We start from the raw sequence: 72,089 nt of genomic DNA, 5'->3' as shown, positions 1-72,089 counted from the left end.
GTAAGCGAGCAGCATTGTTCTCTCCCTGACCCCTTCCCCACAGACAGTGCCACAACACAGCAAAGAGGGTTTCCCTGCCCTGGTGAATACCTAAGGCCCCACCCCCTTACAATATAAATTGTAAGGAATGAAAAATATGGCCCAAATGAAAGAACAGATCGAAGCTCTGGAAAAAGAACTGAGGGACAAGGATATAGGCAACCTCTCAGATGCAGAGTTAAAAGACTGGTAATCAGGATGTCAACAGAACTGATTGAGCTTGGTTGCAAAATGAAGGAACAAATGAAGGCTACCCAAAGTGAAATAAAGCAAAATATTTAGGGAACCAATAGTAACGGGAAGGCAACAGGGACTCAAATCAATGGTTTGAAACAAAAGTAAGAAATACACATCCAACTGAAACAGAATGAAGAAACAAGAATTTAAAAAATGAGGAACCTCTGGGACAATTTTAAACATTCCAGTATCCAAATCATAGGGGTACCAGAAGAAGAACAAGAGCAAGAAGTTGAAAACTTACGTGATTGGGAAGAAAAGTTTCCCCAATCTGATGAAGGAAATAGACTTCCAGGATGTCCAGGAAGCCCAGAGAGTCACAAAGAAATTGGACCCAAAGAGGAACATGCCAAGACATATCATCATTAAGTTACCCAAGATTAAAGATAAAGAGATCGAGGGCCCATAATCTATTAGAGTTATTAGTCCTGGTGGGGTGTTCTGTATTAGAAGTGAGAAGCAGCCAAAGGGAAGAACTGCAGAAGTGCAGATCAAAAGGAAAAGGTGCTGCAACTGTGGAGATCCATACCATCATGCCAAGGAATGCAAGCTGCCACCCCAGCCCAAGAAGTGCCAATTCTGCCAGAACATCAGCCATATGGTGGCCTCGTGTCCACTGAAGGCCCAGCAGTCCCCTAGCTCACAGGGAAAGCCAGCCTACTTTCTGGATGAAGAAGAGATCCATGGCACTGACCTGCACCCTGATGCCCAGAATTGAGCTACCGTGGGTCAGAGGCTATCTTTTTGTGATACTGAAGTTTCAAGGAGCAGGCATCAATCTGCAGAATAGAAAAAGTGGGGACAGGTAGGGTAAGAGGCAGCTGGCACTGCCATGTATCTCAGGCTGAGTTCCATAGGTTCACCCCCTCTTCTTTCTTGGTTGGGGGAGGCAAAGGAACTCCAACCACACTCTATCCAAATGCATGTGAGGGCTTTGGGGGAAATCCCTCTGTGTGTGCTTTATTTGAGTCTCCAGCTTCTGAAAGTGACCTAGATAGGGAAGTTGTTTTCATTTTAAAGAAGGATATGTAATGATAATATTTCCCCTGCTGGAGTGAAAAGATTAGCATGAGACCAAATTGATGAACCGAGCCCACAAACGACTACATTCTGTGAGAGGGAATCTCTCAAGGGCACAGCAGTGTTTTTCCTCACCCCCCACTCTTGGGATAGGGTGCCGAGAATTGCCCCAGGGAATGGGCTGTGACTATAGGCAAAAATGATGGTTGGGGAACAGCTGCAGACCTGCTGCTCCTAAGCTCCTTCCCACTCCATTTCTGGGCCAATGCAATTTTATTTGGTTCCTTGGAAAACTGCACTTTGGGTCCCACTTTCTTCAGGATGACAACTGCATTAGCTGTGTGCAAATGATGTATCTTGTGCATTTTAACTTTTTTTCATAATATAAATATGCTGGTTTTGTATTTTTGTGTATTTTAATCTAAGGCCCTCATTCCTACACTCTGTTCTCAGATACATGAGCAGTCTCAGGAATAAGTGGGCAACAGCTCTGGGTCTGCACAGCAGGAATGCTTTTTGTTTTTATCATCAGGGAGAACAACTATTTGGAGTGTATAGCCTATTGAACTACCTCATTTTTGCCAGTTAAAGCTGGGCTTTCTGCCATAGTGTCCTCTTGAAACCCCTCCATTTTCAATGTTTTGTGGAAGACTAGATTTTAACTGGGTGGCCCCATTAGTTGATCTCCTTCTACTGGAAGATTGCAAAGTGGTCTGAACAGGAATAAGTGGTTGATGCAGAGGTTAGGAGCACTGGGGCTAGGTGAAAGGCACAGAAGGGAAGCCAAGATTAAGTGACGGCTGTCTATATATATGTGACCAAGGATTCCTGTTCCAAACCTCTAACTCCCAGGTTCTGGACTCTCATTAGACACCAGACCCATCCCTCACTAGATTGGGCTAGGCATACCATGCACAGCAAGGGGTGTGTGTGTGTGTGTGTGTGTGTGTGTGTTAAAAACAAAAAACAAGTTAATAAAGATAGGTTTTAAAAACAGTACCTCTCTACCCATTTTGAGCTGTCCTAGGATGAATAAATGAAGCAATGTCTAAGTTCCGCAACCTTTAAAAATTCTTTGCTTTGCCATTTGGTCTCTAGAGAGACCATAAGTGATGACTTCTTTGTGGCACCTAGAGCCAGTGTCCTACCCTGCTGCAGCAGTGACTAGTGCCATAGTAGCTAAAAGAGAAAAGCAGGTTTCATTTACATACTATGAGATCACCGAAAACCTACCTCACTGTGTTGAAACGGGGCAAATGCAGTAGGATGCATTGGGTTATGTGTGTCTGATCCTGGGTTCTTGTCTCCCCCAGTTGCTGCCTCCTCTAGTTATTGTATTTGTCTGGGCTTTGTAAGACTTCACAATAGCTGATTTGGTGATTGCTAGGTGGCCTAGTTTGTGTAAACATGTTGGTCTTTCTCCATGTTTGGAGGGGGGTGGTTATTGTTTACAAACTTTTTTTTTGTATTGAGAAAAATAGCTAAAGTGTCTTTGACAAAAGGTTCTGCACCAGGCAACAAGGATCTGAAACATAAGCTTGGGGACCCTCTTAAAGTGGAGGTCTTGAAACATCCTTTCTTTTGTTTCCTCTTCCCCTCTTTTCTAATTTGGGCCAAATCTTCTGTCCTAAAAAGGACTCCTACCCTGTCTTCTTTTTTATCTGCACCCCACCACAAATGCCCACATACCCACACATACACATTCAATGTGTAGTGTGTCATCCCATCTCTTATATAATTTCTGAAAAAATTCTGAAGAAGCTAAAAATATTCCATCCGTTTTTCCCAATGCCCTGAGTCCAGACCATTCTTTGATATGTGATTCATGCCAAACCCTTAGGTTCCTGTACTTTAATCTCTAATCATAGGGTAGAGAAGCAATGAGGGGGGCTTTCATTTTGAATGTGGTGTTGGGAGACAAAAAAAGGGAGACCAAGAAAGGAAGATGAATTTATATCCAAGTCACTCAGGAACTTATATGCTGGTGCAAAAAACTTATGTCAAAGTAGCCACAAGATTGTTTAATAGGAGATAGACAAGTGTAACTCATGTTTACTGCTAGAAACCAAAGCTTTTTTATGAAATTTTTAATTGATGGGGACAGAGGGAGAGAGGGTAGGAAAGTATGTGCCCGTCTGTACTTTCCTCGACTCCTTCTTATTTCTGAACTACAGGAGACTGAGGTCCCTTCAGCTTTGGTGACCTCCATTACTGGGGACTGTTTATTTGATGATTGGTTTTGCTGTGCTGGGTACTTCCACTTGCTATCTATCATTTTGTAAAACATATGCTGACTTTTTCCTTCTCCTCATTTCCCTTGAAAAATAAAATAAAAGAATAAAGGCTTATTCATACAAAAAATATGAACAGTAAAATGACAACAAACTCATAACTATCAACAACTGAATCTTTAAAAAAAGAAAAACAATGAAAACAAGAACTAAGCAAACAACTAGAACAGGAACAGAATCAGAGAAATGAATATCACATGGAGGGTTTTCAGTGGGGAAGGGGAGGGGAAGAATAGGGGGAAAAGGTACAGAGAATAAGAAGCATAATTGATAGACATAAAATAGACAGGGAGAGGTTAAGAATGGTATCAGAAACAGAATTCAAAGAACTTATATGTACAACCCATGGACATGAACTAAGGCAGGGGGAATGCTGGAAGGTGGAAGGGGGATAAAGAGAGAAAATTGGGAAAACTGTAATAGCATAACCAATAAAATATCCTTTTAAAAAGATTATCTCCTTATCTTTAATGTTGGGTAACTTAATTATGATGTGCCTTGGTGTTCTTCTTGGATCCAGTTTCTTTGGGACTCTCTGGGCTTCCTGGACTTCCTGGAATTCTATTTCCTTTGCCAGACCAGGAAAGTTTTCCTTCATTATTTTTTCAAATAAGTTTTCAATTCCTTGATCTTCCTCTTCTCCTTCTGGCACCCCTATGATTCAGATGTTGAAACATTTAAAGTTGTCACAGAGGTTCCTAAGCCTTCCTCATTTTTTTGAATACTTATTTCTTCATTCTGTTCCCATTGAACATTTGTTTCTTACTTTTGTTCCAAATTGTTGATTTGAGTCTTAGTTTCCTTCCCTTCACTGTTGGATCCTTGTATATTTTCCTTTATTTCACTTTGTATAGCCCTCATTTGTTCCTTCATTTTGTGACCAAACTCAATAATTCTGTGAGCATCCTGATTACCAGTGTTTTGAACTTTGCATCTGATATGTTGCCTGTCTCCTTACCTCTCAGTTCTTTTTCTGGAGTTTTGATCTCTTCTTTCATTTGGGCCATATTTCTTTGTCTCAGTGCACCTGTTAAATTGTGAGGGATGGAGCCTTAGGCATTTTCCAGGGTGGGGCTGCATTGTGGCACTGTCTGTGGGGGAGGGGTCAGAGAGGGAACAATGATGCTTGATTGGCTCTTGCCCTTCTTGCTCTACTTTCTGTCACTTCCCTCGATTCCCACAAGCAGATTGTGACCTTTCAGGTGCTGTTTCTCAGGTGAGTGGGCTTGTGTATATTCAAGGATTTCATGGGTTTCTCCAATGAACTCTCCTGTGAAGGTGGGAGTTTCTCCCACCATCACCACCCTCATAGATTTTTACAGCCAGAGGTTTTGAGGCTTTATTTCCCCTCACTAAAACTCTGGATTGCATGGTTTGTCTCACTCCCCAGTTGTTCCTCCAAGCTTATCTGCATGTGAATGTGGGGAATCTCTTCTGCCAGGCACCACCTTGACCACCCCAGTCCCCCATCCTCTGCCTTGCCACTGGTCCTCTCTACTCTGGCTTCCCATCTCTGCCCCTGCTACCATTCTGGATGAATCTTTCTCCTTTAACTCCCTGGTTGTCAGACTTCCATGCAGTTTGATTTTCTTGCAGTTGTCATTGCTTTTTGTTTTTAAATTAGTTGTTATCCTTTTGGTTCTGTGAGGAGGTGAAGTGTTAACACCTACACCTCCACCTTGGCTGGAAGTCCCCCAATAAAATATATTTTTAAAAAATTAAAAACTTTTGCTCTGCAAAAGACACTGTGAAACAAGTTAGAAGATAAGCCACAGACTGGAACAAAATATATGCCAAATACACGTCTGCTAAAGGACTGTAATTCAAAATATACAGATAACTCTTATAATTCAATAATAAGAAAACAAATAATCCCCCAAAATGGACTGAAGACCTTAACACAAATCTTGCCAAGTAAGATATATGGATGGCAAAGAAGCAGGTTAAAAGATGTTCTACATTATATATTTGTATCATCAAGGAAATACAAAATTAAATAAAAACGAGATACTATCACACACCTATAGAATGGCTAAAGCCCAGAACACTGACAATACCAAATGCTATCAAGAATGGGAAGTAACAGGAACTCTCATTCATTACTGGTGGGAATGCAAAATGGTACAGCTAGATGGTTTCTTACAAAACTAAATATACTCTTACCATTCAATCTAGTAATCATGTTCCTTGCTATTTACCCAAAGTTACTGAAAATCTATGTCCACACAAAATCTGCACAGAAATGTTTATAGCAGCTTTACTTATAACTGCCAAAACTTGGAAGCAACCAGAATGCCTTCAGTAGGTAAATGGATAAATAAACCGTGGTACGTCCAGATAATAGAATATTATTCAGAATGAAAAAAAATAAGCTCTCGAGTCTTGAAAATACAGGAATGAAGCTTAACTGCATACAGGGTGAGGCAAAAGTAGGTTTACACTTGTGAATACACGAAACACAGAGCTAATAAAGCTATTGTATTATAATAATTGTACACTGCATGTCATTGTCCATAACTCATGAAGAATTTAAATACCTATGATGAAGAAATTCCATCAACTATAAGAAAACTGAAAAAAACAATTCCATGAACTCAGAAATAAATTCAAGGAACAGAAAAAGTTATTTATCTAAGAAACTGAAATTATAAAAAAGAATAAAACAAATTCTAGAGTTGAGAAATTCACAGATGAGATATAGGATACAATAGAGTCATATATAATGGGGCAGACCAGATGGAAGAAAGAATAAATTACTTGGATGACAGGAATATAGAAATAATTCAGTTAAAAAGGATAGGAAGCTTAGATTCTTTTTAAGTGAAGAAATTCCACCAAAGCTATCAGATTCAATCAGAAGGGCAAATATAAGAATAATTGGTGTACCAGAAATAGAAGATAGGGAGAAGGGGCAGAAAGGTTAAAGAAATAATAGCTGAGAACTTCCCAAACAATGGGAAGGAAATAGACATATGAGTCCATGAAGCTAGTAGAACACCCTATAGTCTCAACGCAAAAACATGTTTCCAAGACACGTTATAACTAAACTGTTAAAAAATCAGTAATAAAGGAATAATCTCAAAGACAGCAAGGGGAAAAAAGGAAGTAACTTACAAAGTAACCACCATTAAACTATCAGCAGATTTCTCAGCAGAAACTCTATAAACCAGAGAATAGTATACTAAATGAAATAAGCCAGTCACTGATAGACAAATACCATATGATTTCATTTTTATGTGGAATCTAATGAACAAAATAGAAAAAGGTGTGGACACATGAAACAGACTGACAGCTGTCAGGGGTGGGGATAGGAGTGGGGGGCCTGGATGAAAGAAGACGAAGAGTTCAGCCAAAGAACATATAAGCATAACCAGACACAGACGATGGTATTGAAATTGCCTGAGGGTGGGGCTAGGCAAAGCGAGCAAAAGTGGGAACAACTATAATAGCATAAACAATAAAATAAAATAAAAACAGAAACTCTATAAACCAGGAGAAATGATATACTCAAAGGGTTGAAAGATAAAAGTTGCCAGCCAAGAATACCTTCCAGCAGTTATCCTTCAAATATGAATGAAAAACAAAAGCTTTCCCAGAAAAGCAAAAGCTGAGGGAGTTCACCATCACTAAACCTGCCTTACAAGAAGTGCTGAGAGGAGCTGTTCAAGCTGAAATGAAAATACACTAATCAACAACATAAAAACATTTGAAAATACACAACGCTTTGATAAAAATGAAAAACAGTCAGAATTAGAAAACAGTAACTCTATATTAGAATGGTGGGTTAACCATTTAACTATAGTGTAAAAGCTAAAGAAAATAACATTAAAAATAACTATAAATTGTGAACGAATTTGCCACATAAAAAGAAATAAACTATAACATCAACAATATAAGAGAAGTAATAAGTGTAGTTTTTATAAGTGAATGAAAATAAGTTGCTATCAGCATAAAATGAACTGCTTTGTGTATGATATATGTTTTACGTAAGCCTCATGGTAACCACAAGACAAACATCTAGAGTAGATGATAGAAACAACAAGAGAAAAGCTGAAAAGTCTACAAATACATGGACCCTAAACAATACACTGCTGAACAACCAATAAGTCAAACAATAAATCCATAGAAAACAGAAAAAAAGAGGACACTGACACTTTCAGCATGGTAAACCACCGGCTAACAAAGATAGGCAAGCAGGAAGAGATAGAAAGAGAAATAGTGATATGAAAAAATCTGAAGGCAAACAAAAAGATGGCAGTAATAGGTCCTTACATATCAATAATCACTGTACATGTAAATGGATTTTAAAAAGCAATACTCAACTATATGCTGCCCACAGGAGCCTCTCTCAGCTTTCTAAACACACTAGTGGCTCAAAGTGAAGGGTTGAAAGAAGATATCCAACTCAAGTGGAAACCAAAAGAAAGTGGAGATAACCATACTAATGTCACATAAAATAGACTTTAAGCCTAAAACAATAACAAGAGACAAAGAAGGTCATTATCTTGATAAGAGGGTCAATACACCAAGAAAATATAACACTCATAAAATGTGTGCACCCACTAACAGATCTGGAAGAAGAAATAGACAGAACAATAATACTGGGGGCCTTCAATACTACACTGTCAGCAATGCATAGAATATCTAGACACAAATCAACAATGAAAAGTGGAAATTGAATTAAATGGACTTAACAGACATTTTATTTTTCTAAATTTATTTAATTATTGTTCAAGTACAGTTTTCTATCTTTTACTCCCATCCCAGCCCACCCCCTTCCCCAGTGCTCCCCACCTCCCTCCCATTTCCCCCTCCCCCCACCTTAGTTTTTGTCCATGTGTCCTTTATACTAGTTCCTGTGAATCCTTCCCCTTTTCCCTTGAAATTCTCTCCCCTCTGGTCCCTATCAGCCAGTTCTGTATTTCAGTGTCTTTGGTCATATTTTTCTTGCTTGTTTGTTTTGTTGTTTAGCTTCCTCTTAAATGTGAGATCATATGGTACTTGTCTTTCACTGCCTGGCTTATTTCACTCAGCATAATGCTTTCCAATTCCATCCTTGCTGTTGCAAAGGGTAGTAGCTCCTTCTTTCTTTCTGCTGCATAGAATTCCATTGTGTAAATATACCATAGTTTTTGGATCCATTCATTTACTGACAGGCACCTAGGTTGCTTCCAACTCTTGGCTATTGTAAATTGTGCTGTTATGAACATTGGGGTGCATAGGTTCTTTTGGATTGGTGTTTCAGGATTCTTAGGATATAATCCTAACAGTAGATTTGCTGGGTCAAAAGGCATATTCATTTTTAGTCTTCTTAGAAAATTCCATACTGTTTTCCATAATGGCTGTACCAGTCTGCAATCCCACCAACAGTGAACTAGGGTCCCCTTTTCCCAACAACCTCTCCAACATTTGTTGTTTGTTGCTTTGTTTATGATGGCCATTCTGACTGGTGTAAAGTAGTATCTCATTGTGGTTTTAATTTGCATCTCTCTGATATCTAGCAATATTGAGTATCTTTTCATGTGTCTCTGGATCCTCTGTATGTCCTCCTTGGAGAAATGTCTGTTCAAGTACTTTTCCCATTTTTTAGTTGGGTTGCTTGTCTTCTTAGAGTGAAGTCGTGTGAGTTCTTTGTATATTTTGGAGATTAAACCTTTGTCTGAGGTATCATTGGCAAATATGTTTTCCCATACAGTTGGTTCTCTTTTTATCTTAATACTGTTTTCTTTAGCCATGCAGAAGCTTTTTATTTTGATGAGATCCCATTTGTTTATTCTTTTATTTATGTCCCTTACTCCAGGGACATATCAATAAAAATGTTGCTGTGTGAATTATCTGAGATTTCCCTGCCAATGTTCTCCTGTAGGATTTTAATGGTGTCATGGCTTATATTTAAGTCTTTTATCCACCTTGAATTTATTTTGGTGTATGGTGTAAGTTGGTGCTCAAGTTTCATTTTTTTGCACATAGCTGTCCAGTTAGTTCTCCCAACACCATTTGTTGGAGAGGTTATTTTGACTCCATTTTATGTTACTGCCTCCTTTGTCGAATATTAGTTGCCCGTGGAGACTTGGGTTTATTTATGGGCTCTCTGATTAACAGACATTTTAAAACATTCTTTCAAACAGTATCAGAATACACATTCTTCTCAAATGTACACAGAAAATTCTCCAAGAAAGATTATATGCTAGGACATAAAAACAAATCTTAGCAAATTTAAGAAATTTTAAAAACACCAAATAACTTTTTTGACATTAATGGTATGAAACTAGATATTAATAAGAGCAAAGCTGAAAAATTACAAATATTTGGACCCTAAACAATATACTGCTGAACCACCAATAAGTCAAACAATAAATCAATAGAAAAATAATTATCTTGAAACAAAGGAAAGTAGAAATACAACATAACAAAACTTGTGGGAGCAGAAGAACACTGGCCAAGATGGAGGCATAGGTAGGTACACTTTGCCTCCTTGCATAACCAAAAGAAGGACAACAACATTTTTTTTAAAAAAAATAACCAGAATTGCCAGAAAATCAAACTGTATGGATGCCCAACAACAAAGGATTTGAAGAAACATTCGCCCAGACCAGTAGAAGACTCATGGCAAGGCAGTGTCTGGTGGATCGGTCGGTCCCACATTTGCATGCAGATAAACCAGGAGGAACAACTGGGGAGCAAGACAGACTGTGCAACCCAGGGTTCCAGTGTGGGGAAATAAACCTCAAAACCTCAGACTGAAAAAACCTGCAGGGGCTAAGGTGTGGCAGGAGAAACTCCCAGCCTTACAGGAGAGTTCACTGGAGAGAACTCTGGTCATGACCTCTAGATGACCAGAGAGAGTCATGACCCTCTAGGACCACAGGGTCCTAGAACGTACACAAACCCACCCACCTGGAAATCAGCACCAGAAGGGCCCAATTTGCTTGTAGGAACTTCCGGCCAAGATGGAGGTGTAGGTGGAAACACTGTGCCTCCTCGCACAACCAAGTTTAGAAACAACAAATTTTTAGTAACAAAAATGCAATCAAACACAGAAAATTGAACTATATGGAAGTCCAACAACAATGAACCGTTCAGCCAGACCAATAAACCAGGTGAAGGAGAGAGCAGTGCGATGGACCATGCAAGCTCTAGCAGCGGGAAGCAGCAGAGAGGACTGCCATTGCCCTTCTTTGACCCCGCCCCCACATACAGCATCACAACCCAGCAAATAAGTTGCCCCGCCCTGGTGAACACCTAGGGCTCTGTCCCTCATACATAACAGGTGCGAACAGACCAAAACATCATAGCTCAAGAAGAACTCAAACCCCTGGGCTGATAACTCTAAGCGACCAAGAAATAGCCAACACATCAGATGCACAGTTCAAAATACTGGTGATCAGAATGCTCACAGGATGCTCAACTCAAATACTGGTGGATTTTAGTCACAAATTAGAGAAACAAATGAAGTCTAAACTAATTGAAATGAAGGGAAATGCACAGGAAACCAATAGTGATGGAAAGGAAACTGGGACTCAAATCAAGCAAGTGGACCAGAAGGAAGAAAAAAATGACCAAACAGAAAAGAATGAAGAAACAAGAACTCAAAAAAAAAAAATGAGGAGAGGCTTAGGAACCTTCAAGACACCTTTAAACATTCCAACATCTGAATTATAGGGGTACCAGAAGGGGAAGAGGAAAAGCAACAAGTGGAAAGCTTATTTGAACAAATAATAAAGAAGAACTTCTCCAATCTGGCAAAGGAAATAGACTTCCAGGAAATCCAGGAAGCTCAGAGAATCCCAAAGCAGTTGGACCCAAGAAGGAACATACCAAGGCACATCATAATTACATTAGCCAAGATGAAAATGAAGGGGAGGATCCTAGAAGCAGCAAGAGATAAGAGGACAGTCACCTACAAAGGAGTTCCCATCAGACTGTCAGCTGATTTCTCAAAAGAGACCTTACAGGCAAGAAGGGGCTGGAAAGAAGTATTCCAAATCATAAAATCCAAAGACCTCCATCCAAGATTGCTCTATCCAGCAAAGCTTTCATTTAGAATGGAAGGGCATATAAAGTGCTTCTCAGATAAGATCAAATTAAAGGAGTTCATCATCACCAAGCCCTTATGCTGTGGGCCCTGGGCTGGGAGGAGGGGCTGTCCCGTCAGTGCAAAACAAGGGAGGCAGGAGCAGAGTCCCCGCTGCAGAGTACTATACTGCTAGGTCAGAGGGTACAGGTGGTGCACACGCATTAGGAAAAGAAAGCCTGCGGGACCCCTGTGTCCCTCCATCATGTGATTGGTGGGTCCCCATTAACATTAACATAGGCAAATTCCACTATAGGGTCACCTATCAATGTGGCCTGCAGCTGTTGTAAAACTACAACTCCCATCATGCTTGGACAGATTGGGATGGTGGGAGCTGTAATTTGGCAACAGCTGCAGAGCCACCCAGGTTGTGCAAAACTGCTGTTCCCACACAAGAGTGTTGCACAACCTGTGGCCTTCCAGCAGCAGATCTCCCTATAACAATGTATCATCCACTGATGTTCTCAGGTACTGTGCCCCCATAACTATGAAGGACACAGTGCTGATAGTTCTGTCATTACTGTATTTGATTGTAGAAAGATACCATAGTGTACCATAGTATCCTGCTGAATCTACCGTAATTGTGGAAAGATGTCAAAGCAGAAAAGGATTTCATATAAAATCCATGATTTTAGACTAATATCCCTGATGAATAAGATGTTAAAACTTTAAATAAAATATTAGCATACTGCATTCAAGAACACATTAAAATAATCACACAACACCACCAAGTAGGATTTATCCCTGGGATACAAGTTTGGTTTGACGTACATAGTTCAGTAAGTGTAACACATCATTTTATAGGATAAAAATCATATGATCATCTCAATACATGCAGAAAAAAGCATTTGACAAAACACAACATCATTTAATGATTTTTTTTAAAAACCTGATCAGTTTGGTTACACAAAAAATATGCCTGAACATAATAAAGGTTATATACGACATACACCACAGCTAAGATTATGTGCAACAGAAAATATTAGAAGCTTTTCCTCTAAGATCAGGAACAAGACAATGTTGCCCACTCTCACCACTCTTATTCAATAGTACTGAAAGTCCTAGCTAGAGCAATTACGCAAGACAAAGAAGTAAAAGTCACCCATATCAGAAAGGAAGAAGTAAAATTTTTGCTATATGCAGATAATATGATTTTGTGTATAGAAATTCCCAAAGATTCAAACAAAAAAATTGGAACTAAGCAATAATTTCAATAAGTTGCAGAATATTAAATCAACATAAGAAAATCATTTGCATTACTATATATTAATAACAAAATATCTGAAAAAGAAATAGAAAAAATTATTTCATTCACAATAGCATCAAAAAACAGTAAAACACCTAGGAATGGATTTAACTAAGTATGTGAAAGATCTATACAATGAAAACTATAAGACTTTGCTAAAAGAAATCAAAGAAGACACAATGAAAAGATATCCCATGTCCATGGATTGGAAGAACTCATATTGTTAAAATGTCCATACTCCCCAAAGCCATCTATGTATTTTACACAATAACATAAAAACACCAGTTAGAATGGCATTTCAAAGAAATAGAAAAAAACATTCCTAAAACTTGTGTGGAATCACCAAAGAACCTGAATAATCAAAGTAATATAGAGGAAGAAGAGCAAAGCCAAAGATATCACACTTCCTGATTTCAAACTATACTACAAGTTATAAGAATCAACATAGTGTAGTATTGTACTGACATAAAATCAGACACAGAGACCAGTGGAAGAGAGTAGAGAGTCCAGAATTAAACCTCCAGATATATGGTCAATCAATATTGGAGAAGGAAGTCAAAAACACCCAATGAGAAAGGGATAGTCTCCTCAACAAAAAGGTGCTGGGAAAACTGGTTAAATACATGCAATTTTCAATACATAAACTTGAAATCTATCTTAAACCACTCACAAAAGTTAACTCAAAATGGATCAAATACCAGATACCAAAAAGCTCCTAGAAGAAAATGTAGGGGAGAAGCTCCTCAACATTGATCTTGGCATTGATTTTCTGGATATGTCAAAAGCAAAAATAAATAAGTGGGACTATGTCAAACTTGAGCTTCTACACAGCAAAAGAAACAATTAAGAAACTGGAAAGGCAACCTTCAGAATGAGAAAACTTTTTTACAAACTAATTTCAGGTAAGGGGTTAATATCCAAAACATAAATAACTCATACAACTCAATAAGAAAAAACCAATTCAATTAAAAAATGGGCAGAGAAACTGAAGAGAAATTTCCCCAAAGACATCTAAGTGGACAACAGGTGCATGAAAAGATGCTCAACATCACTATCTGGACAAGACAAATCAAACCACAATGAGAAATCACATCACAGCAGTTAGAATGGCTATTGTCAAGAGCACAGAGATAGCGTATTGGAGAGGACATGCAGAAATAGGGAACACTTCTACACTTTTGGTTCGGCCACTATGGAAAACAATACTGAGGTTCCTTAAAAATTAAAAATAGAACCACGGGAATCTTTATAACCTGGACCCAGCAAAATGGCTGCCATCAGGAAGGGTGTAAAGAAGAAGGGTCATTCTGCCATCTAGAGGTCATGACCAGAGAATACAACATCAACATTCACAAACACATCCACGGAGTGGGTTTCAAGAAGTGTGACACTTGGGCACTTAAAGAGATCAAGAAATTTCCTATGAAGGATATAGGAACCGCTGATGTGTGGACTGATACCAGGTTCAATAAATAGTCTCCACCAAAGGAATAAGAAATATTCCGTATTTATCTGGGTGCAGTTGTCCAGAAAATGTAATGAGGATGAAGATTCACCAAACAAGCTTTGTACATTGGTTACCTAAGTATGAATCTGCCACCACTTTCAAAAATTTACAAATAGGCAATGTGAATGAGAACTAATAGCTGATTGCCAAATAAACTTATAAAACTGCAAAAAAAATCTACTACAGCAATTTCATTCTGAGTATATACCAAAAGAAATGAAAACAGGATATCAAAGAGATGTGTGCACTCCCTTGCTTATTACAGCATTATTCGCAATAGCCAAAATATGGAAACAAGCTAAATGTCAATATTAGCTGATGAATTGTTCAATCATTGGTGGCATAGATAAACAATGAATATTATTCAGCCATCAGAAAGGAGAACACCTGCAATTTGTGACAACGTAAGTGGACCTTAAGAATATTATGCTAAGTGAACAAGTCAGACAGAGGAAGCCAAGTACTGTATGGTATCAGTTATATGTGGAATCTGAAAAAGTCAAACTTGTAAGAACAGAAAGTAAAATGGCTAGGTCCCAAGGGCTTGCGGGTTATGAGATAGGACAGATGTTGTTCAAGGGTACAAACTTGCAGTGTGTCATAAGTAAGCCCTAGAGGTTTAATTTAGTATAGTAAATGTAGGCAACAATATTGTATTATAATCATCAAACTTTCTAAGGGACTAGAACATATGATTCCAATCACAAAAAGGGATCATTATGTAACATGATAGAGGCGCTGATTATCCCTACAACATGTAAATGTATCAAGTTAACATTTTACACACCTTAAATTTGCAACTATATTTCAATAAAAATTTTAAATAAAGCAGCTCATCACAAATTCTTTTTAAATTACAACAGGCCAAGAGAAGGGGGACGAGAAGTGGAAGTTTCCCACATTTAAGGAATTGAAACTTAGTTGTTCGTGACACAGGAATATTCCACCCAGTGCAGAGGCTCGGGGGTTGGAGAAGAAAGGAAAGCCCAATACCTACTTATATGTATGTCTTTGTCTATTTCAGCTGACACTTCTGGAAAAATTAGTAAGTTGGGATGATTTCCTTACCTTACCTATTTCTGTATCTAGGACCTTTGAGTATTTGTACCCATTTTTTTTTGGATTCCACATTCTTCTAGCTTCTTAGTCAATTATTTCTTAAATGATATCCTCATACTTTGACTCACTCTTACTTACTTTCCTTTTATAACAAAATATAATGGTCTTGTTTTTTATTCTCATTTTTTACTACCAAAGAAGACTGGTAGCGTATATTTTCAGCAAGTCGGCCACAAGACAGCCTGTTTTCCTGGGGCTATATGATCTAGCAATGGATAATTTTTACTAAAAAACAAAGAAAATCTCCTAAAACTGGTATAAAAAATAGGTGTCACACAAGATAATGACGTTGATAACTGACAAAAACTACACATTTTCAAACAGATCTGGAGATGTGGTAAAAAAACTGATTTATGAAAATAGGACATTGCAATAGGAAAGTAGGAAATTGGTAAAACAGATTATTTATTCAAGGATTCAAGCCCACACATTAATTAAATGGCGTCCTAAAGATCAGTTTCTCTGTGGAGCTGGATGTAGAGCTTGAGCCAGACCAGCACTACTGAGGCTGAAATAGAAGATTTTTTATTCCCTGGTGGTCCTGTTTCTGCATTCACCTACAAAGAGTATTGCTGGCTGGGTTCTACTTGAGTTAAAAAACTTCCACTGATCTTTCTTTTGTTTTTTATCTTTAGCATTATCTCCTATGGGTGAGTTTCTTATCTATTCTCAACTGTGATAGTTATTGTTGATAGTTATTTTCTGGCCTGTTTCTACTCTCAAAATAGATACTTGTGCTTCTAAGGTCATATTAAAAGTCCCTATTCTCCAGAATCAAGCAAAGCTTTAAATAACTGTTTTGGGGAAGACCGCTGTAGAGGAGATGGAGTTCGTACAAAAGCATGCCGTAATCTCTGGATTACAGTCTCTTGAAACAGTCTCCTCACTGCAAAATGTAAAAAGAAGTATTGGTTTCCAAATTCCATTAGTTCCTCCTTGGTAATTTAGAACTTTTTTTTGTTATAAATGAAGGCCTACTGTATCATATTAATAGAAAAAAAACTAATTAAGAACAAAATCTTATTTATTCTGTTTTAAATGTCTTTACCTTTGAGGAATAGTAGGTTTTGAACACCTACTATGTACTGTGCATTGTGCTAGGCATTTTCAAAAACAATTATCTCTTGTTCTCACAATAGCCCAGCCTGGTAGCTATTATTATCCTCTACCTCATAGATCACGAAACTGACTCAGACCTTTCACCCCAGGTTAAAGAGCAGGTAAAGAGCAATGTCAGGATGTAAATAAAGGGCTTCCTGTCTCTGGAGTAAACACAACTTCCACCCCATCATATTATAACCGATACTGAACCACAAATGCCTTTTTTGTGATTACTCCTGAAATCTTATCTATAAATCTAATATTTGTGAATATAAATATGCATCTACTAGTGAAACTGTAAATTAAATGTACACAAAAGTTTCAAGATAAAAGATATTACATTTAAATTGATGTTTGGCTTTTAACTGTTTTCAAAATTCAAATTTCTATGAATATTATTTAATGCATGGTACAGCTCTTCAGGATAATAATATGAAAAAATAGAATAGTAGTTTTTAAAACTCTGCATATAATCATAAGAAGGAAAAAGGACTTAAATGTAGTGAGATACACTTCAAGCATCTCAAACATTCTAACCATTGAGAAACACAAAATATGTTCTATATTTGTTTTATAATTGTTGTTCAATTACAGTTGCCCCACATTTTTTCCTGTTGCTCTCCCCTGCCCCACTCATAAAACAAATAAATACCTTATGATCTCACCTATAAGTGAAACCGAGTCAATAAAACAAACAAGCAAGCAAAATAGAACCAGAAACATGGAAATATATTGTACATTTAATCACCTTTAAGCTACACTCTTCTTTCTCAATTTCCACTAGAATGGGGGTGGGTTTGTGATTGAGGAAGAGGAGGTGAAGTTGGAAGAGAATTATTTTCTTTTAGTTTACAGAACAAGAAACAACATACATTCAGAGCAGTTGTGATGTGTCTGCTCCCTCAAAGGCTCCCTACATTTTCCGTAAAGAGAAAGAGCAATGAGAAGGGCTCACAGTTCAAGTCCCTTCCTGGAGGAGATTACTTCTTAATAAATATGGTTTTTTTTAATTACAAAAAATAACAATCCGTTTAACCTTTTAATTTTTAAAAAGATTGTATTTATTTATCTTTAGAGGGGAAGGGAAGGAGAGAATGAGAGGAGTATCAATGTATGGTTGCCTCTCATGAGTCCCCTGCTGGGAACTGGCCTGCAACCCAGGCATGTGCCCTGACTGGGAATCGAATCGCCATCGTGTGGTTTGCAGGCCTGCGCTCAATCCACTGAGCTACACCAGCCAGGGTATATTTTTTTGTTTTGAAAGATATATTTCAATTGACAATATTTCAAACATATTCCTTCCAGTTAATATTTTTAGTAAAAGAAGGTTAAGGTTTAATTCATTGTTCAAAGAAAAATTTAAAAGAAATCAGCCCATCAGTCTTCATCATCTCTAGGTGGAGTCCCTTATTTTCTCACCTCCATATTCAGCTAATAAGTATATGATCTTTTTAAATGTTGATCCATAGCCTGAGAGCTATCATGATTTATCACTCTAGTGCTTAACAGATCTTGTAGAGTGTAGATTTGATTGTATTCTCCTTGACAGTCACTAGATTAAGAATATAATATGATTAGTTTCCTAATAAAGCTCATGGTCTATTTTCTACATTAGTTAAATATCATATAATTAGAATTACTAAATGTGATAGTTTTTTCTTGATATTTTTCAGTTTTAACAAAACTTATCCAATTAAAAAATATCTTTTCAATTTAAACTTTTTAATCAGCCTGAATACGTTACGACAATCACCAGGGTCTTGATTAAACCTTTCAATTTTATTAGAATTTTGTTCTATAAGATACCACCTGCAATAAATGTACACGTAGCCAAAGTTTGCAAATATATATATTAGTGAGTATATGAGGTCCAAGAGAAACACAAGGTTTATACACCATCTAGAAATTTGGAAGAAGGAAAAGAGGAACTTAGGATTTGGAGGAATAATGATTTGTGCCTCACTTCTGTAATGCAAAGTTGAAATAAAAGTGAATCTCACTTTATCAGATAGCTAGATTCATGAAAAATAAATCCCAGAAAATCTAATTTTTGTTGATTAAGTTAAAGATAGAAAATATAGGGCAAAAGTATTCAGACAATTAAGGACATGAGGATACTATTAGAAGTGACTAGATATATATATTTTTTAGTGTGGTGAGGAAAAAATTTATTTTTTTAATTCTATAGAATTAGGAAATGTGTAACTAAAATAAACTGTTTCATCAAATCCTAGAATATTTAATTTTGATTGACAAAATCTATACTATTTCAGAGGTAAAGTTAGGTTAAAATGGATCGTGCAGTAGTATACACAGTAGTAAAGATGAAACAAATTACCTCATGAGATGGCAAAACCAAAAATTATTCATACATTAAGAAAAATCAGCTTGTTTAGAAGTACATTCCATAGAATTCATAAAGTTGGAAGCTTCCGTGGAAAAACATACTCCTCCACTCCACGCCACACCTCGAACAAAATAAGAGTCCACCATTAGTACAGACAGATATCAAGATATCCCAGCTTGTTTTTCTCAATACAGAAGTGGTTGGGATATATTATCACTGATTTTTATTAGAAAAATGGAAATGACTTTGCCTAGAATAAAATGTCAGCACCCTCATCTTACTAGACAAGACTAGTGGGGAAAATACACAAAAAGCTTCAAAAAGCATTAAGGCAGGGTTTCTAATGTACTTTTTGTTTTGGTGTCAAAAGTTTAAAATACCAAAGAGAAAACACTGAACTATGACATCCATTTTGATTTATAGTTACCTTCATATCTATTACAGGTGTGGCCTACTTTTTACAACTGATAAAATGTAGTTGTGTGTATAACAGTTTTTCAAACAACAAACTCTGAATGTACCAAAAAGTTTTTAATATTAAAAAGTCAAATAATTAATTATTATGCAAGAAATCTTTTTGTAATACAAATTAATCATTTCTCTAAATTATTCATTTGAAACAGAATAATTTAGAATTTGTCTTACATTCACAGACGGTCTTTGCACTATCTCATTTGGTTGTAGTAATAGCCAATAATTTATTGACAGCTTACTATGTTCCATGTGCTGTACTGAGTGATTTAATTATATGATATTATTTAACCCTCATAACACTTCTGTGAAGTAGCTACTACTATTGCTCCCATTTTACAGATAAGAAAGTAAAGTTTGCCCAGGGGCATCCAGCTAGTTAGGTGTGGAGCCAAGGTTTGAATCGGTCCGTCTCTAGAGGCCATCCTCATAAAACTATTTGTCCAGAATACATAAATAACTCTAAAAAGTGGGCAGAGCAGACTACATATAAGGAGCATTTGGAGATTAAGTAATTTACCCAAATAAACCCCATTAACAGGAATACTAAACCCAGGCATTTGTAGTCAGCTTTTAAATGTAGGATTCTTTCTATTATATTAATATTAAATGTTAGATTTTTTAAATTTTTAAACTGTTGTTCAGTTACAGTTGTCCCCATTTTTCCACCATTACTCTCTCCTGCCCTAACCACTCTACACTTCCCACATTCAATCCTCCCCCCTCCCCATGCATTGTCTTTGTACAGGTATCCTTTATACACGTTCCTTGATTTGACCCTTCCCCTTCTTTTCCTTGCTATCCCCCTCCCCTCCAGTCACTGTCAGTTTGTTTTTTACTCCATATCTCTGGTTCTATTTCACTTGCTTATTTGTTTTGTTTATTAGGTTCCACTTACATTTTTTTTAAGCAACATATAACTCTGCTCCTTAGTACAAATCCACACGATTCTCCTTGGTAGCACAGATATCTTTTTTTTTTCTTAATTCAGAGAATAAGATCACTAAAAAATAATAATGATAAAATAAAAACTTGAAAATAGCAGAAGCTAACCCTGGATTGTGTGGCTCAGTGGTTTGAGCACTAGCCTGCGAATTAAAGGGTCAGTTCCTGGTCAAGGCAGTTGCCTGGGTTGCAGGCCAGGTCCCCAGTTGGAGGCGTGAAAGAGTCAACCAATCAATGTTTCTCTGCACATAGATGTTTCTCTCCCTTTTTTTCTCCCTCCTTTCCCCTCTCTCTAAAATTATAAATAAAATCTTTTTAAAAATAAAAATAGGAGAAGCTAGCTAACAAATTCAAATTTATTAGGTAACACAGAAATAAGACATAGCAGAGCAAATTTACCTATACATGATAAAAAGGGACCTGAAACTTTTTATCAAGTAAGTTAGCAGATATTGCAAGAAATAGTCTGGTAGTAGTGGTTAAAACTGAACTCTGGAATCTAACTATCAGGTTCAAATCCAAGCTTCACTACCTGCTATTATGACCATATTCACATTTACTTAAACTTTCTATGCCTCAGTTTTTTCATCTATAAAATAGGGGAGGATAATAGTACTTACTCTATATGGTCGTTGTGAGGATTAAACAAGGTAATACACGTAAAGTGCTCAGAATAGCAAGTATCTGATGTGTGGTAAGCACTTAATAAATATCAGGTAGAACTATTACTACTTCTGTATAATGAGATGTGCTTTTATTCAATATGAAAAATATATTTTGAGCTTTCCTTTTCTATTTTTTAAAGATTTTTATTTATTTATCTTTAGAGGGGAAGGGAAGGAAAGAGGGAGAGAAATATCAATGTATGGTTGCCTCTCACGTGTCCCCTGCTGGGAACTGGCCTGCAACCCAGACATGTGCCCTGACTGGGAATCAAACCACAATCCTTTGGTTCGTAGGCCCGCGCTCAATCCACTGAGCTATGCCAGCCAAATCTCTTTTTCTATCTTAAAAAACAATATTTCTTCTTTCCACAATTTTTTCTAAAAATAAGTTTTATTTCTTTTCAGAATACATCCTTCTTTAGCTATTAAGCATTATTCATTAGCTATAACATACTAAATGAATATCAGCTCATTTATACTACATTTTACCTTTTCTTTCATTAATCTTCCAATTTATTGAAAAAATCTAGAATGTTATCAATACTCAATATAAATTTTATGTGCAGTGTTCCACCATTTTATATTTTCAGCAAAAACTAAAGTCTATCAATTTTAAGACAAAAAAAAGAAACCAATATCTGGGGGAAAGTAGAAATAAACAGAAAGTACTTACCTGAATCGTGCACTTTTGTTGTGTGCTCAGTTATATTTCCAGGTTACATGGATGGAGAACTTGCAAAAAAATCAGATCCGAGAGCCCTGATTCTCAAACATGGAGGCACTTCAAAGTCTAAGAGTAGCCAAGAAGAAAACAAGGGAGCACTAAAGAAGGAAATCTTATTCACAAATTCTGATAAGTCCTTGATGTGTGAAGCAAAAGGCATTGAGTTGAAGAAATACAAGATGGGGATGGAGGCCAAGGTACAGGAGAGTGACATGGAAATGCCAAAAAGACAGGAAGCCCAAGTAGAGGAGAGTGAGTCCAAAATACCACAAGGACAAGAACCTCAAGGAAAGGACAGTGAGGCTGGAATACCACAAGGACAAGAATCTCAAGTAGAAGAGAGTGAGTCCAAAATACCACCAGGGCAAGAACCTCAAGGAAAGGACAGTGAGGCTGGAATACCACAAGGACAAGAATCTCAAGTAAAAAACAAGAATTCTGAAGATAAAGGAAACCAGGACGAAGAAAAGGGAGATACAGGAGAGAATGAAGATGTAAAAGAAAAGGAAGCCAAAAAGAAGAAAGGTGGTGGGGAAAAGGTCAAAGCTAAGGGAAAGAAAGAACCACAAGCCAATGGTAAAAGAGCAGAAGCTTTAAAAGAGGGGCCAAGCAGGGAAAAGAAAGAAGTACAACAAAAAGAGAAAGAGTAAAGATAAATAAAAGCCCATAAGACAACTGATTATTATGGTTCCCATCCTCCAGATACAACTAATATGCCAGGCACTGCTTAAATGGATTATAATTATAGAATTCTTTTAATCTATAGCAGAGTTTCTACTTTTTAGAAATTTCACCATTTTTAGATCTCTCGGCCACAAACCTCAATTTCCATCTGTGTTATAAATTGATACTTATATTACTTAGAATGACTGAATACTTTCTGAAGTAAAACATTTTGATTAAATAGAAGTATAATAAATTTTTAACAAACATTATATCTCTGTAATATATAACTTTTCATGGTGGACCTAGTGTTCTAGCAATAAGGAGTATACAGAAAAATTGTAAGTCAGAGTCCCTGGAATCAAATAGTTTGTAACATACAGGGGTCCAGCACAAATAATGTCCTTATTTATTACATAAAAATCTTTTATTACAAAATCATAAGCACGCAATACTGTAACACAACCATATCACACTCAAGCACACCATATGCCATTTTAAGTGAATTGTTCCAATTATGCAAGCCATTGCATGTCCATCTCATGCAAGCCATTTACATACCCTACCAACCACACTCAGTGATGTTACTTCTGCCAGACCCTGCACATAATGACATAATATGACAATTTTTGAAAAACTAAAATTTAAGTGTCAAAATGTAGTTTAGATGGACAGAGTATAATAAAAGTTAGCAGCCTCTTGGAGTAAGAAGGTAAAGGGGTTACCTTCATGGGGAAGGGAATGGTAATATGTGACATGTCTCAAAGATGGATAAGATGTCACTATGCTGATGATGTAGAAAGAGCAGAAGAAAGGCAAAGGGAGCAAGGACTGCTGTGCTGTGCTCTAGGGGAAATGCGCAGCTGAATTGGTGCAGCAGGCTCATGAAAAGTATTCTGGGGTATAATTTTGAAAAAGAGGGTTAGAAGAAGATTCTGAAAGGATTCAAAAAACAAACCTGGAATTTGTACTATATTCATCAGGCAACTGGAAGCTTTCTGGGGTATTTGTGAAGGAGAATCAAGTTAACATGGTTGCATTACTAAAAACATTAATTTTGTGAGTGTGCAAAATAGATTAAAAAGGAGAAACATCATAGGCAGTAAATCTAGTTAGGAGGTGCTTGGAACAGTAAGTAATGGGAAAAAATAAACAGAAGGATTAGATAAATTTTTTCAATGAAGAATCACTACTGCGTAATGATCGACTATATACAATAAGGGAAAGAAAAATTGCTGACTCAACTTTTAAAAATAGGACAGAAAATGAATAACAAACTAGGAGCTAGTTTGTGGGACAGGGAAGGAACAACAAATTGTTGAGCTTGAAGGGACAAATAATAGTACTTATTTGGGAGAGATCTGGAGTCAGTCCAATGGAGGTAACAAATGAAGCTATAAGAGGAAGGAACTCCCCAAAGGAGCAAGTACAGAGCTAGCAGAAGCAAAGACAGTACAGGTGCAAGAACTAAACCTGTGTTATATAACAGGTTGGAAAAAATTACCTAAGATAGGAAGATGCAAGGAAAACCTGAATAGTGAAAACAAATGGTGATTAGACAATAGCCAAGACTTCAAGAAGAATAAGGTCTGAAGGAGACCATTACAGTTGTTATTGGGAGGTAGCTGATTAATTTGTAAAGAGCACTTTTTAAAGATTCTTTTTAGCTAGGACAGGCTCCTAGATAGCTAGAAGAGAAGTTTAAGCAGGCAGAAAATAGAAACACAGGTAAGCAGTTGAAGAATGTGCTTTCCAATAAAATCAATTTTAGTATGCTTTAAAAGCAGGGAATTTTATTTTCATACTACTCACTTAGTGCTGCGTTAGCTCATACTCTGAATATTGTATTCAGCTCTGTCATGGGATATTGATAAATGAGTAGCTTTAGAACAGGCAGATTATGATGGTAAGGGGGCCCAAATCATCCCGAAAGAGTAGGAAGTTCCAATTTCACCTGCAGGAGAAAAACATACAAGGAGACAATAAGAAGTGTTTTCAAATATATGAAGGTTCATCATGGATTACAATACTTGGTGTGGCCACAAGGAAATAACACATATGAATGAAATGTTCAAGGTAACAGCTTTTTGTTTCAACATAAGGGGAAGTGGGATGTCTGGGAGAATTGAAGACTGCATGATCTTTGGCCTAGAATGTTCCAAAGGAGATTTTTAGGAATCAATTGAGTGGTTGGAATAAATTTTTCTTCTTTTTTTATTGTTATTCAATTATAGTTGCCCCTATTTTTCCCCCATTACTCTCCCCTGCCTTGCCTGCCTACCCCCATCTCCCACATTCAATTCTCCCCACTTACTGTTGTCTTTGTCCATGGGTCCTTTATACATTTTCCTGGACTTGACCCTTCCCTTTCTTTCCCCTGTTATCCTCCTCCTCTCTCCCCTCCAGTCACTGTCAGTTTGCTCTTTATTTCCACATCTCTGCTTCTAATTTGTTTGCTTTTTTGTTTTGTTGATTAGGTTCCACTTATAAGTGAGATCATATGGTACTTGTCTTTCACCTCCTGGCTTATTTCACTTAGCATAGTATTCTCCCATTCCATCCATGCTGTCATGAAGGGTATGAATGCAGGTAGTTTTTGTTTTATTTTATTTATTTATTTAATTTTCAAGTACAGTTTTCTGTCTATTACTCCCATCCCATCCCACCCCCCGAGCTTCTCCCCTCCCTCCCATTTCCACCCTTCTCAGTTGTTGTCCATGTATCCTTTACATATGTTCCTCTAAATCCCTCCCCTATTTCCCCTGAAATTCCCTCCCCTCTTCCCTCTCGTCACTGTCAGCCTGTTCTCTATTTCAGTGTCTTTGGTTATATTTTGCTTGCTTGTTTGTTTTGTTGTTTAGCTTCCTGTTAAAGGTGACATCATATGGTATTTGTCCTTCAACACCTGGCTTATTTCACTCAACATAATGCTTTCCAGCTCCATCCATGTTGTTGCAAAAGGTAGGAGCTCCTTCTTTCTGCAGCATAGAATTCCATTGTGTATATGTACCATAGTTTCTTAATCCATTCATTTACTGACGGGCACCTAGGTTGTTTCCAACTTTTGGCTATTGTAAATTGTGCTGCTATGAACATTCAGGTGCATATGTTCTTTGGGATTGGTGTTTTAGGGTTCTTAGGATACAGTCCTAGCAGTGGAATTGCTGGGTCAAAAGGCAGGTCCAATTTTAATTTTCTGAGAAAATTCCATACTGTTTTCCATAATGGTTGTACCAGTCTGCAATCCCACCAACAGTGGACTAGAGTCCCCTTTTCCACACACCCTCTCCAACATTTGTTGTTTATTGCTTTGTTTATGATAGCCATTCTGACTGGTGTAAAGTTGTATCTCATTGTGGTTTTAATTTGCATTTCTCTGATAGCAAGCGATATTGAGCATCTCTTCACGTGTCTCTGGATCCTCTGTATGTCCTCCTTGGAGAAGTGTCTGTTCAAGTACTTTCCCCATTTTTTAATTGGGTTAGTTGTCTTCTTAGAGTGAAGTCATGTTTTTGTTTTGGGACTTTTTATTGATTTTAAGAGAGAGTGAGAGGAAGGGAGAAACAAATTTTTAAACATTGATTTGTTTTACTTATTTATGCATTCATTGGTTGCTTCTTGTTTGTGCCTTGACTGGGGATCAAATCTATAACCTTGGTTTGTAGGGACAATGCTCTCTCTAACCATCTGGGCTACCTGACCACATCCTGGAATAGACTATCTTAATTGTTCCATCCAAATATGAGTCTATAACTCAGAGTATAAAATTCTTTTGGACTACCTAGATGTCTTCCAAGGAACATTTTCAAACTAATCAATTATGCTAGAATTGTTTAGAGAGGTTTGACAGAGAGACAAAGAGAGAGAGCCTATATTCTAGTCCCTGCCCAAAGTGTAAAATCTTTCATAAATGGCTTGTTTTACCTAAACTCAAGCTGAATCGAGCAGCTCCACAGCTTCTGGCACAATCCAAACCACTGTGTGAATTCCTACCATGTGCTCACAATCCCGCCATGAGGGTAGAAGCCTAACTTAATTTTAGAAGTCACAAAGCCCTCAGGCTTTCTTTACTGTTTTGGGGGGAGATAGGCTTTCAATGAACCACATAGATTTAGAAAGGCTAAATTAAAAAAACATGGGGGTGGAGAAAAAATATGGAACATAAAAATTTTTCTCTTGATTTGTAGATATTTTTTGTTGTTATTCAAGTACAGTTCTCTCCATTTTCTGCCACAACTTTACTGCCTCTTTTCCAGTTCTGATGCCTTATATTTCTTTTTCTTGTATGATTGCTGTGGCTAGAACTTCCAACCTACGTAGAATAGTAGTGAAAGTGGGCAACCTTGTCTTGTTCCTGATCTTACTGGGAAAGCTTTTAGTTTTTGCCCATTTAGTATGATATTGGCTGTAAGTTTCTCATATATGGGCTTGATTATGTTCAGGTATGCTCCCTCCAATCCCATGTTTCTGAGTGTTTTTATCATAAGTGAGTGCTGTACTTTATCAAATGTGTTTTCTGCATCTATTGACATGATCATGTGATTTTTGCCTTTTGTATTATTTGTGTGGTGTATTACCTTTATTGATTTATGGATATTATACCATCCTTGCATCCTTAGGGTGAATCCCACTTGATCACAGTGTATGATCTTTTTAATGTATTGCTAGATTCAATTTGCCAATATTTTGTTGAGGATTTTAGCATCTACATTCAACAGCAATATTGGCCTTTAGTTTGTTTGTTTTTTTATCGTGTCCTTATGTGGTTTGGAATTAGGAGAATACTGGCCTCCTACAAAAATTTGACTCCCAAAAAGTTTGGGAGTCTTTCCACTTCTTGGATTTTGGGGGATAGTTTGAGAAGAATCAGGGTTACCTCTTCTCTAAATGTTTAGTATAATTCTTCTATGAATCTGTCCAGTCCAGGGCTTTTGTTTGCCAGGAGTTTTTTTTATTACTGCTTCAGTTTCACTAGCTGATATTGGTATATTCAGGCTTTCTGCTTCTTGATTCAGTGTCAGAAGATTATATGTTGCTAGAAATTTGTCCATATTGCCCTGGTTTTCAAATTTCTTGGCATATGGTTGTTCATAGTAATTTCTTACAATCCTTTGTATTTTTGGTTTCACTTGTAATTTCTCCTCTTTCATTTCTGATTATATTTAATTGGGCCCTCTCCCTTTTTTCTCGATGAGTCTACTTAAAGGCTTGTCAATTTTGCTCACCTTTACAAAGAACAAGCTCCAGGATTTATTGATCCTATAAATTGTTCTTTCAATCTCTATGTCATTTAATTCTGCTCTGATTATGATTATTTCCTTCCTCTCACTTGCTCTGGGCTGTCTTTGTTGTTGTTCCTCCAGTTCTTATAGGATTAGATTGTTTATTTGAAATGTTTCTATATTTTTATGTGGGCCAGTATTACTATGTACTTCCCTCTCAGGACTGTCTTTGCTGTGTCTCATAGGTTTTGGTCTGTTGTGAGTTCATTTTCATTTGTTTCCAGAAACTTTTTTATTTCTTCTTTGATCTCATTATTAACCCATTCATTAATAGCGTGCTATTCAAGCTCCAAGAACTTGAATGTTTTGTAGTTTTTTTTGCTTGAGGTTGGTTTCTAATTTCAGGCCCTTATGGTCCAATAAAATGCTTGATATAATTTCAATGTTGTTGAATTTGTTGAGGCTTGTTTTGTGTCCTATCATGGGGTCTATCATTGAAAATGTTCCATGTGCATTTGAAAAGAAAGTATATAACCAAGATGGAAGAGTAGGTAGACACACCATGACTTCTCCCACAACCGAAATAAGGACAACAATAATTTAGGAACAAAATAATAACCAGAACTGACAGAAAATTGAACTGTATGGAAGTCTGACAACCAAGGAGTTAAAACACACTCATTCATCTAGATCGGTAGGAGGAGCCGAGCCAGGCAGAGAGGGATCAGTGCAAAAAAATGCTGTGACACCAGGTGCTCAAGATGGCAGCTAATGAACCCAGGGTGCAGTGTGACAGCAAGCACACCCAGCGAGGCAGCAGTTGGGAAGCAAGTCACCGAACGCAGGGCCGCTGGCTGACTGGGCAGTACCACATTCACATGCAGATAAACCAGGTGAAGCTGGAGAGCAAGAGAGGCTGCACAACCCAGGGTCCCAGTGCAGGGAAATAAACACCAAATGGAAACACCATTTGGAAACACCTGTTGGGCTGAGGTGCTGGGAGAGACTCCCAGCCTCATGGGAGAGTTCATTGGAGAGACCCACAGAATCCTGGAACATATGCAAGCCCATTCACACGGGAATCTGGTGCCAGAAAGGCCCAGTTTGCTTAGGGGAAGTGGCAAAAAGGACTGAAATTTGACAGCTAGAAGAGCAAGCACCATTGTTAGTTCTCAAATCCTACCCCACAGAACTTCCGCCAAGATGGAGGCATAGGTGGAAACACTGTGGCTTCTCCCGCAACCAAGTTTGAATACAACAAAGATTTGGAGAAACAAAGACATAACCAAAGGACAGAAAATTGAATTATACGGAAGTCCGACTACATCTAACCGTTCAACGGACGGTAAGAGGGGCGGAGCCAGCAGCGAGCAGGGTCGGGCAAGACAGGGTCCCCGACCCAGGCCCACAGGCAGATGGGAACCAGTTGGGGTGCGGGGCAGACCGCGGGTGCATATTCGCACACAGTGAGACAGACCACGCAGGCCCCAGGGGGCGAGGGCTGACGGCGGTGGCACACTCGCGTGCAGTGGGACAAAATGCCTGGGCCCGGTGACGGCAGCAACTGCGGCACCGGTGAGGGCCATGGCGGAAGGCGGTGGACAGGACGCCATAGTCCCTCTTTGACCCCGCCCCCACATACAGCGTCACAACCCAGCGACTTAGTTGCCCTGTTCTAGTGAACACTTAAGGGCTCTGATCCTGCTATGGAACAGGCACGAACAACCCGAAAGATGGCACAAGAAGAACTCAAAGTCCCAGAGCCAATGACTCTAAGCGACCAAGAAATTGCCAGCCTCTCAGAAGCACAATTCAGGACACTATTTATCAGGATGATCACAGAACTGGTAGATTATAGTCACAAATTAGAGGAACAAAGTCACAAATTAGAGGAACATATGAAGGCTAAATTAATTGAAATGAAGGGAGATGCACAGGAAACTAATAGTGATGGAAAGGAAACTGGGACTCAAATCAATGGAATGGACCAGAAGGAAGAGCAAAACATCCCACCAGAAAGGAAGGAAGAAATGAGAATTCAAAAAAATGAGGAGAGGCTTAGGAACCTCCAGGACATCTTTAAACGTTCCAACATCCGAATTATAGGGGTACCAGAAGGGGGAAAGAAACAGCCACGAGTGGAAAACGTATTTGAACAAATAATAAAGGAGAACTTCCCCAGTCTGGCAAAGGAAATAGACTTCCAGGAAATCCAGGAAGCTCAGAGAGTCCCAAAGAAGTTGGACCCAAGAAGGAACACACCAAGGCACATCATAATTACATTAGCCAAGACCAAAATGAAGGAGAGAATCCTAGAAGCAGCAAGGGATAAGGGGACAGTCACCTACAAAGGAGTACCCATCAGACTGTCAGCGGATTTCTCAAAAGAGACCTTACAGGCAAGAAGGGGCTGGAAAGAAGTATTCCAAGTCATGAAATCCAAAGACCTACAGCCAAGATTGCTTTATCCAGCAAAACTTTCATTTAGAATGGAAGGACAGATAAAGTGCTTCTCAGATAAGGTCAAGTTCAAGGAGTTCATCATCACCAAGCCCTTATTATATGAAATGCTAAAGGGACTTATATAAGAAAAAGAAGATGAAAAATATGAACAGTGAAAGGACAGCAAACACACAGTTATTAACAACCACACCTAAAACAAAAGCAAACCAAGAGGACAGCTAGATCAGGAGTGGAACCATAGAAATGAAGAACACATGGAGGGTTAGAAACAGGGGAGTGGGAGGAGGAGAAGGGGGGAGAAGGTACAGAAAATAGCATAGATGGTAGGTAGAAAATAGATAGGGGGGAGGGCAAGAATAGTGGGGGAAATATAGAATCTAAAGAACTTGAGACACGTGGTTATAAACTAAGGGGAGGAGAATGGTGGGGGAGGGAGTGTGCGGGTGGAGGGGAATGAAGGGGGGGAATAGAACAACTGTAATGGTATAATCAATAAAATATATTTAAAAAAAGAAATGGAGATCACATGGAGGGTTAGCAACAGGGGAGTGGGAGGAGGAGAAGAGGGGAGAAGGTACAGAGAATAAGTAGCATAGATGGTAGGTAGAAAATAGACGGGGGAGGGCAAGAGTAGTGTGGGAAATGTAGAAGCTAAAGAACTTTTGACACATGGACATAAAGTAAAGGGGGGCAATGGTGGGGGGGTGTACAGGGTGGAGGGGAATGAAGGGGGGAAATGGGACAACTGTAATGGCATAATCAATAAAATATATTTTTAAAAAAATCCTACCCCACATACAGCATCACAACCCAGCAATTGGCTTGCTCCAGCCTGGTGAACAGCTAAGGCTCTGCCACTCATGCTTAACAGGTGTGACAAAACAAAAAAAATGGCCCAAGCAAAAGAACAGATCAAAGCTCCAGAGCAAATGTAACTAAGTGACGAAGAGATAGCTAACCTATCAGATACACAGTTCAAAGCACTGGTGACCAGGATGCTCACAGAATTGGTTGAATCTGGTCAGAAATTAGATGAAAAAATGAAGGCTACACTAAGTAAAATGAAGGAAAATGCACAGGGAATCAATAGTGATGGGAAGAAAACTCGGATTCAAATCAACAGTGTGAACCAGATGAAAGAAACAACCAAACAGAAAAGAAGAAAGAAAAAGAATTCAAAAAGATGAGGAGAGGCTCAGGAACTTCCAGGTCATCTTTAAACATTCCAACATCAAATTTATAGGGTACCAGAAGAAGAGGCAGAGCAACAAACTGAAAACTTATTTGAACAAACAATAAAGGAGAACTTTTTCAATTTGGCAAAGAAAATAGACTTCCAGGAAGTCCAGGAAGCTCAGAGAGTCCCAAAGAAGATGGACCCAAGGAGGAACACACCAAGGCACATCATAATTACGTTACCCAAGATTAAAATGAAGGAGACAATCCTAGAAACAATAAGAGATAAGGAGACAGTAACCTACAAAGGAGTGCCCATTAGACTGTCAGCGGATTTCTCGAAAGAGACCTTACAGGCAAGAAGGGGCTGCAAAGAAGTATTCCAAGTCATGAAAGGCAAGGACCTACATCCAAGATTGCTTTATCCAGCAAAGCTTTCATTTAGAATGGAAGGGCATATAAAGTGCTTCTCAGATAAGGTCAAGTTAAAGGAGTTCACCATCACCAAGCTCTTATTATGCAATGTTAAAGGGACTTATCTTTTAAAAAAAAAGATTAAAAACAAGTATAGTAAAATGACAGCAAACTCATAAACAACCACACCTAAAACAAAAACAAAAACAAACTAAGCAAACAACTAGAACAGGAAGACAATCACAGAAATGGAGATCACATGGAGGGTTAGCAACAGGCAAGTGGGAGGAGGAGAGAGGGGGGAAAAGGTACAGAGAATAAGTAGCATAGACGGTAGGTAGAAAATAGACAGGGGGAAGGCAAGAGCAGTATGGGAAGTGTAGAAGCTAAAGAACTTATGACAAATGGACATGAACTAAAGGGGGGAATGTGGGTGGGAGAGGGTGTGCAGGGTGGAAGGTAATGAGGGGGGAAAATGGGACAACTGTAATAGCATAATCAATAAAATATTTTTTAAAAGAAAGGAAAGTATATATTCTTTCTTTGGGAAGAAAGGTTATATATTAATAACATATATATAATATATGTTATGTATAATATATTATACAATACATAGTACGTATAATTTGTTTTATGATATATTATAATATACAATAACACATTATATTATCTAATATTATAATTATGTGTTGTGATTATTTATTTATTTATATAATCAGCTAAGTTCATTTGAACTAGGGCATTGTTCAATGCCACAATACCCTTACCGATATTTTGTTTGGAAGATCTAGTCATTGTTGACCATGGGACATTAAAATCACCTACTATAAATGTGTTGCTGTCTGTATCTTTCTTGAAATCGTCCAAGATTTTATATCTATATTTGAGTGCTCCTACATTGGATGCATATATGTTTATAATGTTTATGTCTTCTTCGTGGATTCTTTCCTTGAGTGTTATGAAGTGTCCTTCTGTGTCTTTTTCTAATGGCCTTTGTTTTGAAGTCATTTTGTCTGATACATAAGTATTGCTATCTGAGCTCTTTTTCCTGTACATTCACTTGGAATATTTTTTTTCCAACCCTTCACTTTCAGTCTGTGTAGATCTTTTTTTCTGAGGTGGGTGTTCTGTAGGCAGCATATGTGTGAGTCATCTCTTCTTCTCCATTCAGCTACCCTATGTCTTTTGATTGGAGCATTTAATCCATTTGCATTTAAGGTGTTTATTGATAGGTACTTATTCATTCCCATTTTACCTCCTTTGCACCTGTGTTCCTCTCTTTCTCTTTTTTTTCCTCTTCTTCAAGCAGTCTCTTTAGCATATTTTGCAATGCTGGTTTGGTGGAGGTATATTTTTTAGCCTTCTTTTGTCTGGGAAACTCCTTATTTCAGCTTACATTTTAATTAGAGCTTTCCTGGATAGAGTAGTCTTGGTTGCAAGCCTTTGCTTTGCATTGCTAGGAATATTTGTCACCATTTCCTTCTGACTTGTAGTGTTTCTGTTGAGATATCAGCTGCTAGTTTTATTGGGGCTCCCTTGTATGTTACTTCCTATTTCTCCCTTGCTGCCTTTAAGATTCTGTGTTTGTTTTTAAAATTTGGCATTTTACTTATAATATGTCTTGGAGTAGTCCTCTTTGGGTTCAGCTTGATTAGGACCCTCTGTGCTTCCTGAACTTGCATAGCTTTTTCCCTCTCCAAGCTAGGGAAGCTTTCTGTCATTATTTTTTCAAATAGGTTTTCTATACCTTGCTCCTTCTCTTCTCCTTCTGGTATTCCTGTGATTCAAATGTTGTTGCATTTCATGTTTTCCTGAAATTTTCTTAAGCTATCTTCATATTTTTTTAGTTTTTTTCTGCTCCATCTGGGTATTTTTTTCTTCTGCCTTGTCTTCCAGCTCATTAATTTGGTCCTCTGCTTCATCCAGTCAGTTTGTAATTCATTCTAGTGTATTTTTTTATTTTAGGTATTATATTCTTGTCTTCCTGGTTCTTGTTTATAGTTTCTATTTCCTTTTTCTTGCTGGTGTAGTTACCGTTCAGTTCTCTCTAGTGGTCAGTGAGTTTCTTGAGCATCCTTATAACCATTCTTTTGAATTGTATATCTGATTGTTTTCTTGCCTCCATTTCACTTAGCTCTTTTACTGGGGAATATTCCATTCCTTTGCTTGTGGGTTCTTTCTTTGTCTCCCCATTTTAGATACTCTTTTTGTTTGTTTCTGCCATTCCAGATTCTCTGCTTTTCCAGCTGTCTTTGTAGGATGAAGTCCTATGGTAGGGGTTCTGTGGTGCTCAGTGGTGTGGTCTCTTGGATCTCTCTGTCTGGATGCTCTAGGGTTGCCCTTTCTTTTATTTGTGTGGGCTCTCTTATTATACTTAGGCTTTACCTGTTGGGGGCCTCTTTGTTTGTGGGTTCTCCCCTCTAGCGAGTTTACTGGTATTCACAACTCCCACCTTGTCTTGTGTGCTCTTGTTTCAGTGTGTGTTAACAAAGCAGTATTACCAGACAACCAAACCTATGACAGCAAAAATAACAACCCTGCCATATCAGCAATCTCAACTGCAATTGAACTAAGATTAATAAAGGTGAGGGGAAATTGCAGATATTATAAGACATGACAAATGGAATAGGAAATGACTAAAAGAAGGGAAATGGTGTGTGCTAAGAGGGAGGATAATTTATGAGAGTTGGGATAGAACCGAGGTGAAGAAATGGAGAGAACAACAGCCCTGGCTGGTGTAGCTCAGTGGCTTGAGCATGGGCCTGCGAACCAGAGGATCGAGGTTCAATTCCCAGTCAGGGCACATGCCTGGGTTGCAGGCAGGTTCCCTGCAGGCCAACTCCCAGCAGGGGATGCACAAAAGGCAACCATACATTGATGTTTCTCTCCCTCTCTCCTTCCCCTCTAAAGATAAATAAATAAAATCTTTTTAAAAAAAGAAATGGAGAGAACAAAATTTACCATGTAAGTAAAACACAAAGGGGCGATGGGAACAATGGGGTAAGAAGAAGAAAGCATATGCTATGAGGTTTGAAGTAAAACAGAAAGTGTACTGGACCAATGGGAATAAAATGTCAGAAAAACCACAGCTGGCTCAATGGCAATGACAGCTGAATGAAGTTTAACCAACAAGAATAAAAATATTGAAGAGAACTAAAAAGTGATTATGAGGTGTCTACAGTAAAGAAAAATTACTTTGAGAAAATGGGGAAGCCTACTAATAAGAGTAAAAAGTAAAGTCCAGGTTGAGAGAAAGGGGAAGAGAGAAAACAATGAAATAAAATTTCTCACTCAACTGATCAGGGGCAGGGCAAAGGTGAAATGGAGTAAGACAGCAGGAGAGTATTCAATGGGATTTAAAGTACAAATAAGTAGTGAACAAGTAGGAGTTCCTCTGAAAAAGTACAGCAATGACTGATACTCCATCCAACTAGCCACTGTTTATAAAAGGGGAAAAGAAATAAGACTCTTGTTAGAAGGGAAAAAGAATGTAAGCTGACTTAAGAGAGAAGAGCACTTATACAAGTTTAGATGGAAGAGAAATAGTGACAGTAAGGGATAGAAATCTGGTGTAGTGTGAGAGAAAATAAAGTTAACCACAATAGTAATAAAGCTCAGGAAGATGGCGAAATGGATTAAGACCAGGGGTGAGTGTTGTGTGGGATTTGGAATAATAATAGTATGATAAGAAATGTATAATCTAAATAAAAAGTAAAAGAGCAAGATTATTTGGAATATGAGTGAAGTGAAAGAAGAAATATTAAAATGCTGTATGAAAGGGAGAGTTTAAAAAACAAAAAACAATAAAAACAAACAAAGCAAAATAAACAGAAAGAAGATAATTTTTTTTAAAAACATGCAAGTTCTGAAGGAGCAAAGTGAAATTTGTCTCAGCTGTTGGTGTTTGCCTTCTGACTTCTTTCTGGATCCATCTCTACTTTTCTCACAGCTCCAGATCTTATTGTCTTACTCTTCAGAAAAGAGAAAATGAGCCTAGTGCTGACTTTAAACCTGCCAAGAAGGTTTTGCACGTCTTCCCAGATCCTGCAGGCAGAGGGGGGCTGGGCTCTGGTTTTTTTTTTTCTTTTCCAGTGGTTCTGCAAGGATGGGGGCTCAATCTGGGCTACAATAATCACAGGTGCCAGGTTTCCAGCCCAGGCCCTCGGGGCACTGTGCTACCCTCACTCTCCACTCTGCGCATTTGTGCCAGGCCAGTGCCAATAGTCCACCTTGTTTTGTAACCCTTTGATCAGCCCATGAGGTGCACTGACTAGGAGCAGATTGTGCCCACATTCCTCCCACTTTGCTGGCCTGGCCACCACATATGCAGTTCTTGCACAGCAGCTCAGTTCTCCTTTTGAGAAAAGTCCCTTTGGGTGCCTCCTGCTGCTCCTAACAAGCGCCTGAATTTCCATCCAGTCCAACTCTCTGAGCGGTCCAGAGTCTATCTGGGTCATGGCAGGTCGTGGCTCATCTCTTCTCCCAGCTTCAGGTGTCACCTGGCTCCCCAATTTTTCTGGTGCTGTCCCAGCCAGTGACTGCTGCCCCAGCTAGAGTACACCATGGGCTGTGTGTCACTTACTGCCTTTTTCATCCCCCCAGCGACTTTACTCATCCAGGTCTCTCCTGGCACAGGTCTGGGACTTCCCTGCTCTAGGAGGGGAGGGAGCCGCTAGGTTGCTATCACTGACCTGGCTCTCCTTCAGTGCTCCCTCAGCAACCATGGTCTTCAGTGCAAGACCCAGGGACCTTTCCCTCTGCCTCTGTAGAAACTCTTTATCCATCCTCTAGTCTTTCTTCCACAACCCATCCCATGGGTTTTTCATTTTCCTTTATTGTTGCTATGTGATTATGTATGTTTCTTTGAGAGTTGTCTTATCTAACATTGAAGGACTTAATACTCATTTCTCTTCTTTATTCATTATGCTCATAGGTTATTTATTAATGATGTCTTAAAAATAGTAATTTTTATAATTAACAAAGAGTGTAAGCAGAAGAAATTTTTTCTTTGGAATATTTTAATGATTTATTGACAACAAAATTCACTCAGTACTGAAATAAAGTCAAAACTAAAAACAGCAGCAAGAAACAGGGAAAAGGAAAAAAGAAACATAGGAAAATAAGAAGAAAAAGAGATGGGCTGTATTGTGTAACACAATTGATGAAAAAGACTCAATGTGATGGCCTGAGTGGGAGCATAAAGTCTGGGCATGGGAAAAAGCCTTCCCCAACCTATGTTCAGCCTGCCCACTAGGGATATAAAATGTGCTTCTCAGAGCTACACTTAACTCAAAATATTGTATTCATACCCCAAGACATTTCCTAAATGACTTACAGGGTATGGATAATTCATGACAGTTTTATTTCTGTTGCTCTCCTGCAAAGATTATATTATTATTAAACTTAAAAAAGTCTAATGTATTGCTTTCATCCACTTTTCAGCCCCCTTTGGTAAGTTCCTTGTCTCCTTTTCAACTTCATTTCTATAAATGTTTCATGTGACCAGCTCTGATCTTTTCATGTAGAGCTGGGCTCTACGTACGCCTTGAGATTCATGTATTTCACTGTATGTTGCTTCCACATTCTCAGCATCTCATACTTCATTGCTGTGTATGGCTTCTGGGCTTCTCACCTTAATAGAAAGTTCAAGAAACAGCTTATCCACATGTCCTAACTCACCTATACATATCCATCTAATTGGTATCATTTTAAAACCAGACATTCTCAAATAGAAAATGGGTCAGTTGTTAGGGTTTCATGGTCAAATTAGAACATAGCATAGCCCCCTTTTCTCTCATTTAGCTTTCCAAAGTAGGTAATTTCCCTAGGAAAAAATGTGGATGAGACTAACATAATACTAGCAATCCCTATGAAAACATTACTAAACTGTTCTGCATCCCCAACTTGGATTGTTTAATCAACAGAGAAAGTCATTAGAGTTGAATGAATAACCTTGAATAAATTCCTATTGATCCAGTTCATTAAAATCCAGGATAGCTCACTCTATCTCAAAGTCATTAGATCAGTAGCAGAGGATTACTTCTCATTGGCTCATTTTTTCCTAATTCCCAGGGATGAGGGTGATGATGAGTGGCGGGGGGGGGGAGTGGAATTTACTGGCCTGTTTGACTAAGGAAACAAAGTACATACTAGTAATCAAAACAGTGTATATACTAAGAGTACAGTTTTTTGTAATCAAGTCTTATTTTTTTTAAATTTCAGCTATACTTGACATTCAATATTATATTTGTGTCAGGTGTACAGTACAGTGGTAGACATTTATTTAACTTAAAAGTGATTTACCAATAAGTCTAGTATCTACTTGTCACTATACAAAGTTATTAAAATATCATTGACAATATTACCTATGCTGTACTTTGCACCCCTGTGACTATTTTTTAGCTGCCAGTTTATACTTCATAATCTCTTCATCTTTTTCATCCATTCCCCTAAACCCCTCCCTTCTAGAACCATCAGGGTTTTTTTTTCTCTGCATCTATGAGCTGGTTTCTGTTTTGATTGTTCATTTATTTTGCTTTCTCAGATTGCATAGATAAATGAGATCATGTGGTATTTGTCTTTCTCTGTCNAAAACAATTGATGAAAAAGACTCAATGTGATGGCCTGAGTGGGAGCATAAAGTCTGGGCATGGGAAAAAGCCTTCCCCAACCTATGTTCAGCCTGCCCACTAGGGATATAAAATGTGCTTCTCAGAGCTACACTTAACTCAAAATATTGTATTCATACCCCAAGACATTTCCTAAATGACTTACAGGGTATGGATAATTCATGACAGTTTTATTTCTGTTGCTCTCCTGCAAAGATTATATTATTATTAAACTTAAAAAAGTCTAATGTATTGCTTTCATCCACTTTTCAGCCCCCTTTGGTAAGTTCCTTGTCTCCTTTTCAACTTCATTTCTATAAATGTTTCATGTGACCAGCTCTGATCTTTTCATGTAGAGCTGGGCTCTACGTACGCCTTGAGATTCATGTATTTCACTGTATGTTGCTTCCACATTCTCAGCATCTCATACTTCATTGCTGTGTATGGCTTCTGGGCTTCTCACCTTAATAGAAAGTTCAAGAAACAGCTTATCCACATGTCCTAACTCACCTATACATATCCATCTAATTGGTATCATTTTAAAACCAGACATTCTCAAATAGAAAATGGGTCAGTTGTTAGGGTTTCACGGTCAAATTAGAACATAGCATAGCCCCCTTTTCTCTCATTTAGCTTTCCAAAGTAGGTAATTTCCCTAGGAAAAAATGTGGATGAGACTAACATAATACTAGCAATCCCTATGAAAACATTACTGAACTGTTCTGCATCCCCAACTTGGATTGTTTAATCAACAGAGAAAGTCATTAGAGTTGAATGAATAACCTTGAATAAATTCCTATTGATCCAGTTCATTAAAATCCAGGATAGCTCACTCTATCTCAAAGTCATTAGATCAGTAGCAGAGGATTACTTCTCATTGGCTCATTTTTTCCTAATTCCCAGGGATGAGGGTGATGATGAGTGTGGGGGGGGGAGTGGAATTTACTGGCCTGTTTGACTAAGGAAACAAAGTATATACTAGTAATCAAAACAGTGTATATACTAAGAGTGCAGTTTTTTGTAATCAAGTCTTATTTTTTTTAAATTTCAGCTATACTTGACATTCAATATTATATTTGTGTCAGGTGTACAGTACAGTGGTAGACATTTATTTAACTTAAAAGTGATTTACCAATAAGGCTAGTATCTACTTGTCACTATACAAAGTTATTAAAATATCATTGACAATATTACCTATGCTGTACTTTGCACCCCTGTGACTATTTTTTAGCTGCCAGTTTATACTTCATAATCTCTTCACCTTTTTCATCCATTCCCCTAAACCCCTCCCTTCTAGAACCATCAGGTTTTTTTTTTCTCTGCATCTATGAGCTGGTTTCTGTTGTGATTGTTCATTTATTTTGCTTTCTCAGACTGCATAGATAAATGAGATCATGTGGTATTTGTCTTTCTCTGTCTGACTTATTTTACTTAGCATGATACCCTCTAAATCCATCCATATTGTCATAAATGGTAAGAGTTAATTCTTTTTATGGCCAAGTAACATTCCATTGTATATATATATATAACATCTTTATACACTTGTCTATCAATGGGCACTTAGGTTACTTCCATATATTGGCTATTGTAAATAATGCTTCAATGAACATAGGAAAGCACACATCTTTTCATGTTACTGCTTGGATTTCTTTGGGTAAGAAAGTGGGGATTCCTGAGTCATTCAGTAGTTCTATTTTTAATTTTTAAGTCTCTTGTCTGACATAATTATTACTACCCAGGCTTTTGTTTTATTTTTCATATTCATTTGCATGAAATATTTTTCCATCCCTTTATCTTCAGTCTGTGTGTCCCTTGATCTGAAGTAGGTCTCTTGTAGGCAGCATATGCATGAGTTTTGTTTTCTTATCCATTCAGTCACCTTGTCTTTTGATTGAATCATTTAATCATTTACATTTAAAATTACTATTGATAGATATGTTGCTACTGCCATTTTATTATTCATTTTTTATCTTTATTTTTGTTCCTCTTAAAGTCTATTTAACATATCTTATAATACTGATCTGATGGTGATGAACTCCTCTAGCTTTTCTTTCTAAGGGAAGCTCTTTATTTCTCTTTCAATTTTAAATGATAGCTTTGCTGGTTAGAGTAATCTTGATTGTAGGTCTTACTTTTCATCACTTTGAATATTTCATGCCAATCCCTCCTGGCCTGCAAAGTTTCTGTTGAGAAATCAGCTGACACTCTTATGGGAGTTTCTTTGTAAGTAACTCTTTCTCTTGCTGCTTTTAAGATTCCCCCTTTGTCTTGGAATTTTAAGTATGATGTGTGGGCTTCTTTAGGTTCATCTTCCTTGGAACTCTCTGAGCTTCCTGGATTTGTGTGTCTATTTCCTTTGCCAGGTTATGAAAGTTTTCTGTCATTATATCTTCAAATAGGTTTTTAATCCCTTGTCCTTTGTCTTCTCCTTCTAGGACCTCTACAATGTGAATTTGTGATGCTCCATGTTGTCCTAGAGGTCCTTTAAACAATCCTAATTTTTTATACTTTTTTTTGTTTGTTTTTGCTGCTCCCATTAGATGTTTTCTGCTAACTTGTCTTCCAAATTGCTGATTCCATCCTCTGCTTCATCTAGTTGCTGTTGATTTCCTCTAATTTATTCTTCATTTCAGTTGTTGTACTCTTCATTTCTCACTGGTTCTTTTTTATGGTTTTATTTCTTCGTGTAAGTTCTCACTGAATTCATCTATTCTTCCCCTAAGTTCATTGACCAGTGTTTTGAACTCTATATCTGAAAGATTGTTTGCCTTCATTTTGTTCAGTTCTTTTTCTACAGTTTTGTCTCAATGAAGTTTCCTTGTCTCTTCATTTTGATTGTCTCCCTATGTTTATTTCTATGTATTAAGTATATCTTCTTTGTCCCACAGTCTTGGTAGGGTGGCTTTATGTAGTAGGTGCCCTATAGGGCCCAGTGGCACAGAATCCCAGGTCACATGAGCCAAATGCTTCATGAGTGTCCCTTTGTGTGGACTGTGTGTAGTTGTACTTGTGTAGTTGTAATTGTAGTAGTTGTCTTTTATTGTAGTCTTTTAAAGTAGTCTTTTATTGTAGTTGAGTCTTGATTGCTGTTTGCATGGTAGTGGGTGGGATTGACCCCCTGGCTGACTGGCAGTGGGGCATGGCAGTGACTACAGCAGATGAGCTGCTGTACAGAGGCTGATCACATGAAGCAGAATTTGTTTTGCAGGGCTCTGGTGCCTGCTGAGTCTTCCCTTTGGGTATGTCTTTACGGAGCTGTTTGGGTGGTGTTCTGGTGTGATCTGAAGCCAGCCACCAGGTGTATTGGTTCTGAAATGTCATGGGAGGTCTCCAGTGCCTGTGCCCAGTCAGGGGTCACCTAGTAGGAGCTACAAAGTGATCAAAGATTGTGGACATGACAACAATCATGTGACTCAACTCTGTTACCACTGAGAGGTAACAGAGGCAGTCCCATCACTCTGAAAACCTGGTAGGAGATCTTTACCTGCTAAAACTTGTCTATAAAGACAGACTAACATGTTGGCTCCTTCAAATGCATAGTAATCAATGCAAGGTAACATGAATCACAAAAAATCAAGCCAACATGACACTATAAAAAAAAACTAGTAAAGCTGCAGTAATCATCCAATGATAAAGGTCTATAGATTGCTTGAAACCCATTTAAAATAATTGTCATCATAAGGTGGCTGAATGGATAAGAAAATAAGACCTATACATATGCAACCTACCAGAGAAGACACACACAGAGTAAGAGTAAAGGGATGGAAACAGGTATATCATGAAAATAATTTTTTTTAAATCTGAGGTATCAATATTTATATCAACAAAATATCTTTAACACAATAAAAGTGATTTTAAAGGACATTACATAATGATAAAAGGATCAATCCAACAATAGAATATAGTCCAGGAAAACATTTGTGAACCCACTATAAGAGCATCTAAATATAGCAATACTGACAGACATGAAGAGAGAGCCTGACAAAATACAGTCATAATAGAGGACTCTAACACCCCCATTGATATCAATGTGTATGTCAGCCAGAGAGAAAAAAAAACAAGGAAATAGCAGTCTTAAATGAAACATTAGACAAGATGATTCAATAAATATTTTTGGAACATTTCAGCCCAAAACATCAGAATATTCATTTTTTGTCAAGCTCACATGAAAGATTTTCCAGGATAGATCATATGTTAGATCACAAAACAAATCTCAAAAAATTTAATAAAAATTTAAATTATATCAAACATCTTCTCCAATACAATGCTGTGAAACTAGAGTCCAATTACAAAAAGAAAACTTGAAAACATGCAAACACATGGAGGCTAAATAACATGTTACTGGTTAGCGAATAGATTAGGAATGAGATGAAGAAAGAAATCAAAAAGTATCTTTCAACAAACCAAAAGAGAACACAACAACCCAAAATCTAGGACATAGCAAAAGCAGTTCTAAGAGGGAAGTTCATAGCAATACAGATCTACCTCAAGAATTTTTTTAAAATGTCAAATAAACAACCACCACTATAGCTTTAAGAAAAAAACTAGAAAAAGAACAACAAACAAATCCCAAAGCAAGCATAAGGAAAAAAACAATAAAGATCAGCCATGGTTGGTGTGGCTCAGTGAATTGAGTGCCAGCCTGTGATCAAAGGGTTGCCAGTTCAAGTCCCAGTCAGGGCACATGCCTGGGTTGCAGGCCAGGTCCCTCCCTGGTAGGAAGTGTGTGAGGAACAACCACACATTGATGTTTCTCTCCCTCTCTTTCTCCCTCCTCTTCTCTTTAAAAATAAATAAATACGATATTGTAAAAAATAATAAAGATCAGAGCATAAATAAATGACATAGAGTCTTAAAACAATACAAAAGATCAAAAAAAACAAAAGCTGGTTTGTTGAAGAAGTAAACAGAGACTTCTGATTCCAGATGACAGCATAGGTAAACAAGACTCACCTCACACAACCACATAAAATTACAAATAAATTGTATACAACATCATCACTCAGACCTGTCAGAAATCAAGTTGAATGGAAGTCTGACAACTATGGAATTAAACAAACCACATCCATCCAGACTGGTAAGAAGTGTAGAGATGCAGAATGTGCTGATCCTACATATGGTAGATAAAAATTTTATCTTACATGTGTGGTAGATAAAAATTTCAGAGGGATATCTCTGAACAGGGAGTCCCAGCCCCGTACCAGGCCCCTCAGCCCAGGGTTCAAGTGCCAGGAAGATAAGTCCCCAAAACTTCTATCAGCAGAGCTGATAAAATTCTACAGTCTCAAGCAGTTCTTCTTAAAGAACTCAAACAGACTTATTCAGATGCTCTCCCTCTGAGCTCCTGCACTGGAGTAGTAGCTTGAAAGGCCCCAGTGCCATACAGGGAGGAACTGAAGTGTCTGGCATTAAGGCAAGAGCTGAGGGACAGCTTTCTTCCAGACAGGTGGGGATAGGCCATTGTCCCTTTTCTGAACCATCCCAACATCGAACCACAAAGCCAGCAGGTAGTTGGCTCCATCAACTGAGACTCCATCAACCTGGCTAACACTGTTTGTCCTGCCCTGGAGATGTCCTGAGACTCTGTCCCACGCAACTTACGAGCCCACCCAAGCTGCTAACAGGGTCTTGTTAATATGAATGGCTAGCCTTGGTTCATGCTTCACAACTTCCTAAATCCTCTCAAAGAAGCAACAGCCAGCCTCAGTGAGCCCCCAAACCCTATACCTCTTGCTAAGTGGCCCCAGGTACAGCACTAGCAGTGGCCAGCCTAGAACACAAATTGGCTTTGCCCAGAAATCTCCAAGCCAACATGATCAGCAGCCATCTCAGATTGCTTTATAGCCCAGACACTGTGACCCTGGACAGAACAAAGGTGGGGGCTGACCTCGGCCTACATCACTGGTGAAACCCCAGGGCCTGAGCACCTAATGGACAACTACAGACCTTGTTGCAGCACCACCACCTTGCTCCTGCACAGCTGATCCTCCATGGAGGGTCAAGGTTGGTGGTAAGTGGTACAGACAGTCCTTGCAGCAGACTGGACTGATAAAAAGTCCCATTGACCTGCAAACAGCAATCAAGGCTCCACTACAACAGAAGAGTGTATGCAGCCTACACAGAGGGCACACCTCAAAGAACCCAGCTTGGGTGATAGGGGAGGTTGTGCTACTGGACCCTATAGGACACCTATTACATTAGGCCACACTACCAAGGCAGAGCATCATAGCAACTCTACCTAATCCACAGAAACAAATACAGGGAGGCTGCCAAAATAGAAACAAAGAAACATGGACCAAATGAAAGAACAGATCAAAACTCCAGAAAAAGAACTCAACAAAAGGGAGATAAGCAATCCAACAGATGCAGAGTTCAAAACATTGGTTATTAGGATGCTCAAGGAACTTAGGGAGGATCTCAACAGCATAAAAAAAGATCCTGTCAGAAATGAATGATTTACTAATTTAAATAAAGAACAATTTATGGGGAAACAACAGAGTAGAGTGGATGAAGCTGAGGATCAAATCAATGATTTGGAATATAAGGAAGCAAAACAGAAAAAAAGGAATCCAAAAAATGAGAATTGTGTAAGCAGCCTCTGGGACAACTTCAAGTGTTCAATGTTTGCATCACAGGGGTGTCAGAAAGAGATAGAGCAAAAAAATGAAAATCTATTTTAGAAAATAATGAAAGAAAGCTTCCCTAATTTGGTGAGGGATGTAGACATGCAAGTCCAGGAAGCATAGAAAGTCCCTAATTAGATAGATGCATAGGGGTCCACACCAAGACTCATCATAATTAAATTGCCAACAGTTAAAGATAAAAAGAATCTTAAAAGCTGAAAAAGAAAACCAGTTAGTTACCTACAAGGGATCTCCAATCAGACTATCATCTGATTTCTCAATAGAAACATTTTAGGCCAAAAGGGAGTGGCATGAAATATTCAAGGCAATGAAAAGCAAGGGCCTATAACCAAGGCTACTTTTCCCAGAAAGGCTATCATTTAAAATTAAAGGAGAAATAAAGAAATTCCCAGACAAAAAAATCTCAAGAAGTTTGTTAACACCAAACCAGTATTCCAACAAATGTTAAAGGGCTTGCTTTAAGAAGGAGAAAAAACAGAGAAAAATAGTTAAAAATAAAATGTCAATAAATACATACCCATCAATAATCACTTTAAATGTCAATGGCTTAAATGCTCCATTTAAAAGACATAGGGTAGCCCTGGCTGGTGTCGCTCAGTGGATTGAGCATGGGCCTGCGAACCACATGATTACGGTTCGATTCCCAGCCAGGACACATGCCTGGGTTGCAGGCCAGTTCCCTGCAGGGGACTCACAAGAGGCAACCTTACATTGATATTTCTCTCCCTCTCTCCCTCCCTTCCCCTCTAAAGATAAATAAATAAAAATTTTTAAGAAAAATAATAAAAGACATAGGGTAGTGGAATGGATAAGAAAACAAGACCCATATATATGATGTCTCTAAGAGACCCATCTTAGAATGAAAGATACACAGAGACTAAAATAAAGAGATGTAAAAAGATATTTTATTCAAATGGAAAGGATGAAAAGATGGGGTAGCAATACTTATATCTGAGAAAATAGACTTTAAAACCAAGGATATAGTTAGAGACAAAAAAGGTCACTACATAATGATGAAGGGAAGAATCCAACAAGACAATATAACCCTAGTAAATATGTATGGACCCAACATAGGAGCACCTAAATATGTGAAGCAAATCTTGATGGATATTAAAGGAGAGATCAATAGAAATACAGTCATAGTAGGAAATTTTAACACCCCATTGACTTCAATGGATACATCTTCCAGACAGAAAATCAACAATACATTGGCTTTAAATGGCACACTTGATCAGATGGATTTAATTTATGTCTATGGAGCATTTCATCCCAAAGCAGCAGATTATACATTCTTTTCAAGTGCACATGGAACAATTTCTAATTTCTAGGATAGACCACATTAGGAAACAAAACCATTCTCGATAATTTAAGAAGATTGAAATCATATCATGCATCTTCTCTGACCATAATGCCATGAATCTAGAAATCAAGACAAGAAGAAAACTTCAAAGTACACAAAGACATGGAAGCTAAATAACACTTTTTTAAACAATGAATGGGCTAAAAATGAGATCAAGAACAAAATCAAAAGATACCATGAAGCAAATGAAAATGAGAACACAATAATGCAAAATCTATAGGACACTGAGAAATCAATCCTAAGAAGGAAATTCATAGCACTACATTACTGTCTCAAGAAACAAGAATAAGCTCAAATAAATAACCTAAATTTACATTTAAAGGAACTTGAAAAAAACAAAAAACAAAATGCAAAATGAATAGAAGAAAGGGAATAATAAAGACCAGAGTAGGGCAAAAAGAAAATAGAGTCTAAAAATAACATACAAAAGATCAATGAATCCAGAAGCTTTTTCTTTGGGAAGATAAATAAGACTGACAAACACTTAACCGCACACATCAAGAAAAAAAAAAAGAGAGAGGCACCAAATAAATAAAAGCAGAATGAAAGAGGAGAAATAACAACCTACATTGAAGAAATACAAAGGATTGTAGTATCACTTATATGTGGAATGTAAGAAAGCTGAATTTGTAAAAACAGAGTAAAATGGTAGTTACCAGGGGCTCAGGGATGGGAGAAATGGGGAGATATTTGAAGGTACAAATGTATACTAAGTAAACAAATAACTCCTAGAGGACTAATGCACAACATAGTGATTATAGCAATACTGTATTATAAACTTCAAGTTGTTAAGAGATTAGATCTTAATTGTTCCCACCACACCAAAAAAAATGATAATTATGGATGTGATAGAGGTGTTAGCTAACACTACAGTGGCCATTATATTGCAATATATAAATGCATTAAATCAATACCTAAGTTTACAATGTTACATGTCAACTATAATATTAATTTTAAAATTGTTTCTAAAAAATAATAGTCTTCAACTAGAGCAATCATTTCTTTTATAAAGTTATGGAAAGTTTATAATTATAATAAAATTTTCTATAGTAAGATTTGCTTTTATATAACCATTATTAAATAAATGAAAGCTACCAAATGCCTCCATGTCAGGAAAGATGCCTGAGACAGAGATTGCCTCACTTAAATGCTTTCTTCAGGCACTCATTTTAATACCAGCTTGATTTTATATTTTTCCTTACAATATATACAGAACTCAGTCTTGCAAACATGCTGCAAATATTTCTAGATAGACAATATAGTTACTGAATTTTCTACACTCAATTATCTTGTAGGTACACTCTTTCCTTCTCAAAAATATAAACCTAAAACATTATGACATATTTACTATGCAAAATAATATAGCACCATTAAAATTGTTTGCATAGGGTTTGTAATTATATAGAAAAAGACTCATAATATTGAATAAAACTGGGTATAAAGTTGCTTAGAATGTAATTATACAATACTTAGGTCACAACGACATAAAGAAAATAAAATTAGCCCTGCCCAGTTTCTTCAGTTGATTAGAGCATCATCCTGATACACCAAGGTTGTGGGTTTGACCTCTGGTCATGGCACATGCAAGAAGCAGAATGCATAAATGAGTGGAACAACAAACTAACCTCTCTCTCTCTCTCTCACTCTCTCTCTCTCTCTCTCTCTCTCAGTCAAAAATAAATAAATGAATAATTTCTTCAAAAAATAAAATCTAAGTAGCTAGGCATAGAATAAAATAAATAAATAATGGCAGGCCTTGAGTGGTAGGACTATGAATGATTTTTTTTGTCCTTGAACCTTTCCAATTTTCTTTACAATTAATATTTCTAACCATGATTTAAGTAGAATAATCCAGTCAGAGAAAAACAGATACCATATGATTTCAGTCACGTGTGGAATCTAATGAACAAGCTGAACTGAGAAGCAAAATAGAGATAGACTCGTGGATAGGAAGCAGGCTAACAGCTGTGGTGCAGTGACAGGGAGAAAGGGGGGTTGGAGGATAGAGAGACTGAGTAAAAAAGACAAAGACTCATGGACATGGACAACAGTGTGGTGATTGCAGGGGCAAGGAGGAGATAGAGGTGGATTGCAGGAGGTGGAAGACAGTATAATGGGGATAAATGGTAATGGAAAAGTGCAGTAAAAATAAACTATTAGCAAATAAAATAAATTGTAAAAATATTTATTAAGTAACTAATATATGCCATAAGAAGCAATTTTTGACTATGTTATGAGTATGCTTTAACATATGTAATATAGTCGAGTCTCAGAAAGGTGGTTTTCCACAGGTTGCCAAATTGCTAAGGGATAAACTAATAGTTTAAATCAATGGGGGGTTTGGTTTTTTTTTTAAACATATTTGGTGATGTTTATTAACTCAGCCTCTGAGGGGTTTGCCACACAGCTAGTGCTCTAACTGAGGGGGGGTGGTTCTTCATTTTTTTATTTGTTTGTTTTTATTGCTGTTCAAGCACAGTTGTTAGTTTTTTTGACCTCAGATTTTGTTCTCTTTTGATGCCACCCAGCTTTCCAGGAAATACAAGTCCAGAATTTGAAAGTTTTGGGAAGTCTTTAATATTACTCAGTATACTCGATTATTAAGATGTCTCCTATCAAGACTAGGTTATTTAAAAATTATTATTATATTATTTATGTGCATTATAAAACAAATTTTTACTTTGTAAACTAACCTCCTACAGTGCTCTCTTGATAAGCAAGATTATTTTCTAAGAAAGATATAAAATACGGAAGCTGTAATTTAAAAGTTTGATTAATTCAACTATATCTATTTTGTTTACTTCTATATGAAAAAATACCATAAACAAACTTGAAAAGCAAATAGAAATTTAGAAAACAAAACTACACTGACCAAAATGTTATATTCAATATACAATAATCTTTGCAGGGGAGAGAAATAAAGAAAAACATACTGGTAATATATCAAAAAAACAAATGCTGAAGATCAAAAAAATACTAGTTAATTAAAGAAATACAAATAGGAAATTGACTTCCAGCTAAGATGGAGGCATAGGTAGACACACTGTGCATCCCGCACAACCAAAAGAAGGACAACAACAATTTAAAAACAAAAAACAACCAGAACTGACAGAAAAATCAAACTGTATGGAAGTCTGACAACCAAGGAGTTAAAGAAGACACATCCATCCAGACCAGTAGGAGGAGTGGACACAGGCACATGGGCAAAGAGGACTGCCAACAAGGCAGTGACTGGGAAACCCAGTGAGGCAGTGAATTGTGGAGCAGGACATGAAAGGCTGCAGCTGGCCAGCAAAGCAGCAGCGGGCAGACCCAGTGAGGCAGCAGATTGCAGACTGGGAAGTCCCACATTCACCTGCAGATAAACTGAGAGGAACAACTGGGGAGCAGGACACACTGCACAACCCAGGGCCCCAGCATAGGGAAAGAAGGCCTGAAACCCCTGATTAAAAATACCTGTGGGGGTTGAGGCATCAGGAGAAACTGCCAGCCTCACGGGAAAATTGTTGGAGAGACCCACAGGGTCCTAGAATGTATGCAAACCCACCCACAAGGGAATCAGCCCCAGAGAGGCCCAATTTGCTTGTGGGAAGCAGGGGAAGTGACTGAAAGCTGGCAGAGAGAAGAGCAAGCACCATTGTTCCCTCTCAGACCCCACACAGTGACATGGGTTACCCTGCCTGGGGGAATATCTAATTCTCTGCCCCTCACTATGTAAGAGGTAGGACAAGACAAAAAAAATGACCTAAATGAAAGAACAGATCAAAGCTCCAGAAAAATACAGCAAAGCAATGAAGAGATAGGCAACCTATTAGATGCACATTTCAAAATACTGATCAGTGTCTTGAAACTGAGCATCTGTAATCAGAATGCTCACAGAATTGGTTGAATTTGATCGCAAATTAGATGAAAAATGAAGGCTATCCTAAGTGTAATAAAGGAAAATACACAGGGAAACAATAGTGATGGGAAGAAAACTGGGACTCAAATCAACAGTGTGGACCAGAAGAAAGAAAAAAATGACCAAACAGAAAAGAATGAAGAAACAAGAATTCAAAAAAATGAGGAGAGACTTAGGAACCTCCAGGTTCCTTAATCTTTAAGCATTCCAACATGTGAATTATAGGGGGTACCAGAAAGGGAAGAGGAAGAGCAACAAATGGAAAAGTTATTTGAACAAATAATAAAGAAGAAATTCCCCAATCTGGCAAAGGAAACGGACTTTCAGGAAGTCCAGGAAGCTTAGAGAATCCCAAAGAAGTTGGACCCAAGGAGGAACACACCAAGGCACATCATAATTACATTACCCAAGATTAAAATGAAGGAGAGGATCCTAGAAGCAGCAAGAGATAAAGAGACAATTACCTACAAAGAATTTCCCATCAGACTGTCAGCTGATTTCTCAAAAGAGACCTTACAGGCAAGAAGGGGCTGGAAAGAAGTATTCCAAGTCATGAAAGGCAAGGACCTACATCCAAGATTGCTCTATCTATCAAAGCTTTCATTTAGAATGGAAGGGCAGATAAAGTGCTTCCCAGATAAGGTAAAGCTAAAGAAGTTCATCACCACCAAGCCCTTATTATATGAAATGTTAAGGGAATTTATCTAAGAAAGAGAAGACAAAAAATATGAATAGTAAAATGACAACAAACTCACAATCATTAGCAATGACACCTAGAACAAAAACATACTAAGCAAACACCTAAGACAAAAACAAAACAAACAAACTAGAACAGGAACAGAAACAAAGAAATGGAGATCACATGGAGGGCTTGCAAGATGGGAGTGGGAGGGGGAGAGAGGGGTAAAAGGTACAGAGAATAAGTAGCATAGATGGTAGGTAGAAAATAGAAAGAGGGAGCATAAGAATAGTATAGGAAATATAGAAGCCAAAGAACTTGTATGTATGACCCATGGACATGAAGTAAAGTGGGAGAATAGGGGTGGGAGGGAGTGTGCAAGGTGGAGGAAAGTGAAGAGGGGGGAATGGAACAACTGTAATAGCATAATCAATAAAATAAAAAATAAAAAAAGAAATACAAATAAAGAGGAACTTCGTATTTTAATCAGTTTGAAAAAGATTGGAAAGATTTATAGAATATTATGTTTTTAGAGTGTAGCCATATTTCTAATTCTATGCCCTACTGGGTAGTGAGGTAGTTTGGTTTAACTTTTCAAGACTGCATTTGGCAATATGCTTTGAAATCAAATTGTGCACATCCTTTGACTAAGAAGTTGTACTTCTAGAAGTATTTTCTAGGAAAAATAGTAGCTTTTGTGTTACATAGTTTATCATAGTATTATTTATAATAATTAAAATTTGAGAGTAATAGTCATCAACAGGAGGTCTGTTTTAATAAATGTATGATTACTTAAGTGAAATATTATATGAATATTTAAATGATAATGCCAATCAATATTACTGGCACAGGACCATGAAATATTTTAAAATTAAAAGACTACTGTAGTAATTACATTGTACAGTAAAATTCACTATTGTGCTGCAAATTGTTAATCTCAAACATATCTGTCATATGCTCTTTCAGCAATTTTATCAGCATATTAATGTATTTTATCTCATTTTACCCTCACATAACTCTATAAGGTAAATATGGCTGGTATTATTAACTTCATTATACATATTAAATATTAAAATGCAAAAATACTAAGAGTCTAGGGCAAAGACCACATAATAAGCAATGGAACTCAAATATTTTTTCACTTTTTATCCAATGATCTCTCCACCATTCAGTTAACAAGCCTTCTCAAAACAAGTAACAAGACCATTTCACAACACTCACATTCCAAGCTGAAAGCCCTGTTGAGGATCTCTATAGGGACTCTTCCCCCATTTCTCTAACCCCAACATCACCTGTCCATTTTCACAAATTATGAATTATGTTATGCTTATTCCCACAATTTTCAAAGTGAGGTGTATTCCAGCTCCCCAAATGTTAACTTTCCTTTGAGAATATACTGCAGATGGGAGATAGGGGGATAAGTGTGTCCAGTACAGATAATGCAATACCCCAACACAAAATGCTCACCTAAGTTCCAGCCAAAACGAAGAGCCAGTTAGAGAGTAATTGTCATCCACATGTGGGTAGAACTAATTGAATAATCTGAGTGTCCAGTCTCTGGTATCTAGGACTCTTATCAGATAACACTATGATACATAACATGAGCTCTCATTAAACTTTTGACCCATTCCCAATTCAGGGAGAACCCTAACTCTCAATACATGCTTAAATTATATTTTGTATCCAATTTCATTATCTCTTGGTATGTTTTCTCTATATTAAATTTTAAAAAGGCATTAAAACATGATAGAAGCAAACATTCAAAATCAATTAATCTATCTCTTAATAATTGTTTCAGTAAAAGTTCTCCTTTTCAATTTATATCTGTTAATTTTAATCATATACTCCAGTATATTCCACTTAGCAATTACCAGTTCCTTTGTGTTGTATTTTCCCTTTTTCTCAGTTTAAGTCCTGAAGATTCCATATTTCAAGGGTCTTTTATCTAATCCTTTGTGTACACAGCTTCACAAATTTTACATTATTTGGAAAACAAATTTATTGCCTCAGTGCGTAGTAAAAGTGTCTGATGAAAATGACAGCATAAAAATTAACTTCTGAACTATGCACATTTATCATATGCTTTGTTATATTTTCAGATAATTTGAAAGAAGGTTCAAAGACAAAGGCAAAAACTGTCACTATAGAAGCAAGGAAAACTATGCCAAAACAGGATAATCATTTAAAAATTTGGGCAGTCTCATCACAAAATAGTCAAACTGGTCCTAAATACCTGCACAAGGGAAAACTAAGTGGCCCTGAGAAAACCTGTGAAAAGAGACAAAAACCGAAAACTGAAGTGACAGTTAAAAAACTTTCTGAGAAAACTCAAATTAAGAAAGAGAAGTGGGGGAAGACAAAAGGAAAGATATTGAGAAGGACATGGGCATAGAAAACAGATAAAGTCCAATCAAAAAAAGGAAATGGTGAAAATTATGGAGGTGAAAAAAGGAACAAAGAGTAAACATGAAAAAAATGGGAGATGATGAGATGGAGGATAAAGACAAAAAGGGAGATAAAGACAAGAAGGAGGGTAAGAACATGAAAGAAAATATACAAGGAGAAGGGAAAGGACAAAAACGAAGACAATATCAAGAAGGGAGATAAGGACAGGACAAGGGACAAGGACAAGAAAGGAGATGACAATGCAGGGGACAAGGACAAGAAGGGAGACAAAGGGAGACAAGGACAGGACAGGGGACAAGGACAAGAAGGGAAATGAAGGGGACAAGGACAAGAAAGAAGATGAGGACAGGACAGGGGACAAGGACAAGAAAGGAAGTGAAGACAAAAAGGAGAGCAAGGACACAGAAGGAGATTCTATGGGAAAAAAAGAATGAAGTAAAGGGGATGAAGAACATAGACCAAAGTGGAGATGCTGGGGGGGGAAAGGACAATAAAGAAGGTCACATTAGAGAAACATAGGACCAGATTTTATAAACTAACAAAATAGAATTGAATAATTTTACTGCAACACATCAACATCAAAATCATCTCCTAGTCTTTGTGATGTAGTTAAAATGATAGACTCCTCACCTTCTCTTTAGTCACAAAGTTTCTGTTTCTTTGCTTGCAATCTGATGAAAGTCCCTTCAGAAATTTCATCTTTTTACATCTATTAGTCTCAAATTTCAACTTCCAAATGTGACTTTTTTTAATGTATGTTTATAATGTGTCTTGTCAGAAAATACAATTTTTCTGAAATAAAGTTCTGATTATAGAAATGTGGAGTTCTTTTTCTCAAAAAAAGTATGGCATATCCCTGTTTACAAGTATTTTTTAGTCTCCATTAAGTGCAACGTCCAAAGAGTAATGCAAAAATATCATCATCGAGAAGATAAATATAGTGCTGGCTGGTGTGGCTCAGTGCACTGAGTGCTGGCCTGCAAAATGAAAGGTCACCAGTTTGATTCCCAATCAGGGCACCTGCCTAGGTTGCGGGCCAGGTCCCCAGATGGGGGGTGTACAAGAAGCAACTGCACATCGATGTTTTTCTCCCTCCTTTTCTTTCTCCCTCCCTCCCCTTCCCTCTTTAAAAAAGTAAATAAATAAGAAGATAAATATAAATGAGAACACTAAAACAATGTTAAAAATATGAATATCAAAAATGATTCTGAGTAGTAAATACAATGAGAAAAATTCAGAAGAGCAAAATCTCTTGGATAGGCATAATCCACAAAGGACTTTTACAGACAGTAGAATTTGAGCTGTGCACCAGAAAAAGACAGGTAGGATTTGTACATTGTTTGAGGCCCCTATATTACTAATTCCTCTACTGGACTATAAATTCTTTGAAGAAAGATCTGTATCTTACCATTATCTCCATTCTCATTGCCTACCACAATATTCATTAAATTTAATTGACTGGGATGGAGAATAAGGGAACAAAAAAAGGCTAGAACATGGAAAATGTATTCTGCAGAGTACAGCAGAGAAGTTGTATCCACCAAACTTCTCTAAAGTGTAGTCTCCAGACCACCACTGATATGTAAGGTGATTTCAAGTGGTACCCAAGTAAACATTTTATTTTATTTTGTATTGTTATTCTATTACAGTTATCCCAATTTTCTCCCTTTGTCCTCACATACCAAGCTCATCCCTCACTCCCACAGTCGATCTCCATACCATTGTCCATGTCCATGGATCACTCACACATGTTCCTTGACTAGTCCCTTCCCCTTCTTTCACCCATCAAACACTTTAATAATGACATTTAATATTTACTTTTATGTGAATTAGGAAAAAAAGTATATCCAGCTAATCAAGCCCCTTATTTGGGAGCCATTATGGGTTGTGATAAGATTAAGTAAAAAGGTAAATCACTTTAAAGAAAAATAATAAGTAAAAAATAGTGCAGGTTGTATTTTGATATGGCAAAGATTATGACAAATGGCAGTAACTAAATGATTGAAATTTGGCAAACACTGAAGGTGTTAGAAGAGAATAAGGTTGAAATTTTAAAAGGGGGAGTTCTGGAGGAGCTTGGGTTTTTGATTCATTTATCGATAAGAAACCGAGCTATAAGCTGGCTTGTCTCTCAGAAAGAGTAATCTGCTGGTTTAGAAAAGTGAAAGGAAGCTGAGAGATCAATCAGAAAGACATTGCAGTGCATTAAAAAAGCAAGAGCCTAAACTAATTTGGAGGCAGGGAGAACAAAATGAAGAAAAAAAACATGTGAGAATCATTTTGACAGAGATATGAACTTACTTTGACAATTAACTATATACGTGTGGCTGGTGAAACTCAGAGATGACCCCACATTTTTGACACTGGGTAGCTGATAAACGAAGTTTTCTTTTATAGAAAAAAGAAATCCAGAGAAAGATATGTTGTTTGTTCAGTTTTAAAATAGATGTAATTGTGTGTGTGTGTGTATGTATGTATGTATGTATGTATTTATACCTATATATACATGTTATATATTTTATCTATATATACAATCATATGTATAAACTAGAGCTCAGAGGGGAAGGGAAATTTACTTAAGGATACAGACTAAAAGGTCATTTCTACATAAGGGATATTCAAATAATGAGGATTAGATCATATCTCCAGAAGAGGGATTATAAGTCTAGACACTTGTGCTTTGTTGAAATTTAGTAAAGAGGAAAATATGGCAAACAAAAAGTGAGAAGTATGAAGCAAGTAAGAACAAAGAGGAAAAACTCAGAGGAGGCCTAAAACAATTGCATTTATACCCATGGAGATATTTTAGTTACAAATTGACAGCAAATGAGATGGCAGTGGCTGCCTAACATAGTTCAATCTTAGTGTGTATTTTTAGTAGCACAATAGGTGGAAGGAAAGAGGAGGTAAGACTCTCTCTAGTCTGCAATGTCCACAATACCTCTAGAGATCTTGGCACCATATTTAACCTAACAGGCCTTCAGAGGAGAATAACTGATGTAAGGAAAAAAAATAAACTCTGCAAGTTGAACTTCTGCCTCCAGAAAGATGGGGTAGACCTACTTTTTTTTTACTTTGCCCACTAAGTATGACTAAAAACATTGGATGTTGTATATAAGACAAACATAAGAAGACTTTGGAAATGGAAAAAAGAAGGAAGACCAGATAGGATCTTGGAACCCAAGGAACAATATGCTGGTGAGTTCCCTGGGTTTTCTTCTTGCCTTATGGATCCCAGACTTTGAGCCAAAAAAGCTAGCAACTCAATAGGCATAGACCAAGAGGAGCCCCAACAAAGGTATAAAAGAACATCCTGGCAAGACATGAAACTTTTTGGGTCTAGTTTAGCCAAATGCCACAAAAAAAAAAAAAAACTGTGGTACCACACCCATTCACACCAACAAAGGCCCAGCAAGGAACATACACTTTACCCTCATGAGGTTATAATGAAGTGCTCCAACAAGCCCAGTGGTGTGGTAACAGAGAAGGGCCAAAAATAAAGTCAGGACATCTATCTCCACTGGCTAGTAAAAGGCCTTTTACCCTTGGCATCAGTGACAACCTGATGGGGAGTCTTCATTTCCACCCACACAACTGATGATAATGAAATGCTCTTTTCCTGCTGGGATTGTATTAGAGGAGGCCTAGTGGAAATTGAGGGACTTCCAGCCAAGATGGAGGCATAGGTAGCTGTAGCTCCTCGCACAACCAAATTTAAGGACAACAAAGATTTAGAAACAAAAATGCAACCAAAACAGACAGAAAATTGAACTGTACTAAAGTCCAACAACAATAAACCATTCATCCAGACAAGTAAGAGGGACAGAGTCAGCAACTGCCAGAGAGGGGTCACAGCAGGAAAAAGCTGCAAGACCCACCAGGCATGCAGGTGGCAGTTGGCAGATCCCAGGTGTGGGGTGGCAATGGACAGACCCAGTGAGGACACAGGTGATTGGCTGACCACAGTCACACATTTATGAGCAGATAAACCAGGCAAAAAATGAACAGTGAGACAAACCGCACAACCCAGGGCCCCAGCAATGGTAATTAAAGCCTACAAGCACCACTTGGAAAAACTTTCAGCTGCTGAGGTGCCGGGAGAGACTCCCGGCCTCACAGGAGAGTTCATTGGAGAGACCACAGGGTCCTAGAATGTACACAACCCACACACCTGGGAACCAGCACCAGTAGGGCCCAATTTGCTTGTGGGAAGTGGCAGAGGGGAACAAAATTTAAGAGAGAGCAGAACAAATGCCACTGCTCACTTTTTGACCCCACCCCCAGTCACAAGCCAGCTACTGGGTTGACCTGATCTGGTGAACACCTAAGCTTTCGCCCTTCATATGTGATAGGCACAAACTGGCCAAAACATAATGGCTCAAGCAGAAGAACAGCTCAAAGCCCCAGACCCAATACTTCTAAGCGACCAAGAGACAACCAACCTATTGGATGCACAGTTCAAAATACTGGTGATCAGGATGCTCACAGGACTGGTTGATTTCAGTTGCAAATTAGATGAAAAAATGAAGGCTACACTAAGTGAAATAAGGGGGAAATTTCTACACTAAGGAAAATAAACAAGGGTCCAATAGTGATGGAGAGGAAACTGGGACTCAAATCAAGGGAGTAGACCAGAAGGAAGAAACAAACAACCAAACAGAAAAGAATGAAGAAACAAGAATTCAAAAATATGAGGAGAGGCTTAGGAACCTCCAGGACATCTTTAAACATTCCAACATCCAAATTATAGGGGTACCAAAAGGGGAAGAGGAAGAGGAACAAGAGAAAAACTTATTTGAACAAATAATAGTGGAGAACTTCCCCAATGTGGCAAAAGAAATAGACTTCCAGGAAATCCAGGAAGCTCAGAGAGTCCCAAAGAAGTTGGACCCAAGAAGGAACACACCAAGGCACATCATAATTACATTACCCAAGATTAAAATGAAGGAGACAATCCTAGAAACAATAAGAGATAAAGAGACAGTCTCCTACAAAGGAGTGCCCATCAGACTGTCAGTTGATTTCTCAAAAGAGACCTTGCAGGCAAGAAGGGGCTAGAAAGAAGTATTCCAAGTCATGAAAGACAAGGACCTCCATCCAAGATTGCTCTATTCAGCAAAGCTTTCATTTAGAATGGAAGGGCAGATAAAGTGCTTCTCAGATAAGGTCAAGTTCAAGGAGTTCATCATCACCAAGACCTTATTTTATGAGATGTTAAAGGGACTTATCTAAGGAAAAGAAGATCAAAAACGTGTATAGTAAAATGACAGCAAACTCATAATTATTAACAACCACACCTAAATCAAAAACAAAAACAAACTACACAAACAACTAGAATAGGAACAGAACCACAGAAATGGAGATCACATGGAGGGTTAGCAACAGGGGAGTGGGAGAAGGAGAAGGGGGGAGAAGGTACAGAGAATAAGTAGCATAGACAGTGGGTAAAAAATAAACAGGGGGAGGGCAAGAATAGTGTGGAAAATATAGAAACTAAAGAACTTGTGACACATGGACATGAACTAAAGGGGAGGAAGGTGGGTGGGAGGGGGTGTGCAGGGTGGAGGGAAATGAAGGGGGAGGAAATGGGACAACTGTAATGGCATAATCAATAAAATATATTTTTAAAAAACAAAACATTTTAAAGCTGCCATGATAAAAAATGCTTCAGTGAAAATTATGAAAGTGGTAAGAAGATGTCAGAGGAGTGGAAGCTACACTAACCTCCTGTAAGTACCAATATGGAAATACAACTAAATTGTGGAGAAATCACCCAGATCAAAGAACTGAACAATGGTGAGTGAGAAGGCTTATGACCTTGAATACACAGAAGAATCAGCTTCAGCACAACCTGACTGGTAAGCAGTATGGTGGAGACATGAGAGGGCTGGCTGAGCACCCACAGGCAGCAGCTGAAGCACCAGAGGGATAGGGATACCTAAGCAGCTGGTTGGATCTCCCTGAGAAGTGTGGGGTCTAAACCCTAAGTTGGGATCCCCAGCCTAGAGCACCAGAGCCAAACAAGCACACAGATAACATCCAGTGACAGGAGGGTTGCTCTCTGCCAGAGAACAAAGAGCCATTTAAAGGGTCAATACATAAATCTCCATCTATAGCCACGTATCCTGGGCTCCAGAAAAAGGAGGGGTAGAGTGGACTAGAGAAGCGGGAGTAGAGACTGTGGACAGAGGCCATGGGGAGAGAATTGAGAGAGTAGCCCCTGGGATCCCCATGCTGAATCATCCCAATACTACAGCAGCCATCCCAGTGGCAGCAGCCTGAGGGGAAACCATATCCCCTACCCCAGGAGGGATTATGCCCTGCACTGTGGTACTTAAACCTGACTGCTCAGTGCTGAGTGACTAGATTAACAACTGAAGGAGTTAGCCACAGATAGTAGATCCCTGGAAATCTTGAACAGGCTGCCTAAGATCAGATAGGGTCACCATCTGACATCACCAGAGGCAGATCAGAAAGAAAAATAATGGTAAATACTAGATGCTACTGAGATGAACTCCACCATGGACATCTCCCCATGATTTGTGATATTTTCTTTCCTGCATAGCTTTTTAACATTCATTTCTTGTCTCTCATGTTTGTGCATATTAAGTCAGTAGATTTTATACTATACTTTATTTCATTTCACATATTTTGTCCCTCTCTTCATTTACCCCATTTCACCTTCTTCTTTCCTTTTATTATTTTCATTTTTAATTTTGTTTTCTCTCTTGCCAAACTTGTTTCCATTCCACACTCTTACTATTTCTTCTGCAACCAGCCTCTCAAAACCAATTTTCTTGTCAATGTTCATCTCACATTCTTTTTCCCACTCTTCAAATACCAGCTTGTCTCTCTCCACCTTTAGCAATCTTTGCTCATTGGTTATGAATAGCATAATTGTTGTTGCTTTTTTTTAAATTATATCTTTAATTTTCACTAATTTTGTATTTTAAATCTCAAATTTTACTGTTACCTTCTCCTACTCTTACTTTCATCTCAAATTTTAATTTTGCCCTGTCTTAGCCTGTTTCTTTTTTCCTTTTTCCCTTTCATCCTGCCCTTTTTTCCTTTTTTCTTATTTTTGTCTCAAATTTTAATTTTTCCCTGTCTGAGCCTAGTTTTTGTTCCTTACTATTAGTATGCCCTCTCCCTCTATCATCACAAAATCACTTCCCTTTCCTCTAGACATCTCTTAAGCTTTTCTCTTTTTTAATATATTTTATTGATTATACCATTACAGTTGTTCTATTGCCCCCCTTCATTCCCCTCCACCCGCACACTCCCTCCGCCACCATTCTCCCCCTCTTAGTTTATGACCACGTGTCTCAAGTTCTTTAGATTCTATATTTCCCCCACTATTCTCGCCCTCCCCCTATCTATTTTCTACCTACCATCTATGCTATTTTCTTTGCCTTCTCCCCCTTTCTCCTCCTCCCACCCTCCTGTTGCTGACCCTCCATGTGTTCTTCATTTCTATGGTTCCACTCCTGATCTAGCTGTCCTCTTGGTTTGCTTTTGATTTAGGTGTAGTTGTTAATAACTGTGAGTTTGCTGTCCTTTCACTGTTAATATTTTTCATCTTCTTTTTCTTATATAAGTCCCTTTAGCATTTCATATAATAAGGGCTTGGTGATGATGAACTCCTTGAACTTGACCTTATCTGAGAAGCACTTTATCTGTCCTTCCATTCTAAATGAAAGTTTTGTGCCACGTCCAAATCTTGGCTGTAGGTCTNCCCTTTAGAAAATAGCCCCTGATTGTCAAAGAGTTGTTAGAATAACAGCCCCTCCTTTACCTTGAATAGGAATATATATCAGTTAGAATTAGACAGGCATAAAAACAGAAGAAGCTGGTTAGCTATTACAAATTAAGCACTTAGAAACAACTATCAAGGAGTCAGAGTCCTCAGTATACAAAAAACATTTTAGACAGCAAGATAGATAGCTAAGTTAGATTTTACCAAGGCTTATTGTGTATTTCCTAACCTCTGTTCGGTCTAAGCGTACCTGTTGCCAATGACAATTTCTGAGAACTTTAATAAACAATAAGACATTCAAACTGTATACATAGAACTATTTCAAATTGTCTGATTAATGGTTTTCCTGGTCAAAATAACTTTTGTTTAACATAACTGAAACTATGGGAACTTTCATACTTTTCCTGGTTACTGTTGTATTGATTTTTTCTGCTTAACTGATCATGCTGTACACCTGTAAATGTTAATCTATGCCAAAAATGAAAATATAAAAAATCGGCTTGTACTTGCAATAAACGGAACAGTGCTTCACCTGCCTTTGAGCTGTGTAGTTGCCTGTTACCCAGCGCCGACGCCTACTCTCACATGAGGACCCTTAGATGAGCTGCGGCTGGACCGCGGCAGTTTTGCTGGATAAAGCAATGTTGGCTGTAGGTCTTTGGATTTCATGACTTGGAATAGTTCTTTGCAGCCCCTTCTTGCCTGCAAGGTCTCTTTTGAGAAATCTGCTGACAGTCTGATGGGTACTCCTTTATAGGTGACTGTCCCCTTATCTCTTGCTGCTTCTAGGATTCTCTCCTTCATTTTAGTCTTGGTTAATGTAATTATGATGTGCCTTGGTGTGTTCCTTCTTGGGTCCAACTTCTTTGGGACTCTCTGAGCTTCCTGGATTTCCTGGAAGTCTATTTCTTTTGCCAGATTGGGGAAGCTCTCCTTTATTATTTGTTCAAATACGTTTTCCACTCGTGGCTGTTTATTTCCCCTTTCTGGTACCCCTATAATTCAGATGTTGGAATGTTTAAAGGTGTCCTGAAGGTTCCTAAGCCTCTCCTCATTTTTTTGAATTCTCATTTCTTCATTCCTTTCTGGTTGGATGTTTCGTTCTTCCTTCTGGTCCATTCCATTGATTTGAGTCCCACTTTCCTTTCCATCACTATTGGTTTCTGGGACATCTCCCTTCATTTCAATTAGTTTAGCCTTCATTTGTTCCTCTAATTTGTGACTATAATCAACCAGTTCTGTGAGCATCCTGATAAACAGTGTCTTTAATTGTGCTTCTGAGAGGCTGGCAATTTCTCGGTCACTGAGAGTTATCGGCTCTGGGACTTTGAGTTCTTCTAGTGCCATCTTTTGGGCTGTTTGTGCTTGTTACATAGCAGGATTGGATCCCTAGGCATTCACCTGAGCCGGGCAACTCAGTCGCTGGGTTGTGGCATTGTATGTGGGGGCGGGGTCAAAGAGGAACAATGGGGTCCCGTCTGCCGCCTCCTGCGCCGCAGCCACAGGTGCGGCAGCTGCCACTAACCGGGCCCACGCGTTTCGTCCCACTGCACACAAGTGTGCCACCGCTGTCAGCCCTTGCCCCCTGGGGCCTGAGTGGTCCGTCTCACTGTGCACGAATGTGCGACCGCGGTCAGTCTGCCCCACACCCTGACTGGGTCTGGGCCACTTGCGCCCTAGGTCGGGGGATCTGTCCTGCCCGACCCTGCTCTGCTGCTGACTCCGCCCCTCTTACCGTCCCTGTTGAACGGTTTGTCATTGTCGGACTTCTGTATAATTCAATTTTCTGTTCTTTGGCTGTGTCTTTGTTCTCCAAACCTTTATTGTATTCAAACTTGGTTGTGGGAGAAGGCACAGTGTTTCCACCTATGCCTCCATCTTGGCGGAAGTCCTCTTAAGCTTTTCTTCCTTTCTTTTTTCCCTCATATTCCCATCCCACCTATATTAATTTTAGCTCATTGTCTGTTGATAGTGCTGTGGTGTACCTTTCTCTCCTATTTGGCTCCTATTTTGTATTATTTATTTACTTTTATTTCTTGTACTTTCTATCTCTCATTTTCTTTTCTTTCAACTTGTTTAAACCTAATACTATACACTTCCATTATCATACTCCATCCCACCTTCTTCATTCCCTTTTTTATCTATGATGTAAATTTTACTTTCTCTCTTCACATTGCTCCAATTCCCAACTCTTATTAGTGTTCCTCCCTCTACCCTCTCAAAATCATTTCTCTGTCAATAGGTCATCTCATACTCACTCTCCTTTCTTATAATAGTCTTAATCTCTTTATACCTTATTAATACTGGTCTATTAGCTGTTGATAGTGGGATTGTGGGTGGAAGTTATTTTTGTGGGTGTGGATTAGTTTCCTGGGCTTTGTAGTTTCATTCTGGAAGCACCTGAACAACAACACACAAGATGTGGTATGAGAAGTGACAATCAATCAGCTGGAGGGAAGGACCCACTAAAAAACAACCCAGCCACAAAATGCAAATGCATCCAGAGAGTCAACACAAATGGCATAAAGGGCATCCCAAGAGCATCAACTTCAGAATATCAAGGAGACTGCACCACTGAATCACACATATCTCCTACCATAAAAGTTCATACCACAAAGAAGGGAGTCCAAGTAAATCAATTTAAGAATCCTCAGAAATCCTCAGAAAGGGTCCTAAATGAAATAGAGGCAAGTAAACTGTCAGATATGAGTTCAAAACAATGATTATAAGGAAGCTCAATGAGCTCAGTGATAATTACCAAAATCTACAGGAAAGCTACAAGGAACTTATTGCAAAATACATCAGCATGAAAAGGGACATAGAAACTATGAACAAGAGCCAGAAGGAAATGAATAATACAATTTCTGAATTGAAGAACACAGTAGAAGGAATCAAAAGCAGGCTAAATGAAGCAGAGGATCAACTCAGTGAGCTGGAGGACAAGGTAGAAAAAAACTCCTAGAAAGAGCAAGAAAAGGAAAAAGGACTCAAAAAGAAAAAAGAGGCGTTAAGATAACTGGAAGACAACATGAAATGTAATAACATCTGTATAACTTGATCTGCAAGGGATACCAGATGCAGAAGAGGAGCAAGGGATAACACCTACGAGGTTTGAAAAGTAATGATGGAAAACTTCCTTAATATGATGAGAGAAAAAGTCACACAAACCCAGGAAGCACAGGCAGCCCCAATAAAGATGAATCCAAAGTGCTCACTCCAAGACACATCATAATCAAAATGGCAAAATTTAAAGATGAAGAAAGAATCTTAAAGGCAGCAAGAGAGAAATGGAAAGTAACACACAAGGGAGCCCCGATAGGTTAGCAGCTGACTTCTCAATAGGAACACCTCGAACCAGAAGGGAATGACAATAAATATTCCAAGTAATGAAGAGCCAAGTCCTGCAACCAAGACCACTCTATCCAGCAAGGCTTCCAATTAAAATGTAAGGTGAAATAAGAAGTTTCCCAGACAAAAGAAGGCCAAAAGAATATACCTCCATCAAACAAGCATTGTAAGATATGTTAGAGGGACAGCTATAAAAAGACTAAGAAAGAAAGTGAGAGAGAGAGGAACAAAAGGTACAAAGGGGGGAAATGGCAATGAATAAGTACCTATCAATAATAACCTTAAATGTAAATGGATTAAATGTTCCAATCAGAAGACATAGGGTAGCTGAATGGATAAGAAAACATGGCCTGCCTATATGCTGTCTACAAGAGACCCACCTCAGATGAAAAGACCTGCACAGACTAAAGTAAAAAATTGGAAAAAAATATTCCAAGCAAATAAAAAAAATTTTAAAAACTGCCAAGCTAGCAATATTTATACATGACAAAAGAGACTTCAAAACAGAGGCCATTTAAAAAGACACATAAAAAAAGACTTCATAATACTCAAGGGAAGAATCCATTAAGAATATATAAATATTGAGATAGTATATGCACCCAACATAGGAGCAACAAAATATATAAGGAACATCTTGGAGGACTTCAAGAAAGCTATAAATAGCAACAAACTTATGCTATGAGATCTTAACACCTCACTGTCAAAAATGGATAGATCTTTCAAACAAAATATCAGCAAGGATATCATGGATATGAATGAAGCACTAGATCAAATGGACTTAAATGCATATAGAACCTTTCATCCCAAAGAAGAAAAATACACATTCTTTTCAAATACGCATGGAACATTTTCAAACATAGACCACATGATATAACACAAAGCAAGCCTCAACAAATTCAAGAAAATTGAAATCATATCAAGCATCTTCCCAGACCACAAGGGCCTGGAACTAGAAAGCAACCCCAAGGAAAAAAAGACGCAAACTCATGGAGATTGACTAGCATGCTATTAAACAAAGAATGGGTTAAGAATGAGATTAAGGAAGAAATCTAAAACTTTCTGGAAATAAATGAAAATGAACTCACAACAGTCCAAAACCTATGGGACATAGCAAAAGTAGTCCTTACAGAGAAGTTCGCAGTGATACAGGCCTACCTAAAAAAGAGAGAAACATTTCAAACAAACAACCTAACACTACATCTATAAGAATTGGAGCAACAACAACAAAGGCAGCTCAGAGCAAGTAGAAGGAAGGAAATAACCAAGATCAGAGCAGAATTAAACAACACAGAGACTACAAGCAGGGTTCTAAGGATCAATAAATCCAGGAGCTGGTTCTCTGAAAAGATGAACAAAATCAACAAGCCTTTAAGCAGGCTCATCAAGAAAAAAAGAGATATGACCCAAATAAACAGAGTCAAAACAGAGTCAAAATGAAATAAACAGAGTCAAAAATGAAAGAGGATAGATTATAACTGATACCACAGAAATAGAAAGGATTGTAAGAAATTACTATGAAGAACTGTATACCAAGGAATTTGAAAACCTAGGTGAAATGGACAAATTTCTAGAAAAAATATAATCTTCCAAGACTGAATGAAAAAAGCAGAAAGACTGAACAGACCAATAACAGCTGACAAAATTGAAGCAGTAATCAAAAAAACTACCAACACACAAAAGCCCTGGACCAGATGGTTTAACAGGAGAATTTTATAAAACATTTAAGGAAGAGCTAACCCCTATCCTTCACAGACTATTCCAAAAGATCCAAGAAGGTGAGAGACTCACAAACTCTTATTATGAAGCCAGCATCATCGCAAAACCAGATAAAGACACAACAAGGAAAGAAAACTACAGGCCAATATCGCTGATGAACATATATGCTAAAATCCTCAACAAAATATCGGCAAACTGCATCCAACAATACATTAAAAAGATTATACACCATGATCAAATGGAATTTGTCCCAGGGATGCAAGGATGGTACCATACTTGCAAATCAGTAAGTGAACTATATCACATAAACTGAAAGAAAGGCAAAAATCATATGATCATATTAATATGTGCAGAAAAAAGCATTGGATGAGGTACAGCACTCACTTATGATAAAAACACTGAGCAAAGTAGGAATAGAGGGAGCATTCCTCAACATAATAAAGGCCATCATATACAAGAGACCTACAGCCAACATCATACTCAATGGGCAAAAGTTAAAAGCTTTCTCACTAAGATCAGAAACAAGACAAGAATGTCCACATTCACCACTTCTATTCAACATAGTATTAGAAGTCCTAGCCACAGCAATCAGACCTGAAGAAGAAATAAAAGGCATCTAAATTGGAAAGGAGGAAGAAAAACTGTCATTGTTTGCAGATGACATGATAGTGTACATGGAAAACCCTACTGACTCCACCAGAAAAACTACTTGACCTAAAAAGTGAACTTGGCAAAACAGCAGTTCATGAAGTCAATATTCAGAAATTGGAGGCATTTTTGTACACCAGTGATGAAATATCAGAAACAGAAATCAGGGGGAAAATACCATTTCCTATAGCAAAAAAATAATAATAATAAAGTACCTAGATATAAACCTAACCAAGAAGATAAAAGACCTCTACTCAGAAAACTACACAACATTGAAGAAATAAATTAAGAAAGACACAAAGAAATGGAAGCATACACCGTGTTCATGGACTGGAAGAATTAACATCATCAAATGTCCATACATACTTTATAGATTTATAGATTCAAAGCAATTTATAGATTCAATGCAATCCTTATTAAAGTACCAGGGATATATTTCACAGATACAGAACAAACATTTCAAAAATTTATATGGAACCATAAACAACCTTGAATAGCTGCTGCAGTTTTGAGAAAGAAGAACAAAGTAGGTGGGATCACCAAACCTGACATCAAACTGTATTACAAGGTCACAGTAGTCAAAACAGCCTGCTACTGGTGTAAGAACAAACACATAAATCAATGGAAGAGAATAGAGAGCCTAGAAATAAACCAAAATCTCTGTGGCCAATTAATATTGGACAAAGTGGGCAGAAGCATAAAATGAAATAACAATAGCCTCTTCAACAAATGGTGCTTGGAGATATGGACAAGTACATGCAAAACAATGAAACTAGACCACCAACTTACACAAAAATAACACCATACACAAAAATAAACTCAAGATGGATAAAAGACTTAAATATAAGTCATGATACCATAAGAGTCCTAGAGAAGATAGGCAGGAAAATCTCAGATATTCCATGCGGCAATGTTTTCACCAATATGTCCACTAGAGCAAGGGACATAAAGGAAAGAATAAACAAATGGGACTTCATCAAAATAAAAAGCTTCTGCATGGCTAAAGAAGATACCAACAAAATGAAAAGGGAACCAGCTGTATGGGAAAATACATTTGCCAATGATATCTCAGACAAGGGTTTGATGTCCAAACTATATAAAGAATTCACATGACTCCACACCAGGAAGACAAACAATTCAACTAAAAATGGGCAAAGGACCTGAACAGACACTTCTCCAAAAAGGACATACAGAGGGCCCAGAGACATATGAAAGGATGCTCATCATCACTAGCCATCAGAGAGATGCAAATTAAAACCACAATGAGACACCACATCACACATTCTGATGGTCAGAATGGCCATCAACAAACAATAAGTGCTGATGAGGTTGTGGAGAAAAGGAAACCCTAGTGCACTGTTGGTGGGAATGCAAACTGGTGCAACCACTGTGGAAAACAGTATGGAATTTCCTCAAGTAACTCAAAATGGAATTTCCTTTTGATCCAGTAACCCCACTGCTGGGATTATATGCTAAAAATTCTGAAACACTAATTCAAAAGAACGCTCAATGTTCATAGGAGCACAATTTACAATAGCCAAATGCTGGAAGGAGCCCATCAGTAAATGGGTGGATCAATAAACTACGGTACATTTACACAATGGAACACTATGCGGCAGAAAGAAAGAAGCTCTTACCCTTTGCAACAACATAGATGGAACTGGAGAGTATTATGCTAAGTGAAGTAAGCCAGGTGGTGAAAGACAAATACCATATGATCTCACCAATAAGTAGAGATCTCACTAATTAACAAAACAAACAAGCAAGTAAAATATAAACAGAAACACTGAAATTAAGTACAAACTGACAGTAACCAGAGGGAAGGAGGGAGGGAAATAACGTTGGAAAGAAGGGAAAGGGTTGTAAATGAACATGTATAAAGGACAGATGGACAGAGGGTAGGATTGAGGATGCGCAGAGGGGTTGGGAAAGGTGGGGGAAAGTGGTGGTGGGAAAGGTTGCATGCAAGGTTTCTTTTGAGAAATCAGCTAGTAGCCTTACAGGCACTCCTTTGTAGGTAATTCTCTCCTTACCTCTTGCTTCTTTTAAGATTCTCTCTTTATCTTTAATCTTGGGTAACTTAATGATGATGTGCCTTGGTGTGTTCCTCTTTGGGTCCAACTTCTTTGGGACTCTCTGGGCTTCCCGGATTTTCTGGAACTCTATTTCCTTTGCCTCACTGGGGAGGTTTTCCTTCATTATTTGTTCAAATCAGTTTTCCATTTCTTGCTGTTATTCTTCTTCTGGCACCCATATAATTCGGGTATTGGAATGTTTCAGATTGTCCCAGAGGTTTGTAAGACTCTCCTCATTTTTTTGAATTCTTGTGTCTTCATTCTATTCCAGTTGGATATTTGTTCCTTCCTTTTGTTCCAAATCATTGCTTTGAGTGCTGGTTTCCTTCCCATCATTGTTGGTTCCCTGAATATTTTGCTTTATTTCACTTTGAGTATCTTTCATCTGTTTTTTCATTTTTCAACCAAGCTCAATCAGATCTGCTAGCATTTTGATTACCAGGGCTTTAAATTCTCCATCAGATACATTGGCTATCTCCTTATCACTTAGTTCTCTTTCCGAGGTTTTGCTCTGTTCTTTCATTTGGGTCATATCTTTGTCTTGGTGCAGCTGATAGGTTGTAAGGGGGCAGGACCTTAGTTATTCACCTGGGCAGAGCAACCCACTTTGCTGCGATGCTGTGCTAACTGTGGGGGAGGGGCCACAGAGGGAACAAGGCAGCTTTCCTGTCATCTCTAGTGCAGTTTCCAATGGACTCGTGTGAGCCTGGGAGTTTCTCCAACCACAGCAACCGCCATAGTCCACAGTGAGCTCTGAGCCTCAGTTTCTCCTTAAGTCAACCCTGCCCTCACAGCCCAACACCTCCCCGCAGCCAGCCCTGCTCGCCCAGTCCACTGCCTCGCTGCAGTTTTTCTGAGCTGGCCTGCGCAGTCCACGCCTTAGTGGTCTAGTTGTTCTGGTTTATTTTTTTTCTTTCGTTCCTTGGTTGGCAGAGTTCCATGCAGTTTGATTTTCTGGCACTTCTGGTTGTTTATTGACTTTAGATTGGTTATTATCTTCTTTTTGGTTGTGCAAGGAAGGGAAGAGTTTCTACCTATGCCTCCATCTTGGCCAGAACCCCTGGAATTTTTAAATAAAATTTTCAAACAAATTCTAAGCTTGGACATGGTACCTTAGGCACACATTGCTTGGCATACACTGTTTTCAGTGTTTTATGAGTAAAAGAATGAATTAATGTAGAGAGAAAACTGGGCAAATTAGGAGACAAATGCAACAGCCTAGAATGAAACAGGATAGTAAGAATCTAGAACGATTCCTTAGCAAGTGGAATAGGGCAACTGAGACAAATAGCTGAAGAAACTGGCTGAGCAATTATAGCCAGATACAGAAGGTCACCTCCCTAGAGATAACATCTAGGCCTCAGTTATATCTCAAAACCAGGCCCCAAAAAGCAGTGAAACCAGCAGGGTGACACCAGAACCAACTGCAATGACTAAAGACCCCTAACCTGTCAATAACCAATCAGTGGAGACCACAATCCTGAAATGGCACACCTGTAAAACTGATGAATACACTGCTGAAACCCTCCCCTGAGACCTCCCCTAAGATTCCCACCTGCAATAGAAAGATAAAATCCTGAAGGCAAAGGATCCAGACTCTCCCACAGGCATGCATCTCCTAAACTCTAAGGCAATGGGCAGCTGGCAGCTTGTCCCAGGCTAATCTCCTGAACCTGTCCCCAAGGCCTCCTCTTTTCTGACTCCCCAGTGAGCTAAAACAGTTCAGCCTAGGCTCTTCTGTTGCTTCTTCTATGCTAAGCCCTTCCTGGTTTCACTCTCCCCAGATTTAATAAATGTATCCTCATAGATTTGTATTGCAAAATCTTTTCTACACAGAGTCGAGAACCCACACACTAACAGCTAGCCGTAGGCAGACCCATTCATGGCCAGGGCCCTGTCCAGTAACAGGGAACAGAGACCATTAGGGCCTGAATCAAATTGTTGGTTGGACAAATGAAGAAAATAATGTGAAATTATTAGGGAAGAGCCATTATTTCTCAATTCTAAAAGGTCCCAAACTTGGAAACTCCCTCCCAGCTGAGAACTACAGTAACACTTGTAGCCCATCCAGCCATCAGCCACCTTCTCTTCCTCCATTTCCAATAACAAAGTTTGAGATCTGCCTTTTGTTTTAAAGATTTTTATTTATTTATTTTAGAGAGGTGGAAAAGAGGGAGAAAGAGAAGGAGAGAAACATCAATGTGTGGTTGCCTCTTGTGCTCCACCCCACCACTGGGGACCTGGTTTTCAACCCAAGCACCTACCTTGACTGGGAATCAAACCAGCAACCCTTTGGTTCACAGTCTGGCATTCAATCCACTGAGCTACACCAGCCAGGGCAGGATTTACCTTTTTACCCAGTGATTCCATTTCTGGGAATATATCCAAAACACTAACCCCAAAGAACATAAGCACCCCTATGTTCATTGCAGCATTACTTATAATCACTAAGATATGGAAGCAGCCCAAGGGTCTGTCAATAGATGAGACAGGACAGTTACACAATGGAATACTACTCAGCTCAATCAGGCATGTGTTTATAGAAAACAAGGGCTATGTTCACTTCACCACAGTGCTCCTCTCAGAGGCACTTCTTAAAGTTCCAAGTGGCAGTATTCCCAGTCACTCCCAAATGTGGGATTCATGTCCCTGGATGAACCCAAGAGAATGTTTTTAGGTGAAACATGAATAATCATCTGTATCATATAGGGTTATGACAGCATCCCTTCACCTCCATTGGAAAGGCCATGTAGCTATCAGGGCTGAAAAATTAGAGGAAAGAGAGAGAAAGAAGGGAGAAAATAAGATGGAAGCAGGGGAAGTGAAACAAGCCAGAGAACACCCCCAGTGCCAAGGAAGAGATGATCTATCTGGGCCTAACCTAAGAGACAGAATTTTCCCCACAGAACTATGTTGGTGAACACACAGGGCATCCCAATGAGGGGAAGTAAAAGACATTTGGGCAGGACTCCTGATGATACACCCTGACTCCCCCAAATCTCCCTGGCCTTCCTTATTTAGGGGATCCTCTCCCTCTGGCTTAAGATCTCTGTACTCCATCACATATACTCATCACTGAGACAACACAGGAAGAGGCAGGAAGGTGAGTGAAGAAGGTGATGGATAATAAATGTCCTAGAAAGAAGCAAGTGATGGAAATACCAGGCAAGGACTCTTAAATTAAACAGAAGCTGGATGGTGCTCAGCTATGTGGATGAGAACGC

The 72,089-nt window shown here is 38.2% G+C and overlaps 1 protein-coding gene across 1 annotated transcript; it reads left to right on the top strand.

The window, feature by feature from the left end:
* Window positions 1-15,401: 15,401 nt before the first annotated feature.
* Window positions 15,402-40,791, top strand: TSBP1 (testis expressed basic protein 1). The gene is made up of 4 exons (XM_037052856.1): window positions 15,402-15,459; window positions 16,169-16,183; window positions 21,766-22,412; window positions 40,768-40,791. The coding sequence occupies exons 1-4, from the start codon at window positions 15,420-15,422 to the stop codon at window positions 40,789-40,791; spliced, it is 726 nt and encodes a 241-aa protein (XP_036908751.1). The 5' UTR covers window positions 15,402-15,419.
* The last annotated feature ends 31,298 nt before the right edge of the window (window positions 40,792-72,089 follow it).

Source organism: Sturnira hondurensis, unplaced genomic scaffold (assembly GCF_014824575.4).
Source record: "Sturnira hondurensis isolate 20B ecotype Veracruz unplaced genomic scaffold, ASM1482457v3 Scaffold0007578, whole genome shotgun sequence".
Classification (NCBI taxonomy): Eukaryota; Metazoa; Chordata; class Mammalia; order Chiroptera; family Phyllostomidae; genus Sturnira; species Sturnira hondurensis.
Note: the sequence above shows the minus strand (reverse complement) of the source record. Positions and strands in the feature narration are given on the sequence as shown.

What these genes read in the sequence shown, in the direction of transcription:
- TSBP1 (XM_037052856.1), top strand. Translation starts at nt 15,420, where the DNA reads ATGTCTTTGTCTATTTCAGCTGACACTTCTGGAAAAATTA. An exon ending in CAAGCAGGGAAAAGAAAGAA is followed by an intron (nt 22,413 to 40,767) that starts GTACAACAAAAA and finishes TTCTCCTTCTAG; the next exon opens with GACCTCTACAATGTGAATTT.